General features: G+C 43.8%; 1 pseudogene; it reads right to left on the reverse strand.

Annotated features, from left to right (window-relative positions):
- Nucleotides 1-71609: 71609 nt before the first annotated feature.
- LOC116627950 overlaps nucleotides 71610-72089 on the reverse strand; it is a 900-nt pseudogene continuing 420 nt past the window's right edge.

Raw genomic sequence — 72089 nt, forward strand, 5'->3', positions numbered from 1 at the left:
GACTAAAAAAAAAAATTAGCTATCATGATTTATCGATTCCAGCCAGGGGTGCATCTCTTTTATCTCTATGTCCCTCCATGAAGGAATTTTGTCAGCTCTGACAGTCTTGAAAACCAAGATTTGAACCCTTTTCCCCTAGCTTAAAGCCTACTAGAACCAGCTCATCAAACTGTTTTATCATAACAGGTTAAAGATTTACTGAACCACTGCTCCTGCTAAAACATATTAATTCTTTCTGATTAAAGCAAAATATTTTGCCCTGTTAGAAAGTAGAATCAGTTAAGAGTATTGTTTATTTCACCTTTCACCTCATTTTTCAATTTTTCTTTTTGTTGTTTTTACTGTATGGAATACACTGGCAGAGGAGTCCATGTCTGTAATTTATAAACAGATGAGCATATTTTGGGGCATGCTTAAAATTTCCTTCATTAAAGATATATAGACAAAAAAGAATGCATGGAGTCTGCCGCAGTACTCCCACAGCTTTGAGAATGCAGTCAGTGGAAAGGAAGAAAGGCACTGAAGAACATCAGTCAAAACTACCAGCCTTATATCTTTACCTATATTCGGGCTAATTCTATTTGATAAATTGAATCTAATTGTTTGGCCACCCGATTAGAAGCCAAAACCTTAGATCCCTCCCCAATGGCCAGAGGTCCTAAAGTTTGGCCCAGGGCAATCCCGTAGCTTGACTGCTCAGAGCTCCTTCTCAGCGAAGACTGGGCTCGAGAAGAAAAAGCGAGGGGAGTTGGGGGGAGCTCTGTTTTCTGATAGGTCTCACAATGGCTCCCCGAGCTGGCTGGGATGATCCTGACCCTCCATTGTTCCAGCCCAGTGCAGTGTGGTCCCTGGCCACAGTGGCTGAGAGGCTGGCCTTCCTGCCCTTCTATCAGCACAGATCATCTGAGTGTCAACAGAAGAATCATGCATAGTTAATGTAATCCCCTCAGTTTAACAACAGAAGATTATCTAGAAGTCTCAGGGTGGCATAGAGCTGTTCGAACATGAACAGCCATTTGCACACCATCTGGGATCGCTTTCTTTCTTCCCCCTCTTTCCCCTCTTTGTGGAGTTTGGACACCTCACCCTCCCGCGAGCCAAGCCCCTCCACCCATGAGGCTTGTTTTCAGGCCTGATGACAGCAGGTGCTCATCTGTGCAGACAGCTGGCAAACTGACTTTCTACCTAGAAGGCTTTCTTGAATCCATCGCCTCCGACGTCAGCATAGACGGTCTTAGAGTGTCTCCATGTAGTTAGTGAATGGAGCCTCCCAGTATCCAGAACTCCTCAGAGGCATTTATTCACCTCCCAGGCTGTCAACACCTCCTCTGTTACCTGAATAGTTTTCCCTCTGGTTCTAGGGCTTCCTCCTGTTACAGGTACCCTTTCCCAAAGCTCTGCCTCTCCTAACCCCATGCTCCTCACCAGTCTGGTTTTTTCCCTTCCCACCTCTTTCTCAATTTCAGAAAAACCTTAAGTTAAAATGAAATTGTTCTGGGTGGTCGTGGCAGGTGATTTAAAAGCATGAGTGCTGGGGCGCCTGGGTGGCTCAGTTGGTTAAGTGTCCGACTCTTGATTTTTGGCTCAGGTCATGATCTCAGGGTCTGAGGATAGAGCCCTCTGTTGAGCTCTGTGCTCAAGGAGGAGTCTGCTTGAGATTCTCTCCCTCTGCCCCTGCCGAATGCTCTCTCTCTCTAAAATAAATAATAAAAAAATAAAAGCATGAGTGCTTTTATTTCTCTCTTTTAAAAACAAATTCTTCGAGTATAAGCGAACCAAATCTGAGGTGATGGAAGCCAGAAGAGTGGTTATCTCTGGAGGTAGAGGGGTATTATCTGCAATGGGCAGGGGGGAAACCTAGGGTAATGGAAATGTTCTATAATGATCTGGATCACAATAATAAGGGTGTACATATGGTAAAAATTCATTGAGTTGTGTACTTAAGATTTATATGCTTTGTTTTATGAAGATCATATATCAAATTTTAAAAGGAAAGTAAAATACAATTGGCTATGTTCCTCAGGATTTGGGTGTTCAGAAGCCAGTAAGGTGTTCAGACTAGGAGGCTCCTAATGTCACAGTGAGCCGTCAGCCACTGAGCAATCACTTTTTACTTGTCCCTACCCAGGTTTGCTGAGCTCCGTGGAAATCACTGGGTGGACTGAGTCAGGAGTGACCCTCAGCAGAGCCCAGAATTTTAAAAAAACCATCTTGGACTCTATTATAAGCTGGATATAATGCCAAGTGCTTCACGTGTATAATCTCATGTAATCCCCACAATAATCCTGTGATGGGGATTATTATCCCCATTGCTCAGGTAAGGAACCTGACACCGCGAGGCCAGGTAGGTGGTCCCTGGGTGACACAGCTCACCATGTGGCAAGCCCTGCGCTCCCTTCACAACCCCACAGAATTGGCCTCTCAATTAGAATGTCCTCGTGGACAATTTATTTTCTTTCAAAAATGGCGCTGTTCTTTGCTAGTGGGTGTTTCGTTCCTTACTATATATCGTGACAATGGAAGAGTAACGTATTGGTTGATGGGATGGGTTCCTTGGGAAACGTTGTGCTGGGGACCTTGCCCTCATTTCTCCTCACCAATGAGGAAAAATGGAAGAAGAAATAGTGTCGAACTTAGTTTGCAAGAGAGGAGTCCTGTGCCCCAGCGGCTTCCCTCCACTTCTGTCTGCAGGGGTGGGCAGCCAGCACCTAAGGTGTTGACTCGGCATTTCTGATCTCTTGGGAAGGGGTGCTTTCACTTTTTAAAAATGTAAGTGAATAGGGGAGAATTCATACTTTCTTCTCAGATTAACCTACATTGGTTTCTTTACACAGTTGCTTTTGAAGACCCCAGTCCTTCTGGTGTTGTTCTAGAATCCTACATAGCCTTCTGCAGTGTCCATCCGGCTCTCCCAGCGAGCAGCATATGATGCTTGGAATTGCCAGGAGTCCTAACGGTATACTGGGGACTGTCCTGCTTGTAGCTTCTTAGAGCCTACTCTAGATTCTGGTCTGTCCTTTGGCGATTTCAAGTTCTTGTTTTTAATGATTTTATTTATTTATTTGCCAGAGAGATAGCGAGAGAGCGAGAGAGCACAAGCAGGGGGAGCGGCAGGCAGAGGGAGAAGCAGGCTTCCCACTGAGCAGGGAGCCTGATGCGGGGCTGGATCCCGGGACTCTGGGATCATGACCTGAGCCGAAGGCAGACGCTTACCCGACTGAGCCACCCAGGCGCCCCTCGATTTCAAGTTTTTTTTTTTTAATGCATTGTTATTTTTATTTTGTTTATTTATTTATTTATTTTTAAAGATTTTCTTTATTTATTTATTTTTTACTTTTTTTTAAAAATTTTATTATGTTATGTTAGTCACCATGCAATACATCATTGGTTTTTGATGTGGTGATCCACGATCCATTGTTTTCGTATAATCGATTTCAAGTTCTTAAACAAATTTCTTAACCTCTCTGAGCCTCATTTTCCTCATTTGTAAAATGAAGGTGGTTACTTCAACAAACAGTAACAGTACTCCTAATTGGGCCTGTTTTATGTGCCAGGCACTTTTCTTACTTGGACTTATTTAATTCTTACAGCAATCCTATGAACTCAGAAGCATCGTCGTGCCCTGTTCACAGACTAATAAACTGAAACACAGGCCTGTATGAAGTTGTAGAGTCAGGATTTAATTAGGTCTGCCTGAGCCAGAGCTTAAAGTCTTCACTTCCATGCTTCTTCTCTTACCACCTCAAAATGTTGCTCTGAGGCCTTTATGATATGTGGGGCAGGACTTTGTAAGCAAGAAAGCAAAAGCAAAATATTAATATCATTATTGTCATTCTAACTACATGCGAGGGGAGTTGGAAATAAGAGACACAGTCCGTGCCTTTGAGGAACCTATAGCCTCCAAGACTAGAAAACACAGACACACACGGACATCCACACCTGCCAAAATATAAACTAAAAGTGCCCAGCTGCGTCAAGCACACAAACAACAAAAACTGTATAGGGAAAAAATACGTGTGCCCAGAGGATGTTGGGATCTCTAGAACATCTGGAGCCTGGTGGCACTGCTGTGAGAATACCTCCCAGGAGCGTTCTGCTGTCTGACGTGGGTTAGAGAGGCATCTGGGTGGGGCATGGCCTCTTATATTTCAGGGGCCCCGGGGTTGGAGCCAAGAGGGCAGGCTGTCTTAGTAAAAGAGAGCGCAAGTTGAGGGTGGTGCTTTAGTTAGAGACCACGGAGAGGCGAGAGAGGGCGCTTGCCAGGGGCCCGTGAGGCCGTATTATCCAAGGTCCTAATTGGATTTGCAACACTGTCATGAACCACCGTGGGTCTGACAAGAGACGTGAGGTGATTGAAAATACATCAGAGGAAGACACACCAGAAAGGAAGATGAAAAAAAAAACAGCCCAAAGCAAGGAGTGTATTGCTGATAGTTCAGGGACAAGATGGACATGCTTCTGGAGGAAGAATCTGGGATGATTTGGGGAACTATAAAAAGGGAGAGTCTGCACATGGGATCAGGCCCCTCGAAGGCCAGACAGGGTCTGTCAGGCTCACCGCCGCACTCCTGGTGCCTGGGGCTTAGCGGGCATACCATAAATATTTGTTGCCTAGCCAGGCTTAATCGAGGGGCAGGATGGATGTAGGTTGTTTAAAAAAAAAGAGTCAAGGATTAGATTCATAGGACACTAATTACTACTGAGGGACCAGGGCACCAGACAAACCATTGATGATTATGTGAAATCAAAGAGCTGACATTCAGGAAGAAATTCATGATCGTGAGTAAATTTGGAAGATACAAGTGGGGATTCTTGGCTAAAAACAAGATGAGAAGTTCAGAAGACAGGAGAGGTCGGGGCTGGGATGGAGATTTGGAAGTCTTTTACGGACAGGTGTTTATGGGGATTTTGATTTGCAAACAACAAGAATCTACTCTCGCCAATTTATATAGAAATTAATATACTGAACTAAGAGTTCTCAATTCACAAAGGCACTGAGGAGTTCGGAGCTCCTGGCAGAGAGGTCCTACATCCAGAACCCCCAGCAAATGTGCTCCCCTGAAGCGGGCAGCAAGGAGACGGCTGAGTGTGTTGCTGAGGGCCCTCACTTAGATCGCTGACCCTGTGGGCGTAGGGCGTTGGGCATCCCCATCCGCCCCCTGGTACTGCTGTCCCTGCAGACAGGCTCTTAGTGCCACCCTGTCGACCACCAGGAAGTGTCTGCCACTACCCTTGATTTTTGTAACAGAACCCCAGTCACTGCATCTAACAGACGGATAATTAGGATGCCAAACCGCCAGAGAAGCTGAGAGAGGAGGATTGGAATTTCTGCAGTGGGGCAGGGCTCTGCTTCTGTCTCTCCAGATGACTGCAGCGGGGAAGGTGGCTCAGATGTCGAGGCCCGAATCACACATGTTTATTTCAGAGAGGAGAGGGGTGAGATCAGAGCACACGGTGCCAGGAGTTCACCCACCAGTGCTGGCTTCACCCACGGAGAGCCCCAGTGGGTGTGATGTGGTCGACCCCTCCCCCGTCCAGTGCCTGCAAACTATCTCCCTCCGACCCCCACTTAATGCCTGTAATTAAGAGCCATCCATTTATAGTAAGAGACAGTTCCAGTTGAAACTGTAAATATCCCTGGAAAGAAACACACTTCACTTTGTTATCACTACTAACCTTTCTTGCATTAATTTTCAGGACTAGAGGACAGAGGCTGGCCCAGAAGTTTGGCGGGGACCCGAGCCAACTAGAAACCCCTTGTAAAGGTCAATACCCAGTCTGCCCTTGCGTGGGGACCGCTAGTTTTTTTTGTTTTTTTACTCGCGTACTCTCAGTGGCCTGATTAATTTGTCACAACATGTCCAACATGCAAAGTGTTGGGATGGGAGAAAGATGATAGAACGGAAAGAAAAAGAGACTTGTTCGTCATGTTGCTCCTCCTACGTATGAGGCCATGAGGATGGGGCTAGAATTCCCATTTAGGGGATGCTGAAGCTGAGGCTCCAGGCCACACAGCTCATACATTGCAAAGATAGGTTTCAGAACCTGTGGCCTTGGCCTCTGAAGGCTCGCAGCTCCCTCTACACTCCACTGTCTCACTGTGAAAGGAGACGGATCCAAGTGCCACAGAGTAGGGGAAATTTGCACTTTCAGCCGTGTGTTAAAGGAATAGAATACCTTTGGGGGATGACCGGGGTTTGCCGTAACATCAATGTGCGGGCTTTTTCTGGGAAGGGTGTGCCCTAAAGAGGAAGAGAGAAAGCCACAGAAAACCAACTCTGATTTTGTGACCTCATCTAGCACCCCAGATGCTATATGTCAGGCATCTTTTGGTTGCAAATAACAGAAACCCAACTCAAACTGGCCTGATAGGAAATGGAAATTGTTGGTTCATGGGCGTGGAAAGCATGCTAGTTCTCTGGATCTCTCTCTCTCTCTCTCCATATCTCAGCTTGGCTTTCCACTGTGTCTGCTTCATTCCCACTCACCTGTCCCAGCATGGTGGCAGAGGTGGCCGGCCACAGTCCTAGACTTCCATCTTGCCAGCTAATCATCCCCCACCCCAGAATTTTTCAGCAACATCTACAGCAGTTAGCTTGCCTCATGACCGAGGGGCTGCAGTGCCCGCCCCAATTGTGGGGGACTTAAGTTCACACCTGCCTCCACGACCAAGGATTCCTCAGCCTCCTCTCCATCACAAAGCCCGAGAATGGCTCCGCAAAGGAACCCCGAGGTGCCAACACCATAAGAGGGGCTGCTGCAGAGGCCAATCTACCCATATCCACCCGAACGGAGGCTTCATAAGGAGGGAGTTGATTTTTGTTTCATTTTTAATTTGCTTTGTTTACTGCCGCATCCCCAGGGCTTCAAACAGGGCTGAACATATGGTAGGCACACTCAATAATTATACTTGTTGAATGAATGATGAAATAAACGAATAAATGTCCCCGCGGTCGGTGATGCCATGAAATGGGAGAGTGCGCACACACCACGGTTACCAACTAGTGTAGGAAGCAGAATCTCTTGTCCTTTAGATGAGTCATGTGTCATTCGGTCAATGACACATGATGCCCGCAATGCTGGTGTTCACTTGCATGTCAGTCACAGAGTTAAATGGAGCTCAGGAACACGGTCTCTAATAAGGGCAGAGCTTTTACAGTCTCGTTGCTCACAGTCCCCCTGGAATGAAGGATGATGCGTCCCTTTTCCTTACAGGCTTGTGTCTACAAGACAGATGTGCCTCGTGCATCGCTGCCCTTTCTTGCCACATCCCCCCGCATGGTGGAGAGCCCGCATGGAGATACCCACTCCTTGGGAATCCGTGGCGCTGCTCTGGCTGGTGCAGGAAGGGTGGCATTCAGGAATAACCACTCAATTGCTGTTAACGGGGTCTTCTCTCTCCTCAACAGGCTACCCCAGGGCCCCAGCTTGTATTTTGGGGAGAACGTGGACCTCAAACCCCCCCACATTATCTCCCAGTCTCATTAGCACCGTTTGGCTCCCTGGCACTTAGGACATCGGCACTTTTTGCTTTAACAAGGAGGAGAATGTACTCAGTCAGCTTGTCTCCATCAGACTTGGATCTCTCCAGAAAAGGCTGCAAGGACATTGGATCTGGAAACGCTTTGAGAGACAAAAAACAAAAACAACCCTCGGAGAAGTCACTGCCACACACTGCCTGGTTAATATGCACCCCGTGTGTTTTGCCACTGTGGAAATGGAACTTAATTTGTAACACGATGCAGCTATTTAGCATTTCCCTCCCCGCCTCCTCCTCCTCCTTCTAGTTAATTCTGAGTGGAGATAAATCTTGAAAACAGACTTGGAGGGCACAGCAGGAGGGCCTGCAAAGTCATTCGGGTTGTGGCTACCCCCGTGGCCCCTTTGTTCTTTTCGGAGCAATTAGGACTGACACAAGAAGAGTGAGTATTACTAAAGCGGCTCAGGAACACTAAAGAGCCAGGATGCCTGCAACACTCAGCTCAGCTCCCGACAAGGGGTTCCTGGGGCACCCGCGGGGGTTGCGAAAGATCTCTGTTGCCCCAGGAACTATCCTGAATCCTACCGGAAGGGTAGGTAAGAGACCTACGCTCAGCAGGTTGTCAACCTTTTAGCTCTTACAGCATTCCAGAGAAGTAGGCAAGCTACCGAACTGTCAGTTCCTAAGCTGGAAACAAAAGCTCCAGGAGCGGAACAATTTCCCCCAGGCAACTTGTCTGAGTCAGTGACAGAAGCTCAGGTTCTTTGTCTACAAAAACATGACAGTGCTGCACGGCATTAACCTCTGTCTCCCTCCCTTAGTATTGAGGTTTTGATCCTTGGTATTTTCTTCCATCCAGGCAGTCACATCTACTGTTACCTTTGTCAGCTCTTATTCCTCTCCTCTTGACCTTCACATGCCTTCAGACATACCATGTTTCATTGAATCTAAGGTACCATTGGTTATAAGATGAACCACTATTTTATATATATATATATATATATATATATATATATATATATATACACACACACATACATACATATAAATATACACACACATATATCATATAAAATATATATAATATAAAATATGTAAGTTATATATTCTATTTTATAAAATAGAATTCTTTAGCATTATGTAAAATTATATAAATATATATATAATGATATATATATATACATAATATATATGCTAAAAAAGAAGAAATACTGCCGATTAAGCATGACATGACATTGATCATGATTTTAGAGACGTTAAAATGTGGGGGGAAAAAAGTATCTCACAATCCTTAAAAATGTGGCATATTATTTGTTTGCCCAGATTCAGAACTCCCTCTTTTCTTCAAGAAACAGGTTTGGGGAAGTACTTCTTCCTTCCCTCCAACCTTGTGGTCCTACGGTGAGTTGTCAATCCTGTTCTCTGCTCCTTGGACTATAGAATCTGAGCATGAAACCCAAATGGGGCAGAACATTGGACTGCCCTGGGATTTCAAACATTAGAGTGAGAGAAGGGAGTGGTTGCTCTCCGGTGACCAAGAAGAATGGGTCCTGGAGGTCGGGGCAGCCGGTATGCCAGCCTGAGGGAGAAACCTGGTTTGAGAAAATGAGCCGCTCATAGGAAGAGCAGCTGAGACAGAGATGGAAGAGAGGCTCAACAGGGCTTTTAACTCTTTGAATGCATTTGTCCCTGAGACGAGATACACAGCACCAACAGGTCCCCCCAACAGGTGCTAAACCTAGAGTGGGCTTTTGTCCCTTGCTACAAGAATCCTCTTTTCAAAAACATCAAGTGAGCAGCTAAGCCAGCAGTCTCTCCCTATCTCTGTCACTCTTCCACCACCAAGGACTTGTGAACACTACTGGCCAGCCTGCTTCTTAACCGAGGAAGTAGAGTTGTTGTTTCGTTTTGGTTTTTGTCTTTGTTTTTTTTTTTTTTTTTTTAAGATTTTATTTATTTATCTGACAGAGAGAGAGACAGTGAGAGAGGGAACACAAGCAGGGGGAGTGGGAGAGGGAGAAGCAGGCTTCCCGCTGAGCAGGAAGCCCGATGTGGGAGTCGATCCCAGGACCCTGGGATCATGACCTGAGCTGAAGGCAGACGCTTAACAACTGAGCCACCCAGGCGCCCTGGTTTTTGTCTTTGAAACAATGAATTCCAATTGTTTAAAAGAAAGAGTATTGGTGAGGGGATAAGGTGGGGAGAGGTTAAGGCAAAAAAAAAAAAAAGAAGAAGAAGTAAAAATGAACAACAATCTGAATTTCTCTCCCAAAGTTCCTCCATTGACAAGGTGTTCCTGACACTTTATTCAAAAACTAGCTTGTGGGGGGCGGGGTGGGGATAGGTAGGGGTTGAAAATGAAGGCCAAACTTCTTGGGAATTGTAGAAATAAAAATGTGGGCAAACAGCCCAAGAGAACCTAAAGTTGTCTTCAACTGTGAGGCTTCCAGATTTCTCCGATTGGCTAATGAATACATTCAAAACCTTTTCTACATAAAACTGAAAAAATCATCAGGGAATTATACTAATCCACTTACCCTATTTTAACTCTTCAAATGTTCCCAGAGCCTCTGATTTTCTAGTGCAGAGAAAAGTCAGTGGAAAATTGCTTTTGAGGTGTCTTTTGTACAATAATCTTGGGCAGTACTCACCTTGCTGTGTCCTCGTGTGCACCTTGTAAATTGATTCCAGACTGCTTATTCAAAAACCCAATCCCCTTAGAAACCAGAAAGAAAATGAATAGAGGTGAAAGCCCATTTTACTAGTATTCAGGTCAAAACCTTCATTATACAAATATGTTTGTCCTTCAGTGCCTTTTAAGTCAGAAATATTCATTATGAATTGGTGCTAATCTCATATTTTGCAATATTTTTTATCTAGATGGATCCCCAAGTTGGAGTTGTCTCACCCTTAATGACAAAAAAGAAAAAAAAATCACTTCCTCTTCCTGCACCTAATAAAGGTAATTTTATTACCTTTCTTCTTTCTTTTCTTCTTTTTTTTTCCAGCAACACTTCCTCATAGTGTTTTCTGAAGGTTTATTAACTTTTTATATGGAAAAATGTGGAATGGAGGTGGTATTATTACCTTATGGGTCTTTGATCAGAGCTTTCCCCCCAAAGAATACCTTTTGTTGGAAAATACTGAATGAGAGAAAAGCATGCGGCTCTACAGAGCCATCATTTAAGTATCATGCTTACATAGAGCCTGTCAGGAAATGGGTACTGCCTGTTTTCTTTCTAGAGGAGGAAAATAAAAGGAGTTTGAAACATAATCACCACATATCACAGTATTACCAGCTTTTGAAGTTGGTGATAACTTTTGTTAATCTGGTTCATTGGTGAAAATACTCCTCACACTAGAATATGAGCAAGAAATGCTCAGTGCCTTGGGTGTGGGTCTGAGATTCCCATAGGACCATCCTTGTCTCTCCCTGTATCTTTACATCTGGAGTCACTAAAGCCCTCCATGGGCCACCTGGTCTACCCTGGTTTCTGAGCTAATTCACAAAGCATCAGTCCCCCTCACTCCCTTCCTGTGCCAAATTATGACAGTGAGGCGGGGAATGAACTCCTGCTGTGAACAGGTCCAGTGGCTGGTGGGTCCCAGTGTTCTCCTGTGAACGTCAGAGTGCCCCCATGGCCCCCTTTTGGGTATGAGCCAGGAGTCTCCACTGACCTGTCTGGTCCTCCAGTCCCTGATAGGCCTTTAATCCCTATCCACCAGCCTCAGGGTCTTATACGTCTCCTCTCCCAAGGGTGATCTCTTGAACATCTGGTTTTCTTGCCTTCCCAGCATTGTTTATCCCTTCCTCTGGTGTCAGCCAGTAGTTTAAACTTCAGTAAGCCAAAATGCTATGTTCATAGTTTGTGTGGTTGGGTAGTTGTGACATGTCAGCTCCAGCCCTAGCAGTTAACAAATGGCCCAAATCTGGCAAGTTGGTGTTTTGAATGCTTTGGCCATGGTGATTGGCCATGTGAGATGGCCATGAGATGACCATGTGACAAAAGTTGGTCCAGTGAGAATCAGTCCTGGGACTTGGGTTAAAATTGTTGGTAGGAGAAGCTCTTTTCGCTATAGCATTTCTCAGCCATGACGCGATTGACGTATAAGTCCAGATAATTCTTTGTCGTGGAGGGGTTGTCCTGTGCATAATAAGTTGTTTAATAGCATCCATGGCCTCAACCCCCTAGGTGCTAGGAGTGACTCCCCCCACCTCCAGTTGTCACAACCCCAAATTTCTCCCGACACTGCCGCATGCTGCCAGGGGGAGGTGAGAGCAAAATTGTGCACCATTGACAATCACCGCACGACCTGGCAACTGAGATGTGTGCCCAAAGCTGCTGGGAACTTCATGTGAAGAACATGTAGCTGATGGAGATGCAATATACAGGAAGGTAGAGCCAAAAGAAGACACAGGCTGTTACCAAATGACCTTCTCTATGCTCCTAAATTTGTTGTGCTCCTGTGCATTATGTTAGTCTTACTTTTCCTTGGGACTGAGAACAAGATGAAGATGCCCATTCTCACCACTTCTATTTAACATTGTACTATGTAAGTTTTAGCCAAGGCCATAATGCAAGAACTATGAGTAAAAGGCATAGAGATTGGAAAGAAAAAAAAGGTGTCCTTGTTTTCAGACAATATAATCTTCTAGGTAAAAAATTCTAAGAAATCTATTAAAAAATGTATTAGAACTAATAAGTAAGCTTAGTAAGTTTGCAGGGTAAAAATCAATATACAGATTTCAATTGTATTTCTATATACTAGCAGTGAATTTTACAAATTATAATTTAAAACAATATTTAAAACAGTATCAAACATGAAATTCTTAGGGATAAGTTTAACAAAATACATGTAAGACCTGGATCCTGAAAATTATAAGACCCAGATAAAAGGAGAGCTATATTAGATTAATGGTCAGAAGACTAAAATTTATTAAGATATCAAATCTCTTCATGTTGATTTATAAATTCAGTGCATCCTAATCAAAAGTCCAACAGGCTTTTTTTTTTTTTTTAAGAAGTTGACACGTCAATTCTAAAATATATATGGAAGTGCAAAAGATCTATAGTAGCCAAACAATTTTACAAAAATTGGAGTTGGAGTACTTGTACTACCTGATTCAAGACCTTTTATAAAGCTATAGTAATAAAGACAATATGGTACTAGCATAAAGATTGATATATAGATCAAAATTACAGAATAGGGAATCCAGAAATATACCCAAATTTATGTAGCTAATTGATTTTTTTCTTAACAAAGGTATCGAGACAATTCAAGGGGAAAGGATCATCTATTTAACAAATGGTTCTGGAACAACTGGATATCCATAAGTCAAAAAGAAGGCAATCTCAGTTATGTAACATTGTATACAAAAATGAATCATAGATCTACATGTAAAACATAACACTATAAAATTCCAGAAGAAAACATAGGAGAAAAGCTTAGTGATCTGGGGTTAAGCAAACAATTTTAAAAATAGGACTTGAAAAGCATGAAGTATAAAATAAAGAATGCTGAGTTAGATTTCATTAAATTAAAGATGTTTACTCTTTAAAAGACCCCATTAAGAAAATGAAAAGGCAAGATATAGGTTGGGAGAAAATATTTGCAAAAACATACCAGCTGAAGGACTCGTATTCAGAATATATGAAAATTTCTTTCAACTCAAGAGAATACAAGCAACCGAGTAAAAAGTTGGCAAAAGATTTGAACAGACAAAGAAGATATATGGATGGCAAACAAATACACGAAAAGATGCTTAAAACCATTGTCTTTAGGGAAATACAACCAAAATTAAATGATGTGCTATCATATACCCACCAGAATAACTAAAATTAAAAAGACTGATAATACCAAGTATTGACAAGGGTGTAGAGCAACTGTTACTCTCATTCATTCTTGCTGGGAATAGTATAACCATTTTAAAAAAGAGGTCACCAACTTCTTCAAAACCAGGTCATTACTTTAGGAAATAGCAATTCCATTCCTAGGTATTTGTCCAAAAGAAATGAACACATATATCCACACAAAGATATATGTGAATATTCTTTTCAGTCTTACTAATAAGATCCCCAAACTGGAAATAACTCAGATGTCCATCAACAAGTGAATGGATAAACAAGTTGTGGTATATCCATATAATGGAATAGTATTTAGTAATTAAAAGGAATGAACTAATGATACATGATCTAATACTGCATTATACTAAGTTAAAGAAGCACCAAAAAAAAAAAGACTATATACTTTATTTATATAATATACTAGGAAAGGGACAATCCTAGGAATGTAAAGCAGATCAGTCAGTGGTTGTCAGAGGTCAGTAGATTGAGGACATTGACCTCAAAGGGCAATGCGACAACTGCTGGAGTAATGGAAATGTTCTGTATCTCTTTTGGTGGTAGTTACATGACTATCACATTTGTAAAACTCATCAAATTATACATCTAAAATAGATACACTTTAACATATGTGATACTATCTCAGTGACGCTACCTCCCAAACTCATGGCATCTACATCTATATTGTATGAAAATAGGAAGGATGCTATGAACCAGGGGTCAACAAACTTTTTCTGTAAATCTTTTGGCTCTTGCAGGCCATACAGTCTCCATCACAATATTCAACTCTGTGAATAAGTATGATTGTATTCCAATAAAACTTTATTTAAAGACACTGAAATTTAAATTTCATATAACTTCCACACATCATGAAATATTACTCTTCCTCTGATCTTTTCCCCTACCCATTTAAAAATATAAAAGCCATTCTTAGCTAGCGGGCCATACATAAACAGACGGTGGGCCAGATTTGGCCCACAGGTTGTAATTTTCCAACTCCTTCTATAAACATGTGTTAGTAAAAATACAACAATTATAATGACTATATCAAAGAGGTGATGGTGCAGGTAACATTTCTAATACTCCATTCGTATTTACCTGTTAGAGATCTGTGTAGATTAGAAATAACAAACTTCATTTTTACTTATTCTTCAATAAGTTTCTTCAATAGTACATAATTGTTTGCTGTATTAATATTACTTTTAGAGTAGTGGGCTTAAAAAATCAAGACTTACTCTTGATTAAATGAAGTTCAACTTTCAAAACTTGGCACATACATATAAATTCATTTTCTCTTGTAAAATGACATTTCTGATGCCTTTAAATGACACTTCAAAGTTTTAATAAATGTCCAAACCCTACACCTTCCACCCCCATCTGCCCCCCCTGCCTTCTGTCTAATTTATAAGGTTATAATAGAGTCTTTCCACTTGCTCTACCTTCTAGAATGTTCTTCCCCCACATAATATCACTGTCTTCAGGTCTCTGCTCAAAAATCCTCTTACTGGGGGACACCTGGGTGGCTCAGCCAGTTAGGCAGCTGCCTTCGGCTCAGGTCATGATCCCAGGGTTCTGGGATTGAGTCCCACATCGGGCTCCTTGCTCGGCAGGGAGCCTGCTTCTCCCCCTACCTGCCACTCCCCCTGCTTGTGCTCTCTCTCTCTCTCTCTCTGATAAAAAAAAAAAAAAAATCCTCTTACTGGGATGCCTGGGTGGCTCAGTCGGTTAAGCATCTGCCTTCGACTCGGGTCGTGATCCCACAGTCCTGGGATAGAGCCCCATGCTGTCGGGCTCCCTGCTCGGCGGGGAGTCTTCTTCTCCCTCTCCCTCTGCCCCTCCCCTTACTCATGCTCTCTTTCTCTCTCTCTCAAATAAATAAATAAATAAATATCTTTTTAAAAAAAATATCTTCTTACTATCAGAGCCCTCAGTAGTAAGCCCCTCTTCTTGCCCTTTTACTTGGCTTTCCTTTTTTCCATAGCACTTACTACAATCTGTCACATTGTATGTTTACTTGTGTATTTGCTTATTTTCTGTCTCTTCTCACTGAAACGAGCTCCATGAAGGCAGAGACTTTGCATTTTTCAATATGTAATCCCAGTGCCTAGAAGAGTTGCCTGACAAATAGAGGGTGCTCAATATGTGATTTGATGGATGAATAATCTGGGAATGCAAAAAGGGGTATGTCTTTCATGGAAACCTCATCCAAAAACTGCCATATAATGAGCAGAAAATTATACTAAGAACCACTGTCCTGGGACACCCAAGGATGGTGGTAGAAAACACCAATTCACATCAGGCAGATGACCATGCCAGTCAGGAAGGTTAGTAGGTCACACTAAGAGAGTGTGGCACTCATATCCCTGAGGACCCCAAATAGAAAGATAATTTCCTTACGAGGTTTTGAGCAACTGCCATATTGGAGAACATTCGGTAACCATGTCATCTGCTGAAAAAGTAATGGCCATGAGTTTTCCTTCCCCTTAGCTCAACTAAACTTCTAACATTTTCTTGTTAAAATTATTGTAAATAAAGAGAACAAATTATGTAGCAGGAGAGTATTTCCCAGGTTTCAGAGAGGAGGTTTGGTGTGTTCAATTCCCAGAAGGCAATTCAAGCCTTCTGAGTTACAGATGCCCATAGTACAAAGGTTATAATATAGTATATTTCTTCATAAAGTACACTTCACTGTCTCAGAACTGCAATGTCCAATGTAGAAATCTATGTCTTTGAAGTTCTTGACATATAATGTTGACATTTTCAGACTCTCAGTTCCATGATGGGAGATTAGAATGATGGTAGTGAACAAGAATGACCTATAGAAAGACATTTTCTGAAGTGGCAAAAACATTTTTTTTTTTTTTAATGCATGGAGAATTTTTCTTTTAAATGATGAGTTCATCATAAAGGAAAAAAAGAGAAAACAGATAAAGAAAACATGCAAATTGATTTTAATTTTCTTTACAAAATCTCATAGGAACTAACAGATAAAAACTTGGAAAAACTTGTGTTTGAGACATCTTCCTTTTTTGTCACAAAGTTGAAAATATTCTCATGGGAAGAATATGGTCCGTATTTTCTTAATACTTAATTATTGTGTCACAGTGAATCTGATGTTGACATATAACAATTAGAGATGGCTTAATTTGAATTCAAAGATAGTTGTCTATATAATACTTGTTTTGACTCTTGGCCTTGGAGGTGAACATTAATGAGTTCTCTTTCCTCTCTCTCTCTGTGCTATATATGATACTTATTTGATTCTAAGACACAATTTTTTTTGCATTTCAATATTTCTGAAATCAGAATATTTTATAATGTGTGGCATCTCCCAATTATGTCAGCATGTTTTCTTTCTTTGTGGTACGTAAAACTATCTTGAATCGCACTGTTGTTACCATCCTAGAGTCCATGAAATAGGGTATGCATGAAATATATTTTATTATTTTTATTTTTATTCTATTTCCCATCAGGAACCATTGCCCCCCACCCCTCAATTCCTCATGAAGCTTATGGCAAAGCCCCTTACAAAAGAAAGGCTTTATACTGTTGATTCACTGGCTCCCTGACAATGGTTCTTTTGCGATTATTAAGGCTCAGAACTTCTAAGTGGATAAGATTTGTCTTATATTTTCAGAACCTATACTTCTATAACTCACATGAACAAAGTTATTATTAGCAAGCACCTGTTTAGCATGAGTTGCTGTGAACGTCTCAGCCTTGATGTAATTCCCTTTCTTGGTTTCCCTTTCTTTCTGTAGCCAGAATCCTCACCTACTGATTGCTTGGATAATAAGTCTGAATTTAGTCCAGGATTTGGCTTAGGAAATGCTATAATATATATGTCACATTCTACACATGTTTGGCTACTTACTCTCCTGCAAGGAGGATCAGCACCAATTAAAACATTTAGGGTGGTGAGCCAGTGTTGAGAGCACCTTGCTTAAGGACCAGGCCCCCAGAGAGAAGGTCAGATCTCATGGGAAGAGCATGAGCTCTGGAGCCAGGGAGACCTGAGTTTGAATCATGCCTCTGCCACTTCCCAAGTGTGTGAACTTGTATGCAAATTTGGAACACGAATATCTACCCTGCAAGGTTATTATAAACTCTGGATGTGTGTGAAGTGTTTGACTTTAGGAGGAGCTTGAGAAATGGTGGTTAACAGTAGGGTTGATCTTTGAACAATGTGATGGTTAGGGGCGCTGACCCTCCCCCCAGTCAAAAATCCACATATAACTTTGACTCCCCCCCAACTTAACTACTGGTACCTCATTGTTGACTGAAGGCCTTACCGACAGCATAAAGTTAATTAACACATATTTTGTATGTTACAGAGGTTCTATATGGTGCTCCTATGATAAAGTAAGCTAGAGAAAAGATAATGTTATTAAGAAAATCATAAGGAGGAGCACCTGGGTGGCTCAGTCTGTTCAGCGTCTGCCTTCAGCTCAGGTCATGATCCCAGGGTCCTGGGATCGAGTCCTGAATTGGTCTCCCTGCTCAGTGGGGAGCCTACTTCTCCTTCTCCTCCTGCTTGTGCTCTCTCTCGCTTGCTCTCTCATGAATAAATAAAATCTTTAAGAAAAAAAAAATCATAGGGAATAGAAAATGCCTTCATAGTACTGTGCTGTCAAAAAATCCATGTGTAAATGGACCCGCGCAGTTCAAACCTGTGCTGTTCTAGGGTTGGCTGCATTGTTCAAGATCTCATATAAGAGGGTAAACCCAGGAGAAATTTGAGGTTGCTGCACCCTTTAGCCTCCCCCAATGTTCTTGTCTGTTCATTTTAGGTGTCAGTGTTCTGATATTTAGACCTTTGCCCTTCCATAATCTAGAATCATACAAGTCTAAAATTGCCCTCCGCTGAATATCTCTTATCACCTATTTACCTCTCACCAGGAATTTAAAGTGATGAGCCAAGCCTGGGTCGGAATTCTGGCTCTGCTGCTCACCATCTGCATCACTCTGAGTGTGTGCTTAAGCTGGGTTCTCCAGAGAAACAGACCAATAGGATATATATGTATACATACACATATGTGAGATACATAAAGAGATTTATTATAAGGAATTGGCTCATGTGACTATGGAGGCTAAGTTCCAAGATCTGAAGTGTAAGTTAGCAAGCTGCAGACCCGGGAGAGCCATTGGTGGTGTTCCAGTTCAAAGGCCAGCGGGCTCAAGACCTAGGAAGAGCCAAGGTTTCAGTTCAAATCGAAAGGCAGGAAAAAGCCTATGTCACCAACTGAAGGCAGCCAATTAGGAAAAATTCTCTCTTACTCAGGGAAGGGTCAGGCTTTTTTGCTCTTTTCAGGCCTTCAACTGACTAGACAAGGTCCACCACCTTAGGGAGGACAATCTTGCTTCACTCAGCTATTGGTTTAAATGTTAATCTCATCCAAAAACACCCTCACAGACACACCCAAAATAATGTTTGACCAAATATCTAGTCACCATGGCTCCGTGAAGTTGACAGACAAAACCAACCATCATGATCTGTCTGCGTCTCACTGTCTATTTTGTAACAAGGGGATAAGAATCATATTACATACGGAATTGTTATCAGAAGCAAATGAAACCATACATTCGAGGTTCTTGGTATTCAATAATGGCCAGTTTTCACTCTCATTTTCCTTCTATATTCAATAGTTTAGGCATCTGTGAGCAGGCCAAGGGGCTATCTTGGACTTGTGTTTTTTCCTTTGCCCCCAAAACCCCATTACACTCATGTTCCATTCTAGCTCAATTCTACCATTGAAACACAAATGTCAACAAGTCGCCTCCATAATTAAAGTGGTCCTTCTCCTGTAAATTTCTTTGTGGCATCTAAACATCAGATGGCCAGAGAATAGACCCAATTTTACACTTGGGGAAGAGCCTGTCCCATAAACGGATGTATCTGTGTCCATCACACACTGTTTTCTTCCTGGTCTTGATGTTCCTTTGTGAGGCATGGCAAATCAGCTGGCGGAAACAGTCAACCTTGCCCCAGCCAAGAAGGGATTGTGAGCAGGCCAGCCGCCCTGCCTTGCCCTTCACCTCTCCTGCCCTGCAGATCACTTGAGCAAGATGAGCTGGGCGGTCCACGTGCTCAGTGTTGGGTGAGTGCGGTCATACGTCACTTCAAAGCCACTCCGTATTTTCTGCCTTGATAGCCCAATCGGCCTTCTGTTTATATGATTACCACATTTCCCCTCTGAATTGCTCCCTAACTTCCTTTCTGTTTCTTCCCACTGTTAACGATTTACAGATTATAGTGATGTCTTTCTGGCATGTTAAATCTTGAGTAAAATCAATATGGCTGTGCTATTGCCCATCAGTTTAATCTTAAGTGAATTGAATCTTGTTTTCATATGAGATGGGGTAGGGATGGGTAAGACCGCAGAGAGAACAAGGATGACTAACTATAGAGTGCTGGCCTGTGTGATCCTCAGTCCAATAATACTCTTCACTTGGACCTTTGCTGGAGCCCCTGTAGACCTAATTCCTGGTGTTCAGCTCATTTTCAGGGCCATAGACCTATTCACTTTACCAAAATCAAAAGAAAAGGAGCAGTGGGTAGCCAAACATTGGACTTTTCCTAGTAACATTAAAATAACCATAATCCATGCAAGAAAATACCCTTGTTTTTGTATCAGTGCAAAGTAATTACAGATCTTGAATTTAAATCCAAATCATCCTGTCTCTCATAATATATGCAACCCAACTGCACATGTTTCTTCCCTTTGGGCCCTTTTTGGAAAATATGACATACACAGCTAAGGCTAACAACTGCTGTCAGAAAAGCAGCTCATAATGAGAAAGTGCGGGCTTTTAGGAGACTCCTGGTATGCAACTTCCTGCCTCCTTCCTACTTAAAATATATACATAAAGGCTGAAGATAATTTTGATTAAAAATCAAAACAAAACAGTCTCTTGAAAAAGAGTCACCCTTTGGCTGAATGAAATGGCCCTGCTTCTGCAAGCCAGTGTTTTCTGCCTTTTGTGGTCCCGGCCCCAGGGTAAGTAAGGTGCTTGGCTCCAGGTGTGTGGCCTTGTGACTGGAATGGGGTGGTGGCGGAGTGGAGGGTGAAGGTCAGGGACAACACCACAGCTTTCTCTCCCCGCCACTCTGAACAGGCAGGTCCCCCTGAGAAGTCTTTGCTGCCAGCAAAACTGTGCTCTCGAAAGACCTGACTCTCCACTTGCATTCAGGAACTCATCTATTTCGTGTCAAGAAAACGGGCCATATGGTATTTGTGTTGACAACGAGTCTTCGCTGTTTCCAGCACACAGGCTCAGAAAGTGAACCTTACTGCTCTAAGTGCAAAGGTCAAGTGTGAGGACTCTGCTTAGCAACTTCTGAATGATGAAATTGGCGCACAGGAGGAAAACAGGGTCTGGCCCAGATGAAACATCGAGTAATGGAGGGTGTGTAAAGGACACATTTAACCCCACAAGGACTAACCTCTGTGAGCAGCTTCCCTTCCCCACTGGCATTTACCCTGAGGCTAGATTCTCTATGAGGATTCTACCTACCCAGGGTCTATGGAACAATCTTTTCACTACACACACACATGCACACACATCCCAAACCACACCAGGCACATCCTATGCTGGGTCAGATGCTGCATCCCTAGATGCCCTAATCCACGGCTGGCCATTTCTTCCCAAAACACCCACCTCCAAGCCTCTGCTGGCCTGGCCATTGCTTCTTGATTTTAATTGATGATTCAGACCTCACCATCATCAACGGTCTGCCTGTGTTTTGCTCAACATAATTCACATAGCAGTTTGTGAAACCCTACTCCCTTTCTAATAGGGAAAAGAATTGTGTATCAGATACATGCGGAGATGGCAACATCTAGCCTAGACAGCTCATTCAAATGGCTAACTCTAGCTAACTCATTCATTCATTCATTCACTCACTCATTCATTCATCTATCAAATATTTATTGAAGCCAGATTTTGTTGTAGCTATGAGAATACAAGAGCAAACCGAATAGTTAAGGTCCAGGCTTTCAGGCAGGTGATGTTCACTTAGGGGATGCGTAGTCAGAAACAAGTACACAAGGAAACAAGGACATTTCAGATTTTATCGGGATTACCGCTATGAATAAAACCCATCAGATCAATGTAGTAAGGAGGGAGAAAGGATTACTTTTTTAAAATCTTTTTTCCTTTTTTTTAAATGAACATTAGTTAAAAAGAAAAAAAACTCTTCCATTTTCTGTGTGTGTGTGTGTGTGTGTGTGTGTGTAGAGTAACAAGACTTGAGATTACTTTCTTAGCAAACTTCAAGTATACAATACAGTATTATTAACTATAATCACCATGCTATACATTAGATCCCCAGACCTTATTCACATAACTGGAAGTTTGTACCCTGTGACCCAGTATCCCACCCATTTCTCCACCCTCAACCCCTGGAAACCATCGTTTTACTTTCTGACTCTGAGTACAACCTTTTTTTTTGGTTCTACATCTAAGTGAGATCATACAATATTTCTTTCTGTGTCTGGCTTATTTCACTTGGTGAAATGTCCTCAGGGTTCATCCATGTTGCTCTAAAAAGTAGGATTTCCTTCTTTTCTATGCCTGAATAATAAATATATCATAAGTTGTTTCCATATTTTGGCTATTGTGAATATTGCTGCAATAAATATGGGGATGCAGATATCTCTTCCATATTCTGTTTTCATTTCTTCTGGACATATACCCAGAAGTGGAATTGCTGGATCATATTGTAGTTCTATTTTTAATGTTTTGAGGAAACCCTATATTATTTTCCATAATGGCCACATCAATTTACATTCCCATCAATGGTGTACAAGAGTTCCCTTTTCTTTACAACCCTAGCAAACACTTGGTATCTCTTATCTTTTTGATATTAGCAATCCTAACAGGTGTGAGGTGATATCTCATTGTTATTTTGATTTGCATTTCCCTGATGGCTAGTGATGTTGAACATCTTTTCATGTACCTGTTGGCCATTTGTCTATCTTCTTTGGGATGTCTTTTCAAAGTCCACTTTTTTATTGGGTTGTTTTTTGGCTATTGAGTTGTATGAGTTCCTTATATATTTTGAATATTAACTCCTTGTCATATATATGACTTGCAAATATTTTCTTCCATTTGGTAGGTTGCCTTTTCACTGTGTTGCTTGTTTCCTTTGCTGTGCAGAAGCTTGTGAGTTTGCTGTAATCCCACTAATTTATTTTTGCTTTTGTTGCTTCTGCTTTTAGCATCATATCCAACATATCCTTGGCAAGACTGGTCAAGAAGCTTTTTACCTATGTTTTATTCCAGAAGTTTTATGGTTTCATGTCTTACATTCTAGTCTTTAATCAATTTTTAGTTAACCTTTGTGAGTGGTTTAAGATAAGGGTCAATTTCATTCTTTTGTATGTGGATATCCAGTTTTCCCAACACCATTCATTGAGGAGATGGTCCTTTCCACGTTGTGTATTCTTAGTGTCTTTGTTGAGGATTAGTTGACATATATGTGTGACTTTATTTATGGGCTCTCTATTCTATCTTATTGATCTGTGTGTCTGTTTTTATCCTAGTACCATACTGTTTGATTTTTATAGCTTTGTAATAGTTTGAAATCAGGAAGTGTGATGCCTCCAGCTTTGTTCTTCTTTTTCAAGATTGCTTTGGCTATTCATGATCTTTTGTGGTTCCCTAGGAATTTTAGATTTTTTTTTCTATTTCTTTGAAAAATGCCATTGGAATTTTGATAGGGATTGCATTGACTCTGATGATTGTTCTGAGGAATATGGCCATTTTAATAATTCTAATTCTTCCAGTCATGAACACAGGATATCTTTGCATTTATTTCTGTCTTCTTCAATTTCTTTCATCAATGTGTTATAGTTTTTAGTGTACAGGTCTTTCACCTCCTTGGTTAAATTTATTCCTGAGCATTTTATTCTTTTTGATGCTGTTGTAAACAGGATTCTTTTCTTGCTTCTCTCTCTCTCTTTCTCTTTTTTTCGAGAGTTTGTTGTTAGTGTATAGAAATGCAACTGATTTTTGTATATTGATTTTGTATCCTGCAATCTTACTGAATTTATTAGTTCTAACAATTTTATGGTATAGTTGTCAGGGTTTTTATTTATAAGATCATGTCATCTGCAAATAGAAACAATTTAACTTCTTCCTTTATAATTTGGATGATTTTGATTTTGATTTTTGATTTTTTTGCCTAATTGCCCTGGCTCAGACTTCAGTATTATGTTGAATAGAAGTGGTGAATGGGCACTCTTTATCTCAGAAGAAAATCTTTCAACTTTTCACTATTGAGTATGATGTGGCAGTGGGCTTGTCATATATAGCCTCTATTACACTGAAGTACATTTCTTCTATGTCTGATTGTTGACAGTTTTTCACATAAGAGGATGTTGAATTCTGTCAAATACTTTTTCTGCATCTATTGAGATCATATGATCTATGGTCATATTATTTTTAGCCTTCATTCTGGTAATGTGATATATCGCATATATTGATTTTGTATGTAAAAACCACCCTTGCATTCCAGTGATAAATCCCACTTGACTATGATGTATGAATTTTTTAATGTGCTGCTGAATATAGTTTGCAAGTATTTTGTTGAGGACTTTTGTGTCTATGTTCAGCAGGGATTTCAACCTATAATTTCTTTTCTTGTATTGTCCTTATCTGGATTTGGCATAAGGGCAATCGCTGGTCTTGTAAATGAATTTGGAAATGTTCCCTCTCATCAATTTTTTGGAAGAGTTTGAGAAGATCTGGCATTAATTCTTCATTTAATGTTTGGTAGAATTCACCTGTGAAGCCATCTGGTCCTGGACTTTTCTTTGTTGGGAAGCTTTTGATTATTGATTCAATCTCCTTACTCATTATTGGTCATTTTAGATTTTCCATTTCTTTGTGATTAAGTCTCAGTAGGCTAGGACTTTATTTCTTCCAGTTTTGTTAGCAGATAATTTTTCATAGGAGTCTCTTATGATCCTTTGTATTTCTGAGGTACAGGTTATAATGCCTCCTCTTTCATTTCTGATTTTATTTATTTCAGTCTTCTCTCTTTTCTTCTTAGTGTGGGTAAAGATTTGTCAATTTTATTTATCTTTTTAAAAAACCAACTCCTAGTTTCATTGATCTTTTCTATTGTCTTTCTAGTCTTTATTTCATTTATTTATCCTCTAATCTTCGTTATTTCCTTCTGCTAACTTTGGGCTTAGTTTGTTCCTTTTCTAGTTCCTTGAGGCCTAACGGTAGATTGTTTATTTAAGATATTAGGTTTTTTTTAATGTAGGCATTTATCACTGTAAAATTCCCTCTTAGAGCTGCTTTTCCTGCATCCCATTTCAACTTCTACTAGGCTACCTAGTTTTTTCATACTAAGTTTTAGCATGTTGTATTTTCATTTTTGTTTATCCCAAGATACTTTTTGATTTCCCGTATTGTTTCTTTTTCGATCTGTTGGTGGCTCAGGAGTGTGTTGTTTAATTTCCACATATTTGTGATTTTTAAATTTTCCTTCTGAGGCGCCTGGGTGGCTCAGTCAGTTAAGCCTCTGCCTTTGGCTCAGGTCATGTTCTCCGGGTCCTGGCATCAAGCCCCATGTCAGGCTCCCTACTCAGTGGGGAGTCTCTTTCTCCCTCTTCCTCTATACCCCCCCCAACCGTGTGCTCTCTCTCTCTCAAATAAATAAAGAAAATTTTCTAAAAATTTTTTCCTTCTGTTACTGATTTTGAATTTTATGCCGTTGTGGTCAGAGAAGATACTTGATATGATTTCAGTCTTCTTAAATTTGTTAAGACTTGTTTTGTGGCCCAACATATGATCTATCCTGAAGAATGTTCTCTGTGTGCTTGAGAAGAATGTGTATTCTGCTGCTGTTGGATGAAATGTTTTACATATGTCTGTTAGGTTCATTTGATCTGTAGTGTTATTCAAGTCCAGTGTTTCCTTATTTATTTTTGATGGATGATCTATCCATTATTGAAAGTAGGGTATTGAAGTCCCCTACTATTATTGTACTACTCTCCCTTTCTCCCTTTATTTCTGTTAATATTTGCTTTATATATTTACATGCTCCAATATTGGATGCATATATATTTATAATTGTTATATTCTCTTGATGAATTGAGTCATTTATCATTATATAATCACCTTCTTTGTCTCTTGTTACAGATTTTGGCTTAAAGTCTATTTTGGCTGACATATATACAGCCATGCTGTTCTCTTTTGGTTGCCATTTGCATGGAATATCTTTTTCAATCCTTTACTTCCAGCTTTATTATGTGTCCTTAAAGTTATAGTGAGTATCTTAAAGGCAACATATTGTTGGATTGTAATTTTTTTCTTATCCATTTAACCACTCTGTATCTTTTGATTGGAAAATGTAATGCATTTACATTTAAAGTAATTACTGATAGGTAAAGACCTGCCATGGACATTTTGTTAATTGTTTTCTTACTCTTTTTTAATTCCACTGTTCCTTTCTTTCTTTTTGCTGTTTTCCTTTGTGGCTTATTGATTTTGTTATTGTTGTCATTTGTGTCAAGTTTTTATTTAAATTCTAGTTAATTAACATATTGTATAATACTGGTTTCAGGAGTAGTTTAGTGATTCATCACTTACATATAACACCCAGTGCTCATCACAACACATGCCCTCCTTAATCTGCATCACCCATTTAACCCATCTCCCACCCCCCACCCCTCCACCAACCCTCAGTTTGTTCTCCATCATTAAGAGCCTCTTATGGTTTGCCTCCCTCTCTTTTTTTCCCCCTTCCCCTATGTTCATCTGTTTTGTTTCTTAAACTCCACATATGAGTGAAATCATATGGTAGTTGTCTTTCTCTGACTGACTTATTTTGCTTAGCATAATACACTCCAGCTCTATCCATGTCATTGCAAATGGCAAGATTTCATTCTTTTGATAGCTGAGTAATATCCCATTGTGTACATATGTGTATATATAAATACCACATCTTCTTTATCTATTCATCAGTTGATGAACATGGACATTTGGGCTCTTTCCATAATTTGGCTATTGTTGAAAATGCTGTTATAGTCATCAGGTGCATGTGCCCCTTTGTATCAGTATTTTCGTAACATTTGGGTAAATACATACCTAGTAGTGCAATTATTGAGTTGTAGGGTAGTTCTATTTTTAACTTTTTGAGGAAACTCCATACTGTATTCCAGAGTGGTTGCACCAGTTTGCATTCCCACCAACAGTGTAAGAGGGTTCCCCTTTCTCCACATCCTTGCCAACATCGATTGTTTCCTTTGTTAATTTTAGCCATTCTGATAGGTGTGAGGTGGTATCTCATCATAGGTTTGATTTGTATATCTCTGATGATAAGTGCTGCTGAACATCTTTCCATGTATCTGTTAACCATTTGCATGTCTTTGGAAAAATGTCCATGTCTTCTACCATTTCTTAACTGAATTATTTGTTTTTGGGGTGTTGAGTTTGATAAGTTCTTTATAGATTTTGGATACTAACCCTTTATCAGATATGTCATTTGCAAATATCTTCTTCCATTCTGTAGGTTGCCTTTTAGTTTTATTGATTCATTTTGTTGATTACCTTCACTGTGCAGAAGCTTTTTATCTTAAGTCCGAATAGTTCATTTTTGCTTCTGTTTTCCTTGCCTCTGGAGATGTGTCTAGTAAGAAGTTGCTATGGCCGATGTCAAAGAAGTTGCTGCCTGTGTTCTCCTCTAGGATTTTGATGGTTTGATGGTTTCCTGTCTCACATTAAGGTCTTTCATCCATTTCTTAATTTATTTTTGTGTATGGTGTAAGCAAGTGGTCCAGTTTCATTCTTCTGCATGTTGCTGTACAGTTTTCCCAACATCATTTGTTGAAGAAACTGTCTTTTTTCCATCAGATATTCTTTCCTACTTTGTCAAAGATTAGTTGATTATATAGTTGTGGATCCATTTCTGGGTTTTTCCGACCACAATGCTATGAAACTTGAAGTCAACCACAAGAAAAAATTTGGTAAGACCACAGATACATGGTTAAAGAACATCCTATTAAAGAATGAATGGGTTAACCAGGAAATTAAAGAAGAAATAAAAAAATACATGGAAGCAAATGAAAATGAAAACCTGATGGTCCAAAACCTTTGGGATGCAACAAAAGGGAGGGAAATGTATAGTAATATAAGCCTACCTTAAGAAGCAAGAAAAGTCTCAAATACACAACCTAACCTGTCACCTAAAGGAGCTAGAAAAGGAGCAGCAAATGAAGCTTATTGATTTTTTTGTAGTGGTATGCTTTAATTCCTTTCTCTTTATCTTTTTGTATATGCTAGAGGTTTCTTCTCTGTGGTTTCCATGAGGTTTATATAAAATATAGTTATAACGGTCTATTTTAAGCTAATACCAACTTAACTTCAGTCTCATACAATGTACACTTTTACTCTTCCCCAGCCACATTTTATGTTATTGATGTCACTTTTAACATCTTTTTATATTGTGTATCAGTTAAGAAGTTATTATAATATAATTATTTTTAATACTTGTGTCTTTTAACTTTTATACTAAACTTTAAAGTGATTTATATACCACCCTTACAGAGTTAAAGTATTCTAAATTTGACAGATCTAAACTTGATAAAATATATTTACATTTACCAGTGAGTTTTATACTTTCATGTTTTCATGTTGTTACATAGTATCCTTTCATTTTGACTTGAAGAACTCCATCTAGAATTTCCTGTAGGGCATGTCTAGTGGTGATGAACTTTCTCAGCTTTTGTTTGTCTAGGAATGTCTTTATCTCTTATTCGTTTTTGAGAATAGTATTCTTGGTTGTCAGTATTCCTTTAGGTGACTAATTTCGAATGATCTGTCTTTGAGTTTGCTGATTTTTACTTCTGTGTGATCGAGTCTGCTTTTGAAGCTCTCTATTGAATTTTTCAGGCTGTCTTTAGCTCTAAGATTTTGGTTTTGTTCTTTTTTATAGTTCCTATTTTTTTTTTTTATTAAACTTCTCAGTTTGTTCATGCATTGTTTTCCTGATTTTGTTTAGTTATCTATCTGTGTTCTCTTGTGTCTCATTGAACTTCTTTAAGATGATTATTTTGTATTCTTTGTCAGGCAATTCATAGATTTCCATTCCTTTGGGGGTCAGTATTGTAGCTTTATTAGTTTCCTTTGATAGTGTTAGTTTGCCAGATTCTTCATTACCCATGTAGCCTTGCATCAGTGTCTATGCATTCAAAGGGGCAAACACCTCTTTCGGTCTCTATAGACAGGTAAAGACCTTCTCCTGTTGGATCCCTGGGCAGATGGAATCACCTCTGGGATTGCAATTGAACAGAGTTGGAGCTCAATCATATGGCTGCTGCTGGGTCTGCAGTTGGTGAGTCTGTTACCAGGGGCTCAGGCAGGCATGGATTCTGTCTGGCATCTGGGTGGATGGGATTGCCTCAAGGACCTTGGGCAATTGCTGGGACAAGAGTCAGCTTCAGGGTCCGCAGACAGCAGGCCTGTTACCAGGTGTGAAAATGGGTATGTTTCCTGCTGGGTCCCTGGGAAAGCTCCCAACAGGTCACTGGGCAGGTCCCTGGGCAGGCAAGGTCAGTCCCAGACCACAGCTGAGGGGCTGGGACTGATCACAGGGCTGCTTCAGGGTCCACAGTTGAGACAGAGGTCTACAGTCCTACCTCCAGAGCTACAGACAGGTGTGCCTCTGCCAGGTCCCTAGGTGGACAGGACCACTCCCAGACCACAGATGAGAGGGGCTGGAGCCGGGTTAGAGGGCTGTTTCGAGGTCTGCAGCTGGACTGAAATCGGCGAGTGTGCCTCTAGGGGCACAGACAGGAATGACTCCCTCTGGGTCCCTGGTTGGGAAGGCCATCCCTGCCTACAAGTGAGAGGGGTTGGAGCTGAGTTACAGCGCTGTTTCAGGGTCTTCAGACAGAGGTCAGAGGGCCTGCTGCAGGGGCACTTGTGGGCATGGCACTGACGGAGTCTTTGGGTGGGAAGGATTGTTGCCAACCTGTAGCGAGGAGGGGCCGCATCCAAGTTACAGGGCTGTTTCAGGATCTGCATTCTGACCTGGATCCCAAAGCTCCCACAAAGTCACTTGTGTCAAGTGATTGTTGCTGAGCGGGGGTATGAACAGGGGACCTCCTGTTCTTCTATCTTGCTGATGTCCAGGATTACTGTAGATTGGAGATCTTGCTAATGTCCAGGGGAAGATTATTCAAGGTAGTGACAGTGGGCTAAGAATGAAAGCAAAAAGGATCTAGCCAGATACATTGTATGTTGTCCACTGTAAAGGAAGCAGATGTGGGAAGGAGACAAATGTTCCTTTAGCATAATAATGTCATGGTTATTTTCTCTTAATAAGTAGGGTCAAAATCATACAAGTAAAAAGGATATTCTTGCCTTGTGTGAGATCCGACTGTGATTTGTTTATAACAGTTAATATGTGCCTTTAAGGAACTGGGGAGGATTCAGGCCCCAGCCTTCGCTGGTACAGAGAGGAGTGGAATGAGATCACCCATATCTGCTCCCCTGTGGGAGCCAGCAGAAGTGTGGGCAGCAGAAGACCTCCATTAATATCTGGCCGCAGGCAGAGGCTGCAGAATTTGCAAGATAGAAGGCCCAGAACAGCTTGTTCCTGTGGGAAGGGGTGGGACATCCCAAAGGAAGGTGAGACAGAACCAAGGGGAGGACAGCACTACCAAAAAGAGACAATGTTGGGCAGGCTGTCTACTAAAAAGAACTACTTAAACCTCATCGAAACCATTGTGCTTCCATCTGGAGAAGATGGGAAGAGGAGGGGAGGGAAGTCATGTTTGGAGACCTGAGTGAGCGGGAGCTGGAGGTGGGGTTTGATGGGCACAACCTTCTGCCTCTACCAACCAGTGGAGTGACCTACACACTAGGACAGGAGACCCAGAGGGAAGCAGTACATCCCTTGACTCATGCGAAGGGACGGGGAGAGTCCCCTGTGCCATACATACGCCCTTGCTCTCTGCTGCCTGAGCAGTTCTGGCCAGGGCTCAGGGGTCTGTGTGAGTCTGTCACTCAGGGTTCCACACAGCAGGAAGGGGGCTGAGGGTGCTCAGAACCCTGGCTGTGCTCGATGTGGCAAACCCAAATGTTGTCAAGAGGCCATGGAGTCCATGGTCACCCTCCTTTGATCCAGACCCCCACTCTGCCATTACTTAGCTCTTAGTCTTTTGTAAAGTACTTCCTGAGCCTCAGGTTCCTGCAGTGTCACTAGGATGATGACAGCCCCTGCCCCCAGGGGTGTTGGGGGGACTAAACGAGAAGAGACCTGTGAGATACCTAGCATAGAGCAGGCGCTCAACAGATGTTGCCTACTACCGCCTTTAGGAAGAGGGAATTCTTGTCATCTCCAAAACATCAACTTCATTTTCACTGCATTGTCGCTGATGTTAATAGAGCTCCTGAGATTAAGACTGATGGATTGAATACAGGATAGCCAGTTAAATTTGAATTTCAAGTAAATGATGGATACTTTTTTAGTTTAAGTGTGTGCTGAATATTGCACAGGACATATGCTAAAAAATTATTTTTTATCAAAAATTCAAATTTAATTAGGCATCCCATATTTTTAGTTGCTAAATCTGGCCACTCTACCTGCAACACAATCATTTCAGACAGGCTCTGGAACATGGTCTGCCAGCTGGATTCACTAACATTATTCTTCTGTGCGGGGTCAGGGGTGGGGGGCACTGAGTCTAGTGCTGCCCAGCTAATTGAGCAGATTATCAATATCCCCAGAAACCAAGAGGGTTGGACCTTCCGTGCAGGCTTTTCCTGGACACATACCTTCTTCTAACCAGAACCTTCTTCATCACTATTATGCCTCTTGCCAGTGGGCGGCCCTTGTCATGCTCGTGTAAGCAGATATTTCCCAAGTTCACTCTTCTTCCATCTTTCATTCTTTCCATCCATCCTTCCTTCCTTAACTATCCCACAACTGATTTCTCTGTTGTCTTCTGAAGTCACCAGTTACCTAGTGCTTTTTTCTCTAGTCTGAAAAGCACATTTAACACTTTGTACTCACATTTCACCCCGCTGCCTGGAGCACGCATTGCGGTCAGACTGCTCAGAACCCACCTATCTAAAGCACATTGCTCTTTAGTAGATAGACATGACCGACTCTTCTAAATATACTGTGGTTTCCTGGCGATGGTTAGTTGCTACCCTCTGTTGAGTTCTAAGGCTCAGGAGCTGTTAAGCAATGGGCACACATTATCTCACCGAAACCTCACTGACCCATGAGGTGGGTACTCTTATTAGTCCCTTCTTTGCAGATGTGGAAAATCGGGCTCACATAAGTTAAGGAACTGGCCCAAGAGGGCACAGCCAGTAAGAGCCGCAGGTGGGGTTCAAACCCAGGGATTCAGACTGCCAAAGCCACGCTGTAACCTGTAACATCTGGATTATTCCAACCAGGCTCTATGAGAACAATGGAGGAGCCCATTCTCATATTCTTGGATTTTTGCACTGCAGTATTTCATCAAGGCCCACATCAAGTTTTATTTCTATTACTTTTGTTAGCATTCTCTCTCAAATTGCTTTCATCTCTAAATCCTTATTATTACATTCCTTCCTCTTACGACTCTGGCTTTTCTAAATATGCCTAATATCATGCCACAATTAAGGTCTTAACCCTAGCTCACGTGCCCAAATCCTGAAAGCATCAAAGCAAAGTTGCCGGAGGCAGAAAGACAAAGAAATGAAAACTCAGTATTAGCATTTCAGCAATATATTTGGAGCCCCCACAAAGAACCAGATGCCATGTGGTGCATACAAAGACATCACCCTGTTCTCTAGATGGGGTCTGCTGATGACCCGGCTTTTAAAAAAGGATGTTGTGTTCTCATCGTGAATTTATCTAGTAATCACTGCTATGAGATTATTGCTCTTGCAGATTGTTCTTGCCTGTGCGCATCTGTGGTGGGGCTGTCAGGAGGCACTTTAAGCTCAGAGGGAAGGTAGGTTTTTCTCCACAATACTGTAGATTTTCTCCTCATGACAGCTCTAAGTGTCCCCAGGAAAAGGTCACTGGTTATCATGGCTTCGGCAGACAAGTCTACAGGAAAGAATAAGCCTGAAGTTCTTTCCAAAGGTCACTTAGCTCTGGACCCGGCTGACCCCCCCAACAGCTGCAGGGCTTGGGCCAAGGCCTCGCAGAGCACTGGAAGCCATCTGCACTGCTCTCGTTAAAGGACTGGGTCTCGGCTCTCGCAGGAGGCCACAGGAGGCCACCGGAGGGCGGTTGGGGAGGAGGCAGTTCCATGGGCACGATGACCCATGTTCCCTTGGAATGTAATGCCCAAGGATGTTTGCTAGTCACTTCGAACTGCTCAGCTTTCTCCGTGTAGTAGAAGCACAATTGCATTTAGGCCTGTCACCACGTTCATTCATTGTTCCTTCCTACCTTCCAGTAATTAATTTCATGTAACAAATATTTAATGACTGCTTACTCTAAAAAAGTGCTGTGCTCGGAATGTGAAATACGGGTGATGAATACGGTACTGTGTTTCCAGACCGAGCTGAGGGAGAAAAACAATAAACAAGTAAACATCTCAGTTGCTCATTATAATTAGAAGCATATTTACTAGGAAGTTAATGAAACGTAAGTTTTGGAGCTAGCTTCAGGGTCTCTGGTTTGCATAGATAGGCCCCTTCCAACTCCCCTTGCATAGATAGGCTGTGTGTCCTGCGCGGCTAGAAATTAATGCATAAGCACATGTGTTTTTGTAAATGTTGCAGAAGTAATATATTTGGGCATTCTCTTTCTTAAAGAAGATGCCCCAAATGTATAACCTTCAGCCTGATTACCATGTAAAGAGCTGTACATAGATTACCATCTACCCACCAAAGCAAAAAAACTGCATTCTGGTCTTTTGTGGAAAAATAAATGTGAGACATGTCTGCAGTTGTAAACAAACCTGTTCTCATTTGCCTATTTGCTTTCACAATTGCTTCAGGTTTTCTTATATGCAAATAAAAGTTGATAACACTCACCCTGGGGTGGCAGAGGAACTTCTCCACCATTCCAAAGTAGAATTTAAACGTAACCAGGAAAGCAGACCATTGTGAACTGAACATTTGCCTGTTGATGAACAGAGAGGGAAACAGGGAAGAAGAGGGGCCAGCTGATCTGAAAGCAGCATGGAGGTGATTCTGAGGCCGGATGAATTAGGACCCGGGCAAGCTCTTAAGTTGAAGGGCAACTGCAGATAAATGCAAAGAAAGCCATGAATCAGGGCCCGTGAGGAGGCAGGGCTGACTTCGGGTAGCGCACTGGTGGGAAATCCTGGAAGGTGACAGCAGGGCCACCAGGCTGGCCAGCAGTGAGCATCGTGGCAAAGATGGAGACATTCTCACCAACTCCGCAGCATGGAAACTAGCTGTGATCTGGAAATCTGCGGTGGGAAGTCATGAACTCATTTTATGTAAAGACGTCGGAGGGAACCGAGGTGAGCGGGGTAGAGGTGCTTCCATGGTGAATGAAGAGTTGCTTTCTACTAGGATGCCACCATTTCTATAAGGGAAGAAAATGGGACCACAACAGGCAATGAGCGGCGTTCTGGGCTGAGTTATGTGCCCCCCAAGTTTAGGTTTTAAAGTCTTAACCCCCAGTACCTGAGAATGTTGCTTGGAGATAGGGTCTTTAAAGAGGGAATTAAGGTTAAATAAGGTCATTATGGTGGGTCTACATCCAATATGACTGGTGTTGTAAGAAGAGTAATTGGGACACAGATAGGTACAGAGGGAAGGCTATGTGAAGACAGGGAGGAGACAGCCAACTACAAGCCCAAGAGAGGGGCTTCAGAAAAAAAAACCAACCTGCCAACACATTGATCTTGACTTCTATCCTACGGAAAAGACATTTCTGCTACTTAAGCCACCCAGTCTGTGGTGCTTGGTCATGGCGGTCCGTCCTAGCGGACTCATATAAGCAGATACTGGCTTCAACATTCACTCTGTCCATCCGGTGACACTGGAGCACCAACTAGGAGCAGCCCAAAGGAAAGGAGCCCTGGATGAGGCCGGAAAAGAGGATTGTTCTCACCACCTCTCCTGGCACCTCTGCTCTGTGTGCACGCTGGACATTACCATTTTGCTTTAAAATGTCAAAACCTCACAATGTAGCAATATGACTTTTGCGAGAGTGAAACCATTCAGAGACAATGCTTCATTCCAACAATATAGATTTCCTAGATATGAAAAGAGTAACTTGAGGACCGGGAGTACCAAAAATTTGATTGATGGATGGATGGACAGAAAGATATTATATAGACGTATTTTCCCATTTTATTAATGATATGATTGATTGTAGGAAATTTAGAACACACGGGAAAAATACGAAGAGAAGCAAATCATGCACAGTTCACCAACCACATGTAACTATAGTTATAGTTATAGTCTGGTGTGGGTCCTTTGCAGGGGGTAGGGAAAAAGAACACTCTCAAAAGTCCCAATATCAAAAGAAAGTAACTTTAGCATTTTGTTATATTTCCTCCCAGCTTTTTCCCCTTGTGTTCGTTGGAGAAGGTTGTGATCATACAAAATACACTGATGTGACAACAGAGTTAGCATTCTGAACATTGATAAAAAGAGCCAAGCATTTATACTGCTCTTCCTATGTAAACTGTATTTTAAGGTAAATGAATAGGATGGGGCACAGATGGAGTGCACTGGGGTGACTGACAAAGTTCGATTTCCTGTTCTAGGTGGCAATTATGAGGGTGTTCACCTTTTAATAATTCCTAGTCTCTACATTTGTTCTGTGTAGTTTTCTGTGTCTGTCTTTTATTTTGTAATAAAAGTTGAAAACAAGAATAGACAACAAGATTAGTTGGGAACAAAGATCATCTAGGCAAGAGATGAGGCTGGCGTGGACTAGAGTGGTGGTAGAAGATTTGGTGAGAAGTGAGCCAATTCCTGATATGTTTTCTGGATAGGAGGATGCAGGGGAGCTAGGGGCCAAAATATCTGCCTTAGGGGGCAGGGGAGCAGGGGAAGGTGCAGATGAACCAGATCTGTCCTGAGCTGGACATGAAAGCTGATGATGGGAACCTGAGCATTCATTATGCTAGTCTGCCTCCTTTTTATACACTTGCGATCTTCCATGTTAAAAAATAAAATGAGGGCAAGTGACAGTAAGAAACTAAAATAAAGTTGCTTTATCATTATTTTCCCTAAGCTATGCCTATTTAATATTTCAGTTGTCACTTCTTATTTTAGCCCGTTTTTTCCATGTGCTTTTCTAGTCTGGTTTTGGAGAGTTTCTTTGCATCCTGTTGAAGATGTTCATCAAATTTCTAAAATGTTCCTCTGGTTCTTGTAACTCATCTTCAAGGTTTGCTATTCCTCTGAGTCTTTAGGTATTTAAAACTGTTTCTTCTCTGGTAATTTTTTTATAGGCCTTATGTACACCCCCCTCCCCTTAAGGCTTCATCTTCAAATGCAGGGACACCTATTCCGACCCAGTGTTTTCAGAAAGAACCGGGTGTGAGGATGGTCATTGGCTCTACTCTCTGTTCGCCTGGATACTGAATCTCCTTGTCAGAGCTCCAGCTCAAGGGCATGATTACGTGATTGATTCCTAGGCCAGTCCTTGGTGTCTGTTGTTTTGGCTTTAGACCAGCCAAACTTATATCCCAGCTAATACACTTGAGTCATTACATGCTTCGTAGTTCTTATTTTTGCATTTTAGGCCTGTAATCTCTGATAATCTGCACAGTTGTCCCCTGATATGTACTTGGAGAACCCACACAAAGAAATCTTTTTTTTTTTTTTTTCCTCCCTGGGTGGTTGCACACAATTGGGAGCCGCTTTTAGCCTGTTTCTTAGGGGCTGTCCCATTTCATCATGTTGCTGCAGGATTCTTAGGCTGCCTTTCTATGTGGCCTAAAAACACGCATCTAGGATTAGGTAGCTCTAATACTATGCCTCCAGCATCCCCCACCCAGGCACCAATCACCCCCTCATCAGACACTTTAAAACTTGCTTATAGACATTCTATCTCCTGAGTGCCTGCTTTGTCCAGGGGTCTGGAGCCATGGGAATTTCCCCAGTCTGTTAGAAGTAGTTACACTGGTCCCAACACTCTACAGATAGCAGAGGAAGATCCTGTGTGAAACAAGGTCTGCATCTTGCACAACCGCTGGAGGCACCATTCACACTGGGCCACGCGGCCAAACACAGCAGCCATGCTGTGGAAAATGTACAAACAATCCCTACCTCACCCTTAGCTCCCCATTGTGCCCATTTCAGAAACACATATCCTCAGAAACATTCACATCCTCAGCAGGAAACTCTGTGGCTATCTCTCTTTTACTTGGATGCTGCTTTTGAGGCAGCCAGACCACCATCTTCCCCCTCTCCCTGCAACCCTTTACACCTCCTCCCTCGTCAGGGACTGCAATTATGTAAAAGCGAATGAGCAGAAAGCAGGGCTTGGAGGAGGGAGTGGAGGAAATAGACTGACAATTTTGTCCTTGGACATGTAAATTAAATTTTTAAAAATTAATTTTATTTTAGTTTAAAATAAAGTTCTGTATGGGGAGGAGAAAAACATGCCCTGAAGCATAGTAGGCATTATAATTTTTCATCTACTGCATCTCTTAAATCTCTCAGGAGAGTTAGGTAGTGAAAGTAAGAGAAAATCGCATTTCAGCCTTCCAGAAGCTCAAGAAATGAGAGCAGAAGTGACATTAAAAATATTTAACAACTGGGGGCGCCTCGGTGGCTCAGTCAGTTAAGTGTCTGACTCTTGATCTCAGCTCAGGTGTTGATCTCAGGGTCATGAGTTTGAGCCCCATGTTGGGCCCCACACTGGGCGTGGAGCCCACTTAAAATGTTTAACAACTGGTATGGCATGGACATGGACCGGGCACAAGATATGCCATTACCCAGTGTCACTTTGTGAGTGAGCGCTGCTTCAGTATAGTTTGGATGAGAGCTTCTTAGACACTCAGAAATGGTGTCGGAACAATCTTCTGGTCAGAGTTCACAGCACTCTGATTGATGGGACCTCATCCAACTTACATGAGTGCCTGTATTTCAGTCCTTGTTCTAGCCTGTTCTTTAGCTTATGGCTTGTCCCAGTGATTCTCTTCCTTGATGTAAGAGAGATGGCTTGTCATTGCATGATCCATTCTCCCTTCCTTCTGTGGTTTAGAAGTAATGGAAGTTGAGAATCTAGTCACCCAACTAAGGATCGCATTTCCCATCCTCCTTTGCAGCTATGGCCAGGTGACTAGACCATCCCTAATGGGAGGTGAGCCAAAGTCATGACTTTCGAAGGAGTGGAACATCCCCTCCTCTCATTTGTCCTACCATCCCACTGCCTTGAATGTAGGTGTGGCCTTGAGGGCCGAGATCGTCATCTTGTCCACGGAAAGGAACCCAGGGAAGGAAATGCAGAGCAGCCATAGAAGGAACTTTGTTCTGGGAAGATGGGACGGCTACCATATCCCTCCCTAGTGGTTTCTTCTGCCACCCAATATGCTACCATTGCCCGACCCTCCTCAAGTGCAAGAGGGAATCTCAGCATATATAAACACGGTACGAGGCAGACACACCACACTCTATCTGGCAAAGATGAACTTCCGTGTGCATATGAATCACCAAAGGGTCTTATTAAAATGCAGACCCTGTTTTCATAGGTCCGGGCTGGGACCTGAAATAGAGCATTTCTAACAAGCTGTGACACGGATGATGCGGGTCCCCTCCCACTCAGAAGCGAGGATCCAGAGCACTGAACCTGGCTTCTAAGAGGTCCTCACCATCACTCCTCTTTCAGTTTGTAGGTCACTCCAGGTCCTTGAACCAAGCACATCTGCCCCTCGTCCCCTCCACCTGTCAAAGACCATGGTCCTTTCTGGTGTGGTTTCCGGTCTCCTTCTGTCAGCTTCTGCATGACACTGATGACTCCATGTCTGTCTTGGTCTAAGGCCAGGCTCTCAGGCAGAGCAAAAGGTGTGTCCAGATGTGTGGCCCCAGGTGGTCCAAGAATTGAGCAGGTGGTATCAGAGAAGTTACCCCCAGGCTAGAATCTTTATCCAAACACCATCTTCTCAGAGAGAACTTTCCAGGCCATTTTCTCTAAATTTCAACCCTGCTGTGCTATTTCCCTGCTTCATTCCCTCACCCCTCACCCCTTAAAGAACTTAGTACTATTTAACGACATGCATTTTACGGGCTTATTTCATTTATTGTCTGTCTGCTCCCACTGAAATGTAAGCTACCATTTGTATTTACTGAGAGGAGGCCTGGCAGGCAGGTGACACTCAGCAAACACAGATACGGGGGCTCTACGGGGATGCCTGCAGGGACAGAAGATGGAAATGCCGTCCCTGCGGGGTACCAACCAGGTGACTAAGGAGGTGCTCGGACACCTCAGATAACACAGGGATCTTGTATGTAAGACCAGATCTCAAAAATTCCCTCCATTATCCCCCTACCACTGCTGTTACCCCTCATTTGTGGAAATCTTACTCGTGATAGCCCTGATCCTCCCCCAAACTCTGGAGGGTAGGTATTATTACCCCTGTTTGATAGACAAAGATACTGAAGCTTGGAGGATGTAAATATTTATGTCCAAGAAGCAGAGGTGGGATCTAAATCCCATTCTATTTAAGTGCAAGGACACAAAGGTTTTGATGCAAGAGTCTCAGAGTGGAGCCGGGGCTGCAGATGGAGGCCGACCAGCCCCAGTTTCCAGAAAAGCAAGGCTGCAGACCAGGCAATGTGTGTGTCTTCCCCGGTTCTCCACCTCAGGGATCTTCTTCTCATCTTTTCTCTGACCACTGGCCTTATGCCTCTCTGCCAAGCAACGCCTCCAGCACATGGCTGGTCGCTCTTCCTTATGTGAAGCAGATTGTTCTAGTGATACGACCCCTCCCCGCTCCCCTCCCCCGCCCAACCCACCTTCAGCTCCGCACAACTGTCTCCCGGCAACGCCAGGCCACCAGGCCCACCTTGGACAACCTGGCCGGGGAGTGCGAGCAAAGAAGCGGAGACGCGGAGGGCTCACACCCCACCACCCCTCACACTTCCCAGGACGGGAGGCGACGCCCCTTCATCCCCAACCGCTTCACGTGCCAGTAAACACTCGACACAGGCAAAAGCTACGGCTCTTCTAGGGAAGGTAATTTGGTCAATAGTCACTTCCGTTCAGTTCCGCGAGCATCCCTGAATGCCGGCCAGCCGGCCTGTTCGGGATTCCCACCTCTGGGGCTGGGGAGATGAAGGAGGGAGTCCTTAAAGCCGAGAGAAGGATTTCCGGCTTCTGCTTCCCTCCCTGCCCCCAGGCTGTTAGTAAGGCTTGCGGGGGTCCTCCAGCAGAACCCGCGCCTGCGACCCGCACCTCCCGACCCGCGAGCGCTCTCAGCCATTCCCCGGGCAGGGGAGAGAGCCTGAGAGACGCGCCCTGGGCTCCCGGGCAGCCGCGCTCTCCCTCCTCCTGTGAGGGACACGGAATCAGGCCCCGTCGTTACAGAGCACCCTTCTCGGGGGAACTCGAGTGGCCTTCTTTTTTTTTTTAATTTTATTATGTTAAGTCAGTCACCATACAATACATCATTGGTTTTTGATGTGGTGATCCACGATCCATTGCTTTCGTATAACACCCAGTGCTCCATGCAGTACGTGCCCTCCTTAATACCCACCACTGGGCTAACCCATCCCTCCACCCCCTCCCCTCTAAAACCCTCAGTTTGTTTCTCAGAGTCCATAGTCTCTCATGGTTCATCTCTCCCTCCAATTCCCCCTCCCCATTTTTCCCTTCCTTCTCCTAATGTCCTCCATGTTATTCCTTATGTTCCACAAATAAGTGAAACCATATGATAATTGACTTTCTCTGCTTGACTTATTTCACTTAGATAGTCTCCTCCGGTCCCATCCATGTTGATGTAAAAGTTGGGTATTCATCTTTTCTGATGGCTGAGTAATATTCCATTGTATATATGGACCACATCTTCTTTATCCATTCATCTGTTGAAGGGCATCTCGGCTCTTTCCACAGTCTGGCTATTGCGGACATTGCTGCTATGAACATTGGGGTGCGTATGGCCCTTCTTTTTACTACATCTGTGTCTTTGGGGTAAATACCCAGTACAATTGCTGGGTCATAGGGTAGCTCTATTTTTAAATTTTTCAGGCACCTCCCCACTGTTTTCCAAAGTGGCTGTACCAACTTGCATTCCCACCAACAGTGTAAGAGGGTTCCCCTTTCTCCACAACCTCTCCAACATTTGTTGTTTCTTTCCCTGTCCATTTTTGCCATTCTAACTGGTGTAAGGTGGTATCTCAGTGTGGTTTTGTGGATGAAAGACCTCAATGTGAGACAGGAATCCATCCAAATCCTAGAGGAGAACATAGGCAGTAACCTCTTTGACATCGACCACAGCAACTTCTTTCAAGATACATCTCTAAAAGCTAGTGAAACAAAAGCAGAAATGAACTTTTGGGACTTCATCAAGATAAAAAGCTTCTGCACAGCAAAGGAAACAGTCAACAAAACAAAGAGGCAACCCACAGAATGGGAGAAGATATTTGCAAATGACACTACAGATAAAGGGCTGGTATCCAAGATCTATAAAGAACTTCTCAAACTCAACACCCAAAAAACAAATAATCAAGTCAAAAAGTGGGCAGAAGATATGAAAAGACACTTCTCTGAAGAAGACATACAAATGGCTAACAGCCACATGAAAAAATGTTCATCATCATTAGCCATCAGGGAAATCCAAATCGAGTGGCCTTCTGACAACGTCTCATTCATTCAATCTCCCAAAGGCCTTATGTGGCCGGCCGAGAACAGGTATGCTTTGTCAGTCCCGCCCGCCCCACTTCCAGGAGAGAGAAGTGAGACCCAAAGAAATGAAGGTCCACAGGAGTCCGTGAGGAAGCTAGTCAGAAAACCCGAGGGCTGGCCCCCAGCACCCCCGCCACGGTCCAGGGAGCTGCCCGCTCTCCCCCTCCTGACAGCCTGCTCCCCAGAGGGGACTGGTGCATTCCTACAGCGCAAGGACTCAGGAAAAGGCCAGCTTTGGGAATCTGTGCTTCTTCTCAGAGTAGAACCGGTGAGCCAGCCTAAGTAAAAAGACAGACGGAGAATTCGGAGCTCCAGCTACATGAGAAGCATGGAGAAGGCTGAGTGGGAGCAGAAGGTGGTTCAGGAGGGGCTCCAGAGCGCTGAGGGGCTCAGATCTCAGCAGACAGCAGAGGCGGGTGCTCTACACCGGCCGTGAGACACAGGGAGCGAGCGTCTGCCACTCGGGTGCAAGGACTGATGCCTTGTTTCCTCTTCATGGTTCACGGGTTTTGAAAATATTCAGAACACAGGCAAATGGCTGCGGGTGATGGTTCTGCTTCCCCAGATAGGGCTGCTCCAATGCCCAGGTTGCTGATCAATCAGGAAAAGGGCATGGCATCCAGGGGAAGAATGCTAATGATGATAGCTACCGTTTATTGGCAGTTCTGGGAAGTGACAGGCTCAGCGTGGCGACCTGGGTGAGTGTGAGTGGCTGCAGCTGAGCACCCTTCTCCCAGGAAGGCCTGGACCATAAAGGTGTAGAGCTGCGTTCTTGCACTTCTTGAGGGGGAAAGTCAGAGCACAGGGGACCACAGATGCACCCTGGGGGAGCAGGGAGCAGCCTATTTCTAGGTCCACATGCTTCACTCTCTTTGGATTTCAAGGGTTCCTTTTGCTGTGGGTAGCTCCTACGCCTTGCGGGGGTCCCAGCCTACTTCTCAGAGTCCACTGTGGCAAATCTTGACAAAGTTATGGGAATTTTCTAGGGGTTCAAAACAAACCAAGGTGTCAAAAAATACACATTTCTTAGACAAAATGTTTTTCTATTCAGCCCCCAAACCATAGGGCACCTTTGTGAGAACAAGAAAAAGTCCTTCTTCTGGAGCAGAGCAGTAAGTGGAGGTAAGACAGGCAAGTGAAAGGACACAGCCAGAATCAGAGGTTCTGGCTTGGTGAGCAGAGCAAGGCCTGGCTTTCAGCACCCATTGCACTATTCAACTGGTACCCCTTGTGCAGTGAACAACAGATACAACCATACCAGGTAACCAATCTTTTTTCCTCTTCCCTTTTTTTCTTAATCTATTGTTTATTGAATACCTCCTCTATGTTCCATGCTCCCTAGTTCTTCTGTCTACACCCTTCTCACTCTGTAGGTAATGAAAATCTAAAGATAAATAAGATATTGTCCCTGATTGGAGAGGCTTACCATCTAGGAGAGAAGGTAGCCATGTGAACAAATAAACCTCAGATTTTGATACTTAGGACTAAATGATTTATAAATGTCTAAAGTCAGGGAATTAGGTTGATCCATACCAGGAATAAGAACCTAGGAACTTACCTCCTCAAAGACCAATGCATAGTCATGGCAAGTCTTAGAAGTAAAACTAGAAAGTATCTGCTGTCTAGATTCCTGACTTCTCTCTAAGAGACATGGACAGAGTTAACAGAGAAGAGAATTTTGCTCCATGAGCGCCTTGATGGGTTTGCGACAGTACATTTGGGAGAAGGCTGAATTGCTCTGCTATTGAGAGAGGGAAATTTGAAACAGGTTGGGGATGCTAAGGATTAGAGGAGGAGACAGAATGACAGAACTCTCCGTGGAAGAAAGGCCAGAGGAAAACCCCCACGGAGAATGAATTTTTCAGTTATATCTGCTATAAAGGATGCTATTAAAATCTTTATAACACACCTCCCTCCCCCACCAAAAAGAAAGCATTACAGTCCACTCATAATCCTGGACTGCCTGGGGTGAGGGGAGGAGAACAAGGAAGAAGCTAGATCCTTTTAAGTTGTCATGAGTCAAAACCATAGGCGTTGGAGGCAAAGCAGACCATGAGAATATTAATCTCTGAGCATTCACAGTTACTGGGAAAGTCTTAGCTTTCTCAGGCTAGGGGGTTGGGGATTTAAGGCAATTCCAGGTGTCTCTTGAGGCACAGGGAGGCCCCAGCTGATATGTAGGTTGGAGTAAGAATATCCATAAAGTCGTCTGTTGTGAGTTCAACTCAGGGTCCTGTTCAAAAGCATACAGCAAGCAGCCAGGCAGGTAAAGGAGTAAAGCAGACTGGATATGAGACAGCAGGGAGCGGTGGGGACTGCAGCCGGCAAGCCAGGGCGCCCAGGTTCCCTCGGAAGGGGACCACTGCCACCCAGCTCTGGCTGCATATTGCCTTGCAAGAATGTAAGCCCCAAGTTGTCAGTCCACATTTTAAGAGAACCCAGAAATGTAAATGTTTGAGGAGACCCTCCATTAAAAAAAATGTATATATTAACTAATTCAGAAAATGATTTTAAACTTCAGGGGTCAGACCAAGGATGCCTCATGTTGTGTGTTGTTTCTAATTTGGAAGACAGAGAAGAAACACAGAGACAAGATCCATTTTCAGAGCAAGTACTGAAGAGCATGGCATTCGTAAGTGAGAAGTGGTAGGAAAGGCTCAGACCCATTAGTCCTAAATTCAGGGCTCTAGGCTCTGCTTTGCTATTAATTGTTCTTGTGGCCTCCGGAGAAGTAATTTACGACTCTGGGCCTTAGTCTCTTTGTCTGCAGAATAAAGGCATTAAATCCGACATTCCTTTGGAGTTGAAGTTCCCATTATCAAGGGGGCAGAAAGGAAGTTTAAGCAGTGAGAAAAACAAGGCCTGGGTGTGTTTCAAAAAGTATTGAATTCATTGACATTTATTGTGTGTCTGCGAGGTGCGCTGCATTGATCATGGAATTCTTGCTTACTCTGAAAGAGTAAACGTACACTCAGAACGCACCTTAATTATTTTGCCTGCCCGAGAACAATGCTTTCAAAGAAGTGGGAGAAGAGCCCCACGACGGGAGCTGTGTTTCTGACACTATCAGCAGGTGACGTACAGAGTCTGTCAGTGATGATAAGAGCGTTGGCATATTTCCTATTCAGACTGACACCGCTCTGAGACAGGATCCTAACTGATGTTTGTTCAATAATACCGAGATATGTCACCGAATCTGGGAGGGGGTGTCCGGTATCTTTTGTCAGCTTCGAGTGAAACCCTGGGGAAAATATGTAGCAGACTGTTGCAGATGTTCTGAGATTAAAGAATGTTTCCCTGAAAATGTATGAGGCACGGTCCACTAGTTCGACTCTTGGCAAACTGCCTTCTGCTGCGTCAAGACCCCTCTGCCCCCTCCCCGCCAGGCCCCTCGGAAGAAGCAGAGTGACACCTAGGTCTTGGAGCTTTAGGCAGGAGACCAGGACAACCCCACCGTCTTCAGGGACTGGAGGGTGGAAGCAGTCTGGTCTAAGGATCCCAAAACAATGGGATGGGGAGAGGTGGGGGTGGGTGGGAGGATGAGAAGCAGGAGCAAAGAATAAGTGGGCAAGAGGGGAGACTCAGAGCGCTGAGACTGAGTCATTTTCGGAGGCAGTACTGTTTATGGAACATTTCATTCTTGATAGCTACTGTCACATTCTAGTCATTAGACTGCATTTACTCGTGGGTTGTAGAAATTACTTCCCATGGGAAACGAAAGCAATCCCTTTTTCAAAGGATGCTTTGTTTTCTAGGAGAAGAAAGTAAAACATATGATGGTGCAGCCGATGATAGCCTGCATTCCCTGCTAAGTCAACCCTGGTTCAAGTTCGCTACTTAGCGTGAGCATGTGAATAAGTAACCAATGACGGTGTTAATAATAGCTACCGCTTGTTGAGCACCTTCTCCCTGCTGGAGCCCTGAGCTGAATATCTACATACGTATTTCAGTTAATCCCTAAAGATACCCTGGGCTCTCTCAGCAGCCCCATTTTACAGACAAGAAAAGTGAGGCTCAGAGAAGCTAAATATATTTACTCAAGATAACACAGCTAGGGATTCAAACCTGATCTGTCTGGCTCTGAAGCCCATTCCTGTAAGTACCAATCCCTGAACATAGTACATTTGGCCGAGCCGGTCCTTTGTCATTCCTGAAATAAAAACTCTCCAGCAAATAAATAGTGTGGGGATGAGGAGTGAATGAAACAAATAGGAGGGCACAAAACAGACAATGGGGTTTCCGAAACTGGAGCAGTCAGGTAGATTTCAGCTCTAATCCATTACACCCATTAGTAGGCACCTGCTTCCCTTCTGCTCTCCAGGTGTCAGCATCCAGAGCTTTGCACATCTGCAAATTAAAGTGAGACCATGCTGCTGTCCGAGGAAATGAGCTGCAGCTCCGGCTTTCCCGCCGCAGCCACCGAAATCCCATTCTTGCCTTGTTAGCATTTATATAAGATGTCTAGCTGTAGCGCCAATATACTGTCCCTCACTGCTCTGGGTATTCTCGTTTTGATTAGTTACAGGGAAGCGGGAAACACTGCCTTCACTTCTTCCTTTCACACCTGATAGAATCCCAGCAGCTCCCTGGGCCCTTCCTGCTGTCTCGCATCAAGCCAGGATCCATCCCACCTGAGCAGTGATGATTAATCAAATTCTTCCATTCCTCATAGCCATTTTCCAGTTTGTGAAGAGCTTTCCCACACGGGATCTTGTTTGCCGTGACATCGTTGGTTGATGGGAGAGCAGTAAAAAAAGTCTAATGTGACCTATGCATAGCACCCCGAGAGCCCCTCTTGTTTTTCTGGAGAGCAGGCCACATGGGCTGGACTCTGAAAGGGTTTGATTTGGGGCTATGGTGGGAGGAACCTCCTCCCCAACTCATTTGCTGTTAGGAGAGTTTATCAGAGAATGGAAGGCAAGAGTTTAGTCTTTGAGGGAACCAAAAGCCTGCCTCACAGGGGCACAGAGCAGGGAGCTCCTGGCCCTCCATGTCCTGCCTTACCCCCTCCCAGCACTGGACCCCTCTCTGTTTGCCATTGGACAGCAGTCTCTCCCTGGGCTCAGCACGTGGGGCCCTCCCAGGCCATGGATCCCAACCCAATTCCTAAACTGGGTGTTACTTCATCCTTACATAAAAGAAGAGAATTTTCTTCTTAATTCACCGCCCCCCCCCCCCCACCACAAAGAGTGTGACACACTGTTTAGGAAAGCGTATTAATGAGGCTTTCAAGAAGGCAGCAGAAGCCAGAGCTGAGTTTGGAGATGGGGGCGTCTGGGGCTGAATTGCTCTGCAGAATGATTCCTGAAAAATGTTCTTGTGCTGCTGAGAGCTGAGAAGAGGGAGGGGGCGGGAGGCATGATTATAGCGGGAGGCAGATGCCCAAGTTGGCAGAATGGCAAGGTGGTTCGCAGAGACGAAAGTCCAATATTTAACTTTGAGTTGTTTGCAGTGCTGTGATGGGGAGTCCTTGCTTTCCCGAAGTCAGTGAAGTCTGACTTATTAACATATGCATGAAATGAGCGGTTTTATGCAAAAATCAAGGAAACCAAGGAGTTTCACAACCAGAAGCAGAGGAGAACAATCCCAGGAGAGAGATGTAAGGGGCACAGAGTTTTAATGAAGCCAAAATTTTCATGAAAACATAGTCCAAAAGGAGTTGCAGGCCTGTCCCCGGCATGGGGTGGGGACGGGGTGTGAAGTAGCAGAGTGATGGTGACACTTGGGGGCTACTCATCAGCCGTACGAGGAAAACAGGGTACGTAGCAGTGTACGCCCATTTGACAGATGAGAAAACCAAGATGCAGATAGGATGGACTTGCCCAGTGCCACACACCCAGGAAATAGGGAAGTGCAAATCGCAATGCAAAACTATGTTCTATTCCTAACCAATATTTGACAGGTACCAACAATTATTTGCCAGCTAAGAGGCAACCAGAAAAAAAAAAAAAATCAAAGGTAAACGAGCACCTTCTGTACACTTCTGTAAGTCATCACACCACCAGCCTTCTTCTAATGGGGTCACTTGGCTATAAACATCCCTATCCGTGAGGCTTGGGGCAGAAGGGAGGGAAGGATCATTTTGAGGCGAGGAACAGACAAACTAGGCAGGACAGCACAGCAGCAAACACTGGGTGGCTAGGCAAAGGGGGGGAAATGTAATGAAGCAGTCGGGTCGTTGGCCTCAACCAGGCTTGAGCTAAGCCCAGTGGGCTCAGAAGGCCTTACACATCTGTGCTGTGCATGTGTTCAGGGGGTGGGCAGAGAGATCCCTACCCTCTGCACTTGCTTCCTCTGTAGAAAATCTCCTAGGATTCTCCTGGTTCAGCACAACACTCCGTCTGACAACCTGCCTGGGAAATGAAACCATCCTTCTGCCTTGTGACCTACTCCCCCATTGACCATTTCCTCCACTGAGGACCCGTGATTGGGGCTTATTTTCTTAATCGCTCACCACCAGTACCATTTCCTGGGCTGAGTTCTTTGTGGGCACTTGCTTCCTGGGTAATTGTGGCTTGGTTCATTGATGTTTTCACCATGAAACTTGTGATTCTCATATGATTCAGAACAGGAACCAGGAGGAACCCCTGCTGTCTGTCATTTGCAGGTGGCCTTGTGCATTTCTTCCATCTGTGTGCTCCAATAATTAAGTATGGTTCTATCTCCTGATGGCTTCTGTCCCTGGAACTGTTTCTGATGGCTGCTGTCCCCTAATGACTTCATTCTCTGAGGCTGCCTCTGATTGCTTCTGTCCCTCAGGTTACTCCCAGAACTCGGCCTAATGCTGAGAAAGGGAAGAAGAGTCAAGCCATAGATGTATAGGCTAGAGAAGCAAAGGCCTTCAGAGCTGGAATAGGACTCAGTGGTTGGGTGATCATGTATCTCCCTTTATCTGGGATGCTCCCTTTATCTGGAATGCTCCCACTTAAGTCCGTTGCCCCAGTGTAATTATTACAAGCATCTCCTTTCCAATCTCAAAATGTCCTGATATGGATGATTAAGTTATGTATGATCACCCAACTTTAGTGATCACCTACAGTAGTTTTCAAGCTTTCACTTAGCCTGAAAGACCTTTCCTTCAGACACTTACCCCCTCTTCCTGATGTGTAAGACAGAAAAAAGGGAAGCTCTTCTGGCTGAAGGAAGTGGAAGGGGCCGAACCTCCCCACCCCCAACATCACCTCCTTCACGACTGTCCCCACCTCCCGCTGTAGCAGCCCTCCCTCACAAGAGCACAGTGCATCACCTGTGATACCCACACTTACAGATGAGGGAACTGGGGCCCATGGAGAAGTAGACAGATTATGGAAGATCATAACACTCGTTAATGGAAGAGCCCAGGCTAGAAATCCATAGTGAGATCTCCACCATGCCAGGTTCCCTTCCAATTTGCCCAGTGGGCCTAAAACCAAGTGGCTATAGACCCAACTTTGTGCTAGCTTTACACCCTGTCTATCTATCTGTCTATCTATGTATCTGTCTATGTATCTGTCTATCTGTTTATCTATCTATCTATCTATCTATCTATCTATCTATCTATCTATCTATCAGTGTATCACCTATAAAATTTATGTTCAATTTCCATCATGGGGAAAATGGTCATGAGTTAAAACTCATCCAGTTCATACTTGGAAAGTCCACAGAACACAATAGGAATTGCTCTGTGCTGAGGTAACGTGGTGTGAATTGTGTGTGTATTATGAAAGTAAACAGTGCTTGGGGACAAATGCCCTTTCTAGAGACTGTATCCTTGAAAATATTTGGATGGAGTTCATTAATCCCAACAAGCAGCCCTCAAAAAGTCAAACAGGAAGCGAACCTCATGCTGTTGTAGAAAATAAACCCTTGTCCTTCACGGGGACTCCTGAGCAGAGTTCTGCCTTTGTCTCTGCTCTTCACTGGGAACAACAGTTGGCAAATCTAAACTGAAACAAAGCCCTATCTTGGAAGCACAGAACTTCTCTAAGCCCCTCGTCATTTAAATAGCTGTCCACCTTCCCCTCGCCCCCCTGCTCCCACCTGTCCTCACCCGGCACCCAGCCAGGCCGTTTGAACTTGAACCTTGTGTGGGAAAAAGCAGATACTAAATGCAAATCAGAAAGCGATGCCACCATTTTATGTCCTAAGAAAGGCCAACAGGAGGCGAAGTCATGTGGAAGGCTGCTTACGTCTAGCAGGTTCCCGGGTGCTGGGCAGGATTTTGGTTTTCTCTTTTAGCCTCGTTTTAGTTTGATCCAAGCACTGTGTTTCTCAGGGGAACCAGAGCCTCTAACTCTGGCCCACATAAACCAATTTGTGCACAATCAGAAAGCAATTATTTCCCTCTCCTTGTGTAGAAGAGAAACAGCCTGCAAGGTGGGGCTAAGCACAGACTTGCCCTTGCCCTTTTCACCTGTTGACTCAGAGTATTTGCATAGCCGGGATTCTGAGGAAACACCCAAGTCCATCAGGGCAAAAGTTCTGGGTAGTCTATGCAAAGCAGATTCTCCTGTTTTGAGGCAGCGAGAACCAAGGGCTTCTGTTAGACAATTACAGTAGAAATAAATCTAGCATCGATGGAGCCCTGACTCTGGGCTTCTTTAATTCCAGCCTGACCAAAACACTTGTAGATTGAAAGTATGACTCTCCCATTTCAGGAATGAAGAAACAGGGCTTGATAATGATGGTATAACTTCCCCAGTCACTCCACAAGGAAGCGGCGGAATGAGGGTTCGAACCCTTGTCGTCCAGCTCTAGAGTCTGCCGCTTAACGACCAAACCCAGGAAAGAGCCAGACCTAGACTGAGGCTTCCCAGACTTCTCTGCGTGTCCGCAGATCACCGGGTGCTCCTGTCAAAATGCATGGTCTGATGCGGGAGCTCTGGAATGCACCAGAGACCCCGCGTTTCTGAGAAGCTTCCCAGCAATGTCAACGCTGTGAAGGTTCCAGGGCAGTCCTCCCCAACTTTTTCTGTAAAGGGCCAGGTAGGAAATATTTTAGGCTTTGTGGTCCATGTACAGTATGTATTGCATATTCTTCGATTACTTTTTTTTTAATGAAGATTTTATTTATTTGACAGACAGAGAGAGAGAGAGAGTAGGAACACAAGCAGGGGGAATGGGAGAGGGAGAAGCAGGCTCTCCGCCGAGCAGAGAGCCCGATGTGGGGCCCGATCCCAGGACCCCGGGATCATGACTTGAGCCGAAGGCAGACGCTTAACGACTAAAGCCACCCAGGCGTCCCATATTCCTCGTTTTCTTCTCCTCCTCCCTCCTCCTCCTCGTCCTCCTCCTCCTCCTTCTTCTCTACAACCTTTATTTTTTATTTTTTATTTTTTTTAAAGATTTTATTTATTTATTTGACAGAGAGATAGACAGAAGAGCACAAGCAGAGGGAGTGGCAGAGGGAGAGGGAGAAGCAGGCTCTGCACTGAGCAGGGAACCCGATGCGGGACTCGATCCCAGGACCCTGAGATCATGACCTGAGCCGAAGGCAGATGCTTAACCATCTGAGCCACCCAGGCGCCCCTCTACAACCTTTAGAGTGTAATGTCATCCTCAGCTTTGGGCTCATGGGCTACATTTGACCCGAGCAGCAGCACCCTGGTTCCTGACCAGAGCACTATGAGTAGAGAAGTCACCATGCCAGCCAGCCCAGGTCGGATTATCTCCTGTCGGTGTGTATGAGCTGAGTCTTGCTGTTCAATTAGGTATGGTCCTCAGGACAGTAAGATCCCAGACAGGCTGCCTCCACAGAGGCCAGTTTGGGTGACAGATCAGAGGGAGACTTACTACACTGGAAGGAATCCGTTGGGATGGTGAAGGGCCCAGACTCCCAGGCATGCAAGAGAGGGGTGGAGGAAGAGGGGTGTGCAGGACTGGGGAATGGAGGGGAGTGGGGATTGCCACGCATGCTACTGAGCTCTTTGCCTCTGCTGAAGCAGGCAGAAGGCTATCAAAGGGGCTCCAAGGATGGGTGCGAGGTCAACCCCAAGACTCCATCTAACTCTGAGTTTAAGGTCCTGTGATGCTAACGTGCAGAGCTAATCGAATGCTGTCATGAGATAATCTGCACACACATGATCTCTTAGAGTTTATCAGCAGCCACATCTCAGAGTGGCTGCTGAGTTGGCCCCACTATCTCTTGGCCCAGCCAGGGGACAGGCAGCTGAAGTTCACTCCAGGAGGGTGAGCTCCCACTGCCCTGGGGAACCAGGGAACGAGCCCCGAGCTCCAGGCTCAGAGTAGTAGCTGAGGGTCCTTTGCTCATGGGCCTTCTCCAGACCCTGGGGAACCCTGATGCTTTTCCATCTTTCTCATAAGTTAAGGATGAAGTGAAATCATCTTACTTCCAGGTACTCATTCTACAAAAATAATTATGAATATGAATAAAGCTTTTCCCCCTCAGGTGCAAAGCCCCGAGTAATTCATATGCCTTTGTGCCCTAGTGGTCCTTCGAGGCTTCTCCCCGGGTTCATTTTTCTTTTCTTCTCTCTCCTTTCCACCATTCCCCTTCCTTTGACATTGACCAACAAGCTACTGTATCTCAAGTGCAGCTTTTGGGGTTTTTTTGTACTCTTGCAAAATGCCTAAGGCCTTGTTTACACATATATTTTAATCTACTTCACCATATTGTGTACGTAACCTATTCTCTCTCTCACTTCCTTACCCACCACTGTGTTGTTAAGATCCAGCCAGTAGCTCTGTGTAACATACGTTTCTTCTAAATGCTGCATGAACTCCATCTTTCCATTCTCCAGTGATGTGCACCCAGTTACCTCCAATTTCTTGTCATCAAATATAATGCTGTCATGAAAACCTCACACATGTTCCTTTAAGGACATGGGTAAGCAAGTCCTTGTGATATGTCTCCAGGGGTGAAATTGCTGGGCTGGAGAGTATGTGCACATTTAATTTGACTTGATCTTGCCAGAAGACTCTCAGGGAAAGCTGTACCCATCCCCACCCTCACCCACAGTAATGCAGGGTCTTATCCTTACATCTCTCCCAACACTTGACACTCATCACCTTCTAATTTTTCCAGTCTAATACATGTGAAGGGATACCGTTGCTGTTACAGGTTGTGTTTCCCTGATGACTCATGAGTTTGAGCATTTCTTTACATGCCTATCAACCCTTAGCGTTTTCTTTTTTGTTAACTGCCTGTTGCTACTTTTTGTCTATTTTCACAGTGCTGTTGCTGATTTTTTTTTTTTTTGGATTGGCAGGAGTTTCTGGAATATTCTAGAATCTTGATATTAGCCATCTGTTTTAAGCATTATCAATATCATCTCCTTGTTGATTTGTGCCTTGTTCATGGTATCTTTTGCTGAACAGAAATCCTTAAAATAGATATAATCAAATATATCAATTTTGGGGAGGCACCTGGGTGGCTCAGTCAGCTAAGCGTCTGACTCTTGGTTTGGCTCAGGTCATGATCTCAGGGTTGTGAGGTGGAGCCCTGCATCTGGCTCCATGCTCAGCAGGGAGTCTGCTTCTCTCTCTCTCCCTCCTTCTCCCTCTGCCTCTCCCCACTCGCGCACGCTCTCTCTCTCTAAAATGAATGAATACATCCTTTAAAAGAAATATATATATATATATATATATATCAATTTTTTACCTCATGGTTTGTACTCTTTCTAGTTTTGCACACAAAGTCCGTCTACAATCTCAAGTACAAGATATTCAGCTACATTTTATCTCATTGTGTGATTTTACATGTCATATTTAGGACACTACGTTATCACCTGGAGTTTATTCTTGAGCGTAGTCATAGAGAGGTTCTAGTATATTTTTTCCCATTTTCTCAGTGCCATCTACCTAACAAATCTGCCTTTCCTTATTGATTTGTGGTACCAAGTTGTAGTATATGAAGTTCCCATATATGCATAGGTCTGTTTCTGAGCTGGTAGCAAAAATTTAGTGTCAACGATATTCATTGTAACATTATAACATTATTTTTGATAAAAATGAAAACAACCCTGATGGGCAATGGTTGAGAACTGATTAAATCAACCATAGAACATTTATACAAGTGGATTGCCATGCAGGGATTAAAACTGATATAATGGAAGGATGCACAGTGTCATGGATAGTTGTGTTTTATTGCGAAGCAAAACTAGCAGATTCCACAATAGCATATAGTGAATGATCTTAAGTTTGTAATAAACCATGGGTATATATGTATATAATTGGTAAACACTCAGATAGTATCGGCCGCTCTTTATGGACAATAGGATTCTAATCACTGTCGATCAAGGAGGGGTCTGGTGAGTAGAAAAACCTGGCTTACCAGGGGAACCACATGCTCAGCTGCCATCCTACGATGGTCTACCATCGTCAGTGATAGAGTAAGCAGGCAGCAGGGCAGGGAGACCAGAACTTCTCCAACTTCAAGGTGCATACCAATTACTGGGCAATCTTGTCAAATTGCAGGATAGATTCAGTGGGTGGGGAGGGACCTGAGATACTGCATTTCCAACAAGCTCCCAAGGGAGGCAGATGCCGCTGGGCCAGGACCTCACTTTGGGTGTTAAGACCCTACCTAGTCGATCCAGCTCTGCTTTTGCTTACCTCACAGGAGGAGATGCTGAGAAAAGAAGCCAATAGCCTTTAAAGGTTGCTTAGACCAGATGACCAAGTGTGTGTATTTTGCTATCTTGAGATTACAAAGGGGCAGAGCATGGAGGTGTGTCTATAAGAACTGGAATATCAGAAGTAAGTATGGACTAGCAGACATCCTCTTGCTTTCTTCCCCTTCTCCTCCCTGAAGTTAGATGTGGCCACCCAATCTCCTCCCAGCAGTAAGGCCTGAGGTTGAAATAGGAAAGAGGGTAACAGCCATCTGGCATCAGGCACGCAGCTGGTCTCATGGACAGGGCTCATGTGGGTGAGGTGAGGGGCACCTGCAACACCCCTCAGGAACACGTTCCCTGTTGGCAAGTTTGACTCACACCAGCTTCAAGGTCAAGGTCCCCATTGTCCCTGAGAAAGGCTCAGTGACCTATACCCACATCAGATAGTTAGAAAGCCTCTCTCCCTTCATTTTGCACTGGCACCTGTCAGCTCTGACTCCATCCTGGTACCACCCTCCAGCCTTGATGCCCTGTTTTCAATAAAGGAAACCACAATTATATCTCCCTTACCAAACTGCTCGAAAATGCTAGTACAAGCAGATTCTTCTTAACAGGCCTAGAGATTTTAGCTGGCATCCTGGGCAAAGGGAACTCACACAGTAAAGTATCTGTTGACTGAGGGTCAGCTCACTGTGCAGACCCTACAAAGCCCCCTACAACATTCCCATTGTGTTCTTAGTGTGGGTATTTAAAACCTGGTCACCAGCATACACAAACCCCTGTTATCATTACTATTTAACCACTATCTATTTCACATTTCATATGCACCCGGGACAGGCTAGTTACTTTTACATTTGTTGTATCACTGCATCCCTAAAACAATCCTGGAAGCCAGATATTACGATGAAAATACCAAGGTTCAGAGAGGTTAAGTAACTTGCCCAAAGTAACACTGGCTGTAAGGGAGCCATTGCCAATGAGGGGAAGGAAGAAAAGAAAGTGACAGGGGATCGTGGGGATACACTGGAGAGTTTGTCTTGAGTGGAGGCTTGGCTCAGAGTGAAGGAAAAGCTCTAAGAAGTTATGTGTTTTTATATTCCTAACTAGAATAGACCTCCAGTGATGCTTCTTAAGCTATGAGACATTGTTGGTTTTCTAGGTTATGGAGGAACGGTTATTGCCCACCTCTTCCTTGCTAAGGGAACTCGGGTTTTGTTCAAGTGGCAATGCATATTGCCCCAGGGGATGGGCAGCACTGATCTAAGTGAGCTGTGACAATACCCGTCCTTTTTACCAGGGTTTGACTTAATTGTGGGCATCTGACCAGACATGAGATGAAAAAGATCTATGAGTTCTGGGAAAGCTTTCCTCACTAATAAGAAAGAGATCCATAGAGAGAAGTTCCTTTCCCACAACCAAAGTTCCTGCCTGCCTGCCTAGGCAGATGTAATATGAAGATGTGGTACTTTGTACGTAGGCAGCCATCTCACCATGAGGAGAAGCATAGCCTAGCACAATGAGGATGGCAGAGTTAGAGATGGAAAGAGCCTCGGGTCCTTGATAATCTTGTTGAACAACCAGATAGCCCTGGAACTTCTATCTCTATTCTTCTTGAAATATGAGATAATTAAGCGTCTTTATAATTTAGCCTACTGTTGGCTGGACATTTTGTTATTTGCGGGCAAAAGCACATACTGATACAAGGAGTGTTCACTCAACTCTCCTCCTGGCAAGAGGCTAAGCATTCCCACTCGAATCCCTCTATCTTAGATTGATATCTTGGTCTAGAATTGTTCTTCATCTGGTCTTCTCAGTATCTTCTTCCTTGGGCTTCTTTGTGTCCACAGTTGGCTCAGCCCACGAGTGGCTCCATCTGGCTCTGAGTCAAGGAAGTCTTCATTATTCTACAGTGGACAGTCTACTCTTCTACATTTTTTTCATCTTTGTAAAACTCAGCCCACCCCCTCATGAAAGCCCTCTCTGAACTGATAGGACTTAGTTGTGGTAGACAGCATAGTGGCCTTCCAGAGATGTCCAGATCCTGATCCCTAGAACCTGTGAAAATGTGACCTTACCATGGTGAAAAGGATTTTGCAGACGTGATTAGAGTTAAAGACTCCGAGACGGAGGGAGCAAGCTGGGTTATCTAGGTGGGCCCAATCAAATCACATGGGCCTTAAAAGTGGAAAACCTTTCCATATGGTGTCATTCAAAGACAGAGATGTGACAAGAGAAGGCCAAAGACATGTGACATTCCTGGCTTTGAAGATGGAATGTGGGAAAGGTCTGAAGCCTAGAAAAGGCAAAGAAACAGATTCTCCCCCCAGAGCCTCCAGAAAGGACCTAATGTTGTGATTTTGGCTTACTGAGGTCTATGTTGGATTTCTAACATAAGAAGTATAAAATAATACATTTGCATTGTGTAAGCCACTAAATTTGTGGCAATTTGCCACAGCAGCGATAGAAAACTAATAACACTGGCCATGAACGCAGCTAGCACTCCATTTTCCTCCGTGTCAGCACTTACCACGCTATGGTAGACGGTGTAGTGGGGAGGGTCTGGGTAGTGGATTTAGAAAGACCTGTGTGCAAACCCTGGTTCCATTTTCAAGTGGTCTTGGGCAGGTAATTCTTAAATTCTCCTAGTCTCAGATTATCACCTAGAAAACAGAGATTAAGAAAAGTGCCTCTCTTGGGGTGCCTGGGTGGCTCAGTTGCTTAGGCGTCTGTCTGCCTTCGGCTCAGGTCATGATCTCAGGGTCCTGGGATCCAGCCCCGTGTGGGGCTCCCTGCTCAGCAGGGAGTCTGCTTCTCCCTCTCCCTCTGTCTCCCCCACCCCCCGCACTCATGCTCTCTCTCTCAAATAAATAAAATCTTTTAAAAAATGTCTCTCTCTTACAGGTTTGTTGTGATTTTTAAATGAGGCTATGTACACTTCGTACAAGGCTGAGCAGTAAGTGGTAGCCATTATAATATCTATTGGAGAGGGATCAAGGGCCTGAGAAACTCCTCTGTGGTGAGGAATGCCTTTATTTTTTTCCAGCTTCATGGAGATATAAGTGATATATAAAATTGTGTGAGCTTAAAATGTACAATGTGATGATTTAATACACATAAATATTGCAAATGTTTACTACAATAAGATTAGTTACACATCCTTCGCCTCACAAATTACCATTTTGTTGTTATTGTTATGGTGAGAACATTTAAAATTCTACTCTCTTAGCAACTTTCAAGTGTACAATACAGTATTGTTAACTATAGTCACCATGCTGTGCATTACATCCCCAGAACTTATCGCTCCCATAACCAGAAGTTTGTACCCATTTGCCTTTTACCAACAACTTCACCTTTCACCCACCCATCAGCCCCTGGCAACCACCATTCTACTCTCTGTTTCTACGAGTTTGGCTTTTTGAGATTCCACATATAAGTGAGATCATACAGTATTTGTCTTTCTCTGTCTGAGAAAATTATTTCACTTAGTTTAATGCCCTCAAAGTCCATCCATGTTGTCACAAAAGGCGGGATTTTTTTTTTTTAATGGCTGAAAAATCTTTCATTGTACCTATATACCACATTGTCTTTATCTGTTCATCCTTCGATGGACACTTAGGCTGTTTCCATATTTTGGTTATTGTGAATATGGGAGTTCATGCAATGAACATGGGAGTGCAGATACCTCTTGGAGATAGGGATTTCATTTCCTTTGGACATATACCTAGAGATGGGACTGCTATTTCTAATTTTTTGCAGAAACTCCATACTGTTTTCCGCGGTGGCTGTACCAGTTTGCATTCCCACCAACAGTGCCCGAGGGTTTCCTTTTCTCCATACCCCTGCAAACATATGTTATCTCTTCTCTTTTTGATAATAACTATCTAAACAGATTTGGAGTGACATCTCATTGTGTTTTGATTTGCATTTCCCTGATAATTAGTGATGTCAAACATCTTTTCATGTACTTATTGACCATTTATTTGTATGTCTTCTTTGGGAAAATTCTACTCAGGTTCTTTGCCCAGTTTTAAATCAGAATATTTTTTGGCTATCGAGTTGTGGGAGTTCCTTATATATTTTGGGTATTAACCCTTTATCAGATAAATGATTTACAAATATTCTCTTCCATTCCACAGGTTGCATTTTCATTTTGTTGATTGTTTCTTTTGCTGCGTAGAATTGTTTTAGCTTGATACTGATTTTTGCTTTTGTTTCTTATGCTTTCAGTGCGCCATCTAAAAAATCCTTGCCAAGATGAAGATCAAGGAGTTTTCCTTATGTTTTCCTCTAGGAGTTTTATGGTTTCAGGTCTTATGTTTAAGCCTTTAATCCATTTGGAGTTAATTTTTATGAGTAGTGTAAGGTAAGACCAATTTCATTCTTTTGCACGTGGAAATCCCGTTTTCCCAGCACCATTTATTGAAGAGACTATCCTTTCCCCACTATGTATTCTTGGCACCTCTCTTAAAGATTAGTTGACCATATACATGTAGGGTTTTTTCTGGGCTCTCTATTCTGTTCTATTGACCTATGTGTCTGTTTTATGCCAAAAATATGGTGTAATTTCTACAGCTTTGTAATATAGTTTGAAATCAGGAAGTGTGATGCCTCTAGCTTTGTTCTTGTTAAGATTTCTTTGCCTATTCAAGATCTTTTCTGGTTCCACAGGAATTTTAGGACTGTTTTTTTCCAATTCTTTGAAAAAAAATGCCATTGGAATTTTGGCAGGGATTGCATTGAATCTATACATGGCTTTGGATAGTATGGAAATTTGATTAATCTCCTTACTCGTTATTGGTCTTTTCAGATTTTCTATTTCTTCATGATTTAGTCTTGGTAGGTTTTTTCTAGGAATTTATTAATTTCTTCAAGGTTGTTTAATTTGTTGGTGTATAATTGTTCATAGTAGTCTCATAATCCTTTGTAGTTGTGTGGTATCAATTATAATGTCTCTTTCATTTATAATTTTATTTATTTGACTCTTCTCTTTTTTTCCCTTTGTAAGTCTTGCTAATTTTATCTTTTTAAAAAACGAAAAATTTCCTTTATTTTTTCCATTTTTTTTTAATTCTCTGTTTCATTTACTTTTGCTCTGATCTTTTCTGTTTCCTTCCTTCTGGTAACTTTGGGCTTAGCTTGTTTCTCTTTTTCTAGCTTTTTATTTTTTTTTTTAATGTAGATGTTTATTATCATAAACTTCCCTCTTAGAATTGCTTTTGCTGTATCCTGTAAGTTTTGGGTATGTGTGTTTCCATTTTCATTTGTTTCAAGATACCTCTTTTTTTATTTCCCTTGCGATTTCTTTTTTGACTCGTTGGTTGTTCGAAAGTGTGTTGTTTAATTTCCATATATTTATGAATTTACCAGTTCTGTCCCTGCTGTTGATTTCTACTTTCATACCAGAGTGGTCAGGTAAGATATTTGATATGATTTCAATCTTTTAAAATTTGCTAAGACTTGTTCATGACCTAACTAATGTATGATCTATCCTGGAGAATGTTCTGTGGGCTTGAGAAGAAAATGTATTCTTGCTGCTGTTAGACGGAATGCTCTCTTTATGTTTGTTAGGTCTATTTGGTCTAAAAGATAGTTCAAGTCCAATGTGTCCTTTTGATTTTCTGTTTAAATGATCTATCCATTGTTGAAAGTAGGAGTACCCCTACTACTATTGTATTGTTGTCTATTTCTTCCTTCAGATCCATTAGTATTTGCTTAATATATTTATGTGCTCTGATGTTAGGTACATATAGATTTAAAATTGTTATATCCTTTTGAGGAATTGAATCCTTTATCATTATTTAATGGCCTTAGTTGTCTTTTATTGGAGCTTTTAGCCTGAAGCCTATTTTGTCTGATACAAGTATAGCTAACCCTGCTGTCTTTTGGTTTCCATTTGCATGAAATACCTTTTTACATCCCTTCGCTTTGAGCCTATGTATGTCTTTAAAGCTGAAGTCAGTCTTTTGTATGCAGCATAATGGGTCTCGTTGTTTAAATCCATTCAGCAACTCTATGATTTCTGATTAGAGAATTTAATCCATCTATGTTTAAAGTAATTATTGATAGGTAAAGACTCACTGATGCCATTTGTTAATTGTTTTCAGATTGTTTTTGTAGTTTTATTGTTCCCCTCTTGCTGTCTGTCTGTGTGAATTGGTGACTTTCTGTAGTAGTATACCTCGGTTTGCTTCTCTCTGTCTTGTGCACATCAACTACAGGCTTTTGCTTTGTGGTTACCCTGATACTAGCATGAAATATCTTATAGATACAATAGTCTGTTTTAAGCTGTTAACAGCTAACTTTGATCACGTTCAAAAACTCCATCCTTTTAATCCCCCCTGCCACATTTTATGTTTTTGATATCACAATTTATATTTTTATGATGTTTATCCATTAATAATTTATTGTAGCTATAGCTATTTTTAATGTTTCTGTTATTTAACCTTTGTACTAGAGTAAATTAGTAACACACTACCATATTATAATATTAGGGTATTCTAATTTGACTATATACTTACCTTTATCAGTGTATCTTAGATTTTCATGTATTTTCTTGTTATTAATTAGTGTCCTTGCATTTCAGCCTGAAAAGCTCCTTATGGTATATCTCGTAAGGCAGGTCTAGTGGTGATGAACTCCCTTGGCTTTCGTTTGCCTGTGAGAGTCTTTGTCTCACCTTCATTTCTTTTTTTTTAATTTTTAATTTTTTATTTAAATTCAATTTAATTAACATATAGTGTATTATTAGCTTCAGAGGTAGAATTTAGGGATTCATCAGTTACGTACAACACCCAGTGCTCATTCCATCAAGTGCCCTCCTTAACGCCCATCACCCCGTTACCCCATCCCCCCACCCACCTCCGCTCCAGCAACCCTCAGTTTGTTTCCTAGAGTTAAGAGTCTGAAGGACAACTTTGCCAGATAAAATATTCTTGGTTGGCAGTTTTTTCTTGCAGCACTTTGAATACATCATTCCCCAGTCTGCTGGCCTATAAGGTTTCTTCTGAGAAATCCACCCATGGCCTTATACGGGTTCTCTTCTAGGTGACAAGCTTCTTTTGCCTTGCTGCTTACAAGATTCTCTCTTTGTCTTTGAGTTTTGGCAGTTTTACTATAATTTGTATTGGACAGATCTCTTCAAGTTGAATTTGTTTGGGACCTATGAGCTTCATGAACTTGGATATCCAAATGTCTCCCCAGTTTGGGGGAGTTCTCTGCCATCATTTCTTTAAATAAGCTTCCTGCCCCTTTCTCCTTACTTTTTCCCTCTGGGACTCCAATAACGCATAGATTGTGTCTTTTAATGGTGTTCCATAAGTCTACAACATTGACAACTGTGTGGTCCTTGGAGAGTGCTGCAGGGGTTCTTCAGTGCCTGCAAGGGCTGTTGGGGTCATCCACCTGGATGCCTCCAGGTTCAGTGGCTAGAGGCCAGGGCAGGGAGCGATGGTAGCTGAAGCTGATGGTGTGTTACACACTCAGGTTCAGGAGCCAGCTTCATGTAGTGGCAGGGGCTGGGTTCAGACATACACATAGTAGTGAAGGCCAGGGCTGATAACAAGGGCTGGGGCCACCTGTGAGCCTCCCAACAGGCGCAGGGTCCTGGCATTCCTGGCTACATCCATGCAGTGTCCCCTTCTATGGTGCAGGATCTCACCTGGGCACATGCATGGCAGGAGAGGCCAGTGAGAGAAGCTGGGCCAGCAGGATGCCAGTGTGGAACCACAGGTCCTTAGTTTTAGGGGAGCCCAGCCGTGTGGGCCAGTGATAGATAGATGTCAGGGCCTGACCCAGGCCCACAGTGGCTACGGGGGCCCTGGCTATCAGTGTGTACTCCAGCGGCCTCAGGTTCTCATCACAGGCATGTGCCTGGCTGGTGGTGTGCAGGAGCACAGCTGGAGGGACTAGCCCTGGATGTGCACACAGCAGTGGGGGACCAGCTGCAAGGGTCTGGGCTAGTGTCTTGCCCTCACTCATTTAGCCCTCATGCGGCTGGCGTCTGAGAGTGGGAAAACCTGCAGTGGGAAAACCTCAGTAGCGGCATCTGCCAGGGGCCCACAATGGCTGTGCTGCCCATTGGTTTCTTTGGTGGCAAAAGCTGCTGGGGTCCTCTGCAGGGCAGGCCACTGGGAACTCCAGTCGCTCCCACTGCGTGGCTGATACTCATGAGCCCTGGACTTCTTCCTGGTTCCCAGGCCTCTCTATACATCTCAACTTGGTGCTTCTGGGTGGGGTGAAACTGAGCTGGGTCCTTGTGCAGTGTCCCAGAAAGGTGCGCAGGTGGCCACTCACCCTGCCACCCCCTTCCCAGCCAGGGGAGCTCTTTCTGGCAAGGAAATTCATTCTTAATGCTGAGCAAAGCCGGCCTGAGGGATGGCAAGACACCAGAAGATGAAACTGTCCTTCCTTCCCTTTCTGTGCAGTTCTTCTCAGATGTTGTGTTCCCCTGTGTTGCTGACATTCCTTAAGTGGACTCCTGAGCTCTCTCAAAGGTGTTTTTGTTCATGGATGCTATCTAATCATTGTTCTTCATTGGGGGACAGGGGCTGGGGTCTCCTACTCCACCATTTAAATGGGTACACCTTGCATTCCATTTGAAGTTGAGAGGCCACGTGATGTAGTGGGAAAGATCACAGACGCCAAGCCAGACTCTCTGGGTTTGAATCCAGGCATGTGATCTCGTACACATGATTCAGCATCTCAGTTTAGTTTTCCCCAGAAGCAGACCCTAAAATAGCCATGTGAGTGCAAGTAGTTTATTCAGAGGTAATTCCCGGAACCCACATAGGGGAGGGAGAAAGTGAGACAGGGAAAAGGGAAGGAGGCCAATGAGTATATGTGGGCAGCTAGAGCGTAAGCCCCCAGAGAAATTGGGGGACAGATGTAGAACATGTGCCTCTGAGTTATGACATACAAGGGGCGAGGGAGCCGGGGGAATTCTATACCAGCTCCCCTCAGTCATTGGCTGAGAGCTTCTCTCAGGGGACAGTAATTCCCACATGTGGGCAGAGAAAGCTCTCCGCATAGACATGGGGACAGTTGGAACTAGGGTTGGAGTGTACAAAAATGGTGAAGGCCAAAGGGATATGGGGAGAGTCCCACAGTGTCAGCTACATTTAGTGTTCTTATCTTTAAAATGGGACAAGGACAGTATCTACCTCACCAGAATTGTTGGGAAGTTTATGTAAGGTTAACAAAGTCAAGTGCACGGATCAGAGCCTGGCATAGAGTGAGCACCATTTAATTGCTGGTCGTTACCATTCGAAGTTGTTTGCTTTTCTGTCCCATAGAAGCGTCTTTTTCCCTGCGATACTCCTCAACAATGTCCGGGGAAGTAATTGAAGCTCACGCATGCTTTGGGAGAAGGGGGGCTCTGCGGAACAAGAGGAAGGGGCTAACGTTCCTCCCTGGCCCTAGCTACTCCGACAGAGGCTGTCTCCTTGGGAACAGGAGTCACAGGGAGAGGGAGCCAAGGACTTAAACCCTCAGCTGGTGCTTTGCACACATTCTGGAAGGCTTCGGGCTTCAGTGGAGCATGGATTTGGGAATTTGAACCCAGCTCTTCTATATCTCAATGGACACCAAGCCTCGATGGCCCTCTGGGTTATGTGCTAGATGGTAAGCTTCCTTGATCAAGGCAGAAACCCCGCTCATTGCTGGACTCTCCCTGCATCTTTCCTGGCTCCAGGTAGGCTCTTGATAATTGAGTGTTGAGTAGTTGAGCATGCAAAAGGAAAAGTGGTTGTTTTCATCTAAAATCTCAGGTGACTGACACCGTTCCCATAGGTGGCCCCCCCTGGTAGTGGGTCTCATGCCTCCCTGGCCTCCCAGCCACCAGGACCCAGGAAGTAACCTGCACCTGAACCCAGCTCCCTTGAGCTCTCTGCTCTCAGCAGTGTCATTTAGAATACAAAGGACAGGCTGTAAGTATTTATACTGACACATTCATTTTAAATGGGCCCTCACTTCTTCCTGAAAGGAATCCAAAAGTTCTGTTGGAACTGAAAACATTTTATATTTATGTATTGCCAATTATTGAGGGAAGGCAAAGTGCTCAGCAAATATGATCTCAGTCCTCATGACCACCCTGAGGGAAGAAGTTGGCAAGAATTCTTATCCTCCTTGGACAGGTAATAGTTCGGAGGCTCAGGAGGCTGGGTGACAGATGCCAGGGCCACTACGGGGTTCTCCAGGGAGCCAGGATAATGGTAAGGGAAGGAGCAGCTCCAGTGAGAAAGTACAAGGACTCCTGCCTGATACCATGGACCAACAGGTATCATAAAGGGATGGCCTCCATACTCACTGCAGCGTTGTAGGGACAAGCAAAAACCTGGAAATGGCCCAATGCCCCTCACTACAGGACCAGAGAGATGTTTCATGGTACACACCGAGAAATACTATTCAGCTGTTTAAAAGGATCTGTGTGTTCTGACGTGGAAAGATGTCCAAGACATTTAAATGGGAAAAATGCAAGTTGCAAAAGAATGTAAACAATATAATTTCTGACTACTATAAAATAGATGTTGTATACTATTAAGGAAAAAGCCCAAAAGACCGTGTGCCAAGTTATATGTGAAATATAATTACAAAGATATTTTGTGTCTTTGTGTGTTAATATTTTCAAGGAAGGTCTAGAAGAATGTGCAACAGTGGCCATCACTAGAGGTTGGATTAAAGTTATTTTATTTTCTTAACCACACATTTGTTAAATGTTGACGTTTTCTGCGACGCACCTCTTGTTCTCTGGTAATTAGATTAAGATTTTCTAAAAACCAGAAAAAGGGAAATCCTTTATGTCACCTAGAAAGTATTAAAAATAGAAAATAAAACTATTAAAATTCGCTGGCATTGTTTTCTTTCATTAAAAAAGAACCTAGGAGTGTTTCCCTTAATGAGAAGGATTTGGAAAAATTCCACTAGAGTTTCTATTTAGTTTCCACTGTGCAGTGAAATCTGGATCAGATGTTATATTTTGTAAACATATGGTCCTGGGTCTGCGAAACCAAAATACAGAATCAAATCTTTCTGCTTTTTCCTTGATGTTTTTAAACACAAGACAGACCTGACTGTTTCGCACGCTGGATAATAAACTTTAGAAGAGCAAACGACGTCACCCCAACCGGGGTGGGGGGGAATCCAAACCGTCAACAACTAGATGTTTTCATGAGTTGTTGGACAATAGACATAAATTGTTTTGAGTCATTAAACTTTAAAAGCTCAGATCATTGTTTTCACAGCAACGTGAATGCACTCAACACTGCTGAATGGAACACTTAGAAATGACTAAGATGGTGAATTTTATGCTCTGTGTTTCTTACCAATAAGGATGCATCACCTCCCCATCACCTCCCCACCATTACCTCCCCACCCCCAAGTACCCCAAAACTCAGATCACTGAAGTCTAAGATATTATATAGTGTAAAGAAAGGAGAGGATGGGGTCAAGCAGAGCCGGGCTCAGGTATCAAGTCTTAAAATCTGACCCTACTGTGCCTGGGGCAGGTGGCATTTGTCTCCATCTCTCTGGGTAGCTGTCCTGAGCCAGGCCCAGGGAAGGCACTGGGATACGGTAGCCCGAGAGCAGTCCCTGCCCTGTGGTGTGAGCTCACCTCTCTCAACCACAAGTGCCCCCCTGAAAATAGAGAAATATAAGGCATAGGCCACCCATGCTTCATGAGAGGGTGGGAATGGACTTCTGAGGCCAGAATTTGTCTATGGCTCAAAAAAAAAAAATCTCCACTTCACCCCACGGGAGACAGACAAATGGAGCAATGTCTGAGTCCAGATCGCCTTCCTCCTCAGGACAGGGTCTGTCCACGGTCTCCTGCCCTTTGAGCTTCTCGGCCACTTGGAAAGGAACAAGAACAAGGAAGGAAAGGTTGAGTGTTCTCATTTTCCCTTACCAGCGGGGTTTGATGAGGTGCTGGTTTAGGATGAAAACAAGGAAGGTCATATGGAATCTTCTGGTGAATTCACAGGGGAGGGACACTGGGTAATTACAGCAGGAATGAAGCCAGTGGGAGGGAGTTGCCATGTGTCAGGCACTGTGCCGAGCATGCTTATTATCTCCACAAATCTTCACGACAGCCCTTTGAGGTAGTGGGGATGATACTGATGAAGGCGATGGCCGATGGGGCACTGTTCTAAGGACTTTGTGTGTATTGACTCATTTAATGCTCACCAGGCTCCCATGAGGGAAATGCTTTCATGGGTCCCTTTTTATAAATGAGGAGACTGAGGTGCAGAGAGAATTAGGTAGCTAATAGGTGGTAGAGTTGTGATTCAAAAGCAGGCAGTTAAAATATGGAGCCTAGGATCTTAACCACAATACCGTTATGCTTCCCTTTTCATGGATAAAGGACACTGCCCCTGAGTGAAATTAAGTGGTCTGCGTAAGGACCCGTTGTAGAGAGTTTGGTGTGGCACAGGTCATTTCTAACCTCCAAGCCTGGACTCCAAAAAATATGACACTCTCCTACAATACCCCAGGCAGTGAAAATCTCCGGGATAATGAGAGCCAAACCTCAGGCCTGTGACTGATGGGAGAGCCACGGAACCAGCCCCACTCTGCTTCTGGCTCCCCTGGATACAGAGACTGGAGGGTAAAGCTTACTTGGCTCCCTGCCCACAGCAGATGGGGCTACTTCACTACCATCTGTGAGTGCCCTCACCCCCGGTCCCTGAGCCTTAGTTCTTATCTGGCTATTCACTCATTCATTCATTCAACAAATATTTATTGAACTATTTGCCTGCCCCTGCTCTAGATACTGGGGATTCACCTGTGAGCCAAACCATCAAAAATGATTTTGTAATTGGGTCCCAGGGTCTGGGTTCTTGCCCTCTTCCTCCTTCCCCTTTCCTTTCTAGAAATGAGTCCCTTTTTGTTCACATCACTGACACAGTCCTTCTGCAGAACTCTGCTGGCTTTTAAGGTATCTTCGAGCAAATTAGGGAAAGCCCCCCACCGTGTTCCTCCCCAGGTGTGTGCACCCTCTGGGACCGCAGCAGGGAGAGTGGAGAATAGGCTGGAGGTCAGCCCCCCATGAGACCCGTAGTCCAGGCGCCTTTGGGCAGGGCACGGTCCACCTCATGGCACGTAGCAGCCCACTCTCCTAGACCTTCCAAGAGATGAGATCTTGATGCTCAAACCCAATGCCTTCAAGTCCTTCCTACCCCCACCCCTACCTGCTTAGCCTGGTCCCCCATCCACCCCAACCCCTGGAAGCTGGGCCCTGCAGGCCTCCAGCTCTTTATTCCTCGCCCACTGCTGGACCAGGCTGACTTGCCCTGTCACCTCCCTGGACCCCTTCCACCTCCTCCTCTGTCAGTCACCGGATGCCCCCTCCCAGGGGGCTCTGCCCCATCCCAGGGCTAGGGTCCAGCCACACTGGATGCAGGTATCACACATCCCAGAGCCATTCTGACAATGGGGCCATTGTGAGGGTGTGACAACCCCTCACTGTTAACAAAAAGGCACCACAAACCTGTTCAATAGCAGGAGGGTAGAAACATGTAACTCTCAGGGTGTCCTCATTCCTGACTCCATTCTGATATATTAAATGGAGACGCCATTTAATCACCAGGAAGTGGTTTAGTGGTAGCATTCAAAATATAGAACAGATGTATTCTTTCTCAAAGATGAGAAGTTGTGGTTTAAAAAATATAGTTTTTACATTTATCTCATGACTGGATAATTCACCTGCTCAGTGCTACCTATCCTCAGGTCACTTCTTCCAGGAAACTTCCTTGGATTATCTTGTCTCCAGCAGCCCTGCCCCGGCAAGGTGCCCTCCTCTGTGCACTTCCCAGAGCACCAGAACTTGCCTGTCACTGCACTCATCATATCGAATGCTAATTCCTGGTTTGCTTCTGTGCCATCCCGAGGGCCCCGCACGTTCTGTGATATCGAGGACTAAGCCTCGCTCACCTCTATGTCCTCAGCGCCTAACACGAAGCCCAGAAGGAACTCAGTAAATGTTTGTGAAGTAAATAAAAGGTTATTTATTTGTATGGGGAACAAATTGGCTCCATACCAGGAGTTTCCCTCGATAATGGAAATCCTGCCTTCTGCTGGGAGTAAGGAAAACGAGAAGCCTTGGCTGCTCTCAGGTCCCCCAGACAAATCCCTATAAATCAGAAATTACTATACCATGTCGCAGTTCCCTTCATTCATTCACTCATTCATTCATTCACTCATTCATTCATTCACTCATTCATTCATTGTAGGCATTTATTGAGCACTTCTATGTGTCTAGGCACTGAGGATTCTACAGTAAAAAATTAATCCAAGTCCTTGCCCTCCCAGAGCTTATCTTCTAGAGGAAGTGGGAGGGTTTAGGTTGGGGAAGAATGGGGAAGGGGGGGAGGGCAGACAACCATACATTCCCTAATTGGTAACTTAAACTTTAGGCGTCCTGGTAACTTGAATGACTTGCATTTGCCCCAGCTACTTATCTGAATAGCATAATGGTAAACTTGTCAAGCAGCAGAGTTGGACACCGTGGAAGCAAGTTCTTAATCTATGACTTCATGCACCGTGAAGTTACCTTTGGGCAAGCTGACTGACCTCTCCAAGCCTGTTTCCTCATGGGGCAATGCTAGGAACAGTACCTACTTCCCACTTCCTACAGGTCTGGCTGAGAGGAGGGCCAGTAAAGGTTAGCAATAGCTATTTCTCACCACTGAAGTGGTTTGGGAGAGGGTTCTGTGTTCCCTGAGTGTCCATGCATATGCACCATACCAACAGGAAAGCACTGTTTTAATTTTTTCATTGGCTCAAGCCAAGTTTTGCTAGCGGGTAACTGGCTTAATTTAGTCCTCCGGGTTGTGCAATGTTTGCATATGATCTTTGAGTCCAGGCTCAGTTCCCAGAGGCCCCTGCAGCAGCTGAAGATGCTGTCCTTAAGCTTCAAGTAGAAACACAGAGAAGGCAGCAATACAGACAGAGCATGAAGGACTCTGCTTGGGTTCTGGCCGTTAAAGTTATACTCCAAATGACTATCGTGGAAGTCCTAGGGCTAATTTCCCCTTATTATTATTATTATTTTTTTAAAGATTTTATTTATTTATTTGACAGAGAGAGAGAGAGCGAGAGCAGGAACACAAGCAGGGGGAGTGGGAGAGGGAGAAGCACGCGTCCTGCAGAGCAGGGAGCCCAATGTGGGACTCGATCCCAGGACCCCGGGATCATGACCTGAGCCGAAGGCAGACGCTTAACGACTGAGCCACCCAGGCGCCCAATTTTCCCTTATTATGGAGCTTGAAACAGCTAGGATAAATAAAGCAGATCTTAATCAAGTGCATTATAAACAAAAGGCACAGATGGCAGGGAAAGATTGACTGACAACAGCAAAGTTCCCTAGGCACGCTTGAACACCCCTGGGGCCATGGTGCTAAAGACTGTGGCCCCCTGCTTTGTTGTACTGTTGCATTTCTCAATTCCAGGAACTCCTTTCCTTGAAGTATATAGTTGCCATCAACAGGATATTAGTGGGTAAATGTTCTTTGAAGCCACAGAGGAAAATACTCTCAATTAGGGTCTGAAAGGTCAAGGGGGCAATTGGCTGTCCAAAGGGCATGCAGCAGCTCCTCATCTTGCCAGGAAGAAAGATCAGTGTTTAAATGAACATGGAGAATACAAGCGTCCTTGTTGCTGAGTCTAGAAAAAAAGGAGTAACTTAGGGGGCAATAGGAGAGAGTGACGAGAGAAGTTTAGTAAATCTTTTACCAGGAGATTCTAGATTCTTCTCACTTCTCCTTATCCTGCTCTCATACAAAGCACACACTTCACACACATACGCACCTGCCTTGTGACTTAAATTTCAAACAACTTCCACATACTCCTTACTGAATCACGATGCCGTGTCACCCTAACACATTAGCCACTGCTGTGTGGTCCGGACGGGGGTCATCTGAAGGCGTCATCAAACAAGGCCAATCATAGTCCCAAATCTTGACCCTCATCTTTAACCAGAGTGGATTGGCCTAAGGGAAAGGAATGAGGAGTTTGGAAGTAGAACTAAGAAAGTAAGTTATTTGTGCATTGCAAGGCCTGAGTACATGAGGGCATAAGTCGGATATTGCAAAGTCGGGAAGGAGGACTTTGGTAGAAATGAGTTTGAGATGCAAATGGAATATTTGGGTTTGAATAAATTGGATCCTCTGGGCTATCCAGAAATGGATGGATCCGTAAAATCAAATGTTCCAAAGAGCTTATTTCCTGAAACTCGTGTGTGTGTGTGCGCGCGCGCGCGCGCGCGTGTGTGTGTGTGTTAGAGAAAGGATGGTATACAGTAGAGCAGTGGTTCTCAAAGTGTGGCCACGGAACCCTGGGTGGGGGGGTGCCAAGACCTTTGCAGGGGATTTAGAGAGTCAGAGCCATTTTCATAATAATATTAAAGTATTATTTCCCCTTTTCACTCTCAGTTTCTTATGAGCATACAGTGGAATTTTTTAGAGGCTACATGACACATGACATGTGATATCACAACAGACTGAACGAGAAAGCAAATATAAGAACTCGATTGTCTTCTATCAAGCCAGATATTAGAGATTTGCAAAAACGGTAGAGTGATGCGACTCTTCTTGCATTTTTTAGTTTTCAAAAATAGTTTGGTTTTTTTTGTCGGAAACCAGCTCACGTTTAATTGTGACATTTTAAAATTGGACAAGTGTTTTGACATCTGCCTCCCCCATATTTCGTCTCTTTAAAATGACAGGAAAACACCAACCAATCACAGGGTTACTGGGTTTAATAAGTTTACCCCTTCAGTTCCTATTTGCAGCACCCAATATTCCTTTTGAAATACCAGACAGACCTGGCAGTGGCCAGCAGTACACTCCAGACTTTCAGAGTTCAAGTTCAGGTTCTCTGAGCATTCGGTGCTGCTCTGGCATTTGTCCAGAACTGGTCCCTCCCTTTAGCTGGGGAACTTTATATGTACCAGTGAAGAAAGCTTTTTCCCCTTCAAGGGGAGGAAAGAAAATCACTCCTCAAAACCCAGCAGATCTGGCTGTGAGGTCTTTCCTCCTGTCCATCTCCTCAGGCTTGTTTTTTTGCTGTGGAGTCAGAGACACCAAAATCTAACCTGAGAGGCGTCTGCATGGCTCAGTCGTGAAGCGTCTGTCTTCGGCTCAGGTCGTGATCCCAGGGTCCTGGGATCGAGCCCCGCATCGGGCTCCCTGCTCAGCAGGGAGTCTGCTTCTCCCTCTCCCACTCCCCCTGCTTGTGCTCTCTCTCACTGTCTCTCTCTCTCTGTCAAATAAATAAATAAAATCTTTAAAAAAAAAATCTAACCTGAGTTACAAGAAACACTAGACATTGATGGCTATAAAAGGAGTGACCGGGAGCAAATGAGATACTGCTTTCCCTCCCACATCCAATATATGTACTTCACAGAAAAACAACAACAGGTCCACAAAACACAACAGCTAGAATTACAAAATCCGCTCATCCGAGGGTGGTAGAAGGCAGGATGCGGAGCTGGGAGGGTCAGTGGTATAGGGACAAAAACAGTATTCCAATCAGTCCAGGCACGGGGGCTGGCAAGTGCCAGAAAAGAACTACAGAAAAACCTGTGGTCCATTCAGACTCACCGGTGTTAAAAATCCACACACTGGTGTCAGGAAGATTCTGCCTTAAGCGCACCAGAGACAAAAGTCCCAATTCCTCAGCGAGAAGGGAATACGTAGAGGGCCCTCGGCAGAGCGGGTCCTGCCTTCCCTGGCAGAGGAGGGGACAAGGGAAAGAGCTGCTATGGCCTCCTTCCAATCCCACCCATCCCCTCTGGATGGCTGGTGACCGAGTGGCCTATGGCAGCCTTCAGTCCGGCAGGAGATGGATGCGGTGTGAAGGGAATTTCTCTGTGGAGGTTGAGCTAGTCAGCGCAGACTGCAGGTAGACCATCTTGTGGAAAAGTCTGTTGCTTAAGAAAACTGCCAAGGAGAAGAGGTGCAGCTGGAAAAGGTAGGCTTTGCCAGGGGTCTTCACTTCATTGGCGCTGATAATGAATAGAAGAAAGAGGATGGGGAAGAGGCAGCCACTGATAATGCATGAGGACTGCATCGCTGCGAGGAAAGCCGAGGGCAAGCCAAATCCAAAGTAGTAAGGCCAGTTCCTGTCTATGTTTGACCACCGCTGGTGCATTTCAATTCCTTTACTGAACCAACGGTATTCAAAGCAGTCCAGCGAGTAGCGAAGGGTCTATGCAGAAGACTAAGCAGCTGAGCAACAAGGTGGCTGGGAAAGAGACTCACAGGCATGCCCTGGATGAGGCAAAGAGCCTGCAGCGAAAGGCTGAAGAGCATGTCAGCAATTATTTTGCTGACACTAGGCAATGGGTGAGGCTTCCTCCGCGATACCTCAAATGCCAGGTCAGCTATGTCTTGAAACCAAATGGCATTTAC

This window comes from Phoca vitulina, unplaced genomic scaffold, assembly GCF_004348235.1.
Source record: "Phoca vitulina isolate PV1807 unplaced genomic scaffold, GSC_HSeal_1.0 scaffold3, whole genome shotgun sequence".
Classification (NCBI taxonomy): Eukaryota; Metazoa; Chordata; class Mammalia; order Carnivora; family Phocidae; genus Phoca; species Phoca vitulina.